Source organism: Pelecanus crispus, chromosome 12 (genome assembly GCF_030463565.1).
Source record: "Pelecanus crispus isolate bPelCri1 chromosome 12, bPelCri1.pri, whole genome shotgun sequence".
Lineage (NCBI taxonomy): Eukaryota > Metazoa > Chordata > Aves > Pelecaniformes > Pelecanidae > Pelecanus > Pelecanus crispus.
This window is the reverse complement of record NC_134654.1, coordinates 7,768,363-7,832,301: the sequence shown is the minus strand read 5'-3', so window position 1 is coordinate 7,832,301 and position 63,939 is coordinate 7,768,363. Positions and strand designations below refer to the sequence as shown.

Sequence of the window (63,939 nt, the reverse complement as noted above, 5' to 3'; positions counted from 1 at the left end):
GATGCAGGTGGAAAAGCAAATGTCAGGGTCCAAGAGAGCTGCAAAAAAAGCAGGCAAGCACACTGAAGGTTTTACAGACTGCCTCTGAGTCCCGCAGCCCTGGGAAGGACCAACATGAAGCTCTTGTTCTTCTGTGCTGGGGAGAAAATGAGCATGGGGTTCCCTGGAGATCTTGCCTCAGCAGATGCTGCCTGCAGTGGCTGGGCTGTGTGGGCAGCATGACAGCCAGGTCCTCTCCTCTGCTGCAGGCTTGTCTGCAACCAGCAGAGCCAGCCCTGTCCTAAGGTGTTGGCTTGGGACCAGCTGGCATGTCCCTGCACAAACCCATGACTCCTGCTTGTGGTTTCATTCCCCCCATAACTCGCTGCCCTCTGCTCCTGGAGCTCTGATCATCCATGGACAGCCCACAGCGGTCTTGGTTCAGAAATAAAAAAAAAGATGTTGCACGCTGCTGTGGTTGTTGAGAGCTGGAATTCAATTAATGGTGACTGCTGTTAACTTAATTAAAATTTTGAGGTTTAGTCCCTGGCAGGACTGGGGTGGGACAGGCTGTTGATGAGCAGGGACATAATTGGATGCTTGATCTGACTTTCTCCCCAGAGTAACACCAGACCTTGTAGGGAGCTGCTGGTATTTTTGGGGCACTGCTGTGCTGCATAAAGAATTGCTGTTAATTGTTGAAGGTTATGATCTGGATCAGCTGGGTGGATGAGTCCTGACACCAGCTGGCCCTGTCTGATGCTCAAGGACCTACTCAGTTGCATGTGGTGAAGTTTAAAATAATCTCTCCTTGCTCTAGTGCTTTCCAGCTGCTCTTGCCTGCCCTGAGCAACCTCCTGGGGGCTCGTGCAGTGCTGGGGAGGAGATGGGAGGCTGGGATGGAGTGTGGCCTCTCCTTTTGATCCCGTATGTCTTAGACACCCTCATCCTCTGCTTAATAAGAAACCTCCTTGGCAGTTGAGCTGAGCTATGGCTTGCACTTCCAAGGCTGCTGATGTAGATTGTGGGGGGTGGGACTCGTCAGGGTGTGCTCATTAAGCTAATAACACAGCAGTACAGCTCCTGGAGCCCTCTAAGGCTGTGCTGGGCAAAGAGGAGTCTGATTTAGCCAGAATTTGGGTGCTAATTTCTCCAGAGTAGACATAACACTGTACAGCCCTGTATTCCTGAGCAAATAGCTGCTGTAGGGAAGGGGCAGCTAAAAGGGGTATGTGAACACATATTTTGGTTTCCCAAGAGGCAGTGCCAGGTCTCAGCACAGATTTTTGTTTTGCACATCTGTCAGAGCTGTGCTTCCTGCGAAACCGAGCTCTCGGTGCTCCCAGGGCTGTGATTTATGGGGCAGGTCCCAGCTCCTCCATCGTAGCCACCGCAGCCCTGTGCATGTGGCTGTGGGAAAGGCTGTGCTCCCAGCAGGTCCTACCCAAGGAGGGGAACGTGCTAAAGCAATGTGAGATGTACCATTAAACAGTTTTCAGTAAAAATAAATGTATTTTAAAGTTGCATATTTATTTGCATTTCTGGGCTTTCCAAGTTTGGGAGGGGAGGTTTGGCCCCAGGGATTGCAGCCTGGCTGGTTGGGATGAGGTGGAGGATGGTTCTCCTGTCTGCTGGAGACCTGTGCTGATGTGGCTGGTCCTTACAAGCAGAAAATTTAGCTTGTTCTGTCTCCTGAAGCTGCGAATAAAGAGCTGGTACACACAAATTTCAACCAAAACTGTGTGCTACTATTTTAACTCTCTGCCTGAGTTTCTGTAGGGGAAACAAAGCTCTTGTGGGGGAGCGTGGAGCAGGAGAAGAGCCAAATAGGAACTTCTTTGGTTATATTTGAATGAAGGGGACTTTCTCGCTGTCTCCTTCCCCTAACTAGCAGGAGGATGAGAAGGGGAACAGCCCACTTGGAACCCTGCATCAGCCTTGGCATGAGACCAGCGCCATGCGCCCAGCATGCACCTTCACTGTGGCCCCAGAAGAAACTCTGCTCTTGCACTTAGTCACTGGGGAACAGTCATGGGATGGTGATTCAATGGGGATGGTGCAGTCAGTCAGGAAGAGACCGGGGAAAGGCGACGTGCGGGCTGTGCTCTTCTAAAGCTACCCACCCCAGGCTTTTGGGCACAGCCATGACCTGGGGGGATTTTCTCTCCTTGGCAATCATCTGATTGCAGCTGTGGGAGTTATATGCCCTCTTGGGAAACAGCTGGGTAAGTCGGGGAGGACGGTGTGATACAGGGTACAGCTGAGTTTCAGGTGGCAGCTCCTCCGCTCCTGGCTTGGCTGCTGAGGTAGGCTGCGTGTGTGCGAGGTGACGGCGGTGTCCTGAATTTCTGGCTGCATTGCTGCGGGGAAGGCGTTGCTGTGGGTGATGGTTATTGCTCGGTGTGGGACAGCAGAAGGGTTCAGGCTATGGGAATCTATTACCCAATCTGGAAAAACTTGACTTCTTACTCAAGCTGATTTGCCCTACATTTGCATTGTAAAATTAGGCTGAAAAGAGTTTCTGACCTAAATATCCTAATTCAGCCTTTCTCCTCCATGCTCAGAAAGGCACTTCCGCAACCCTGTAAGACAGGGCCTGGCTGTGCCAGCGTGCACGGGGATGTCCCCTCTCCCTGCTCCTTCCCATTGCCTAAATCAACTGGAAAACTGCTGGAAAGGCCTGGAGAGGGGTGATAAAACCTGTCCCAGGCCAGACAGGGTACCCCTTGCCCCAAGCAGTGGGGATGCCTTTTGGCACCGAGGGCTCATTTGCCCTTGATATGTATAAAATACATATATAAGTGTGTGTTTGTATGTATTGTGTGCATATGTGTATATATGGGGTACGTATGCAAATGTCTGCGTACATATGGTTGTGTGTATATACCTATATATGGGTGTACCTGTACGTATGCGCATGCTGCCCGTGCACTGCAGCTAAGCCCCCGTGCACACAGCAGAAACTCCTCGAAGCAGACGGGACCCCCTCCAGCCCCCCCCTCCCCGCTGCCCGGGCGGGGTCTCGAACCCGCGTCCCTGGAGCCGCCGCGCCCCGCGGGCGGTGCTGCCCCCTCGGCCTCCTGAGGGCGCCCGAGAAGCCGCCGCGCCGCCAGGGGCGGGCCGCCGGGTGCCGTCTAGCTCGCGGCTCTATGGCCGCCGCTCTGGCCGGCCTCTCTGTGGCTGGCCGCCGCCGCGGTGGGCAGTTGCCATAGTGCCGCCACCGCCGCCGCCGAGCGAAGGGCTCGGGGCTGACCGCAGCCCGGCCCGGCCCGGCCCGGCCGCATCTCCGGGACAGGGCTGCCGAAGGAGGCAGGTGAGGCGGTTGGGGTGCTGCCGGTGTTTGGGGGGGCTGCCAGGGCTTGGGGGGTGGGGCTGCCAGGTTGATGGGGGGGACAGAGTAGGGAGGGTGCGTGGGGTAAGGGCGGGGCGGGTAAATGTAGGGGCCGTGAGGCAGTGGAGCTGCCGCCGAGGGTTATCAAGGGGCTGCGGGGTGGGGGAACGGCTGGGGATGGGGGGTGTTGTCAAGTGTGGGGGGACGTGGGGCAGGAGGGGGCTGCCAGGGCTTGGTGGGGCACGGGGCAGGGAGAGTGGGGCTGCTCGGACCAGGGCTGGCAGGGGGACAGGGAGAGGCTGGAAGGGGGTGCGAGCACCTGGATTTTTGTTTTGGGGTGAAGGGGCTCCCTCACAGCACTTTTGCGGGGTTTCCCGAACAAGGGTGGGCAGAACTCGGGTACAGCCTCTTTTCTCTTGTTCAGAAAGTGGTGTTCAGAAACTCTTTCCTCTTCTGAGTCACGTTCCCAAAGGCGCTCTGAGGTTCAGTAGGTTATTCTGCTCAAAATACTACGAGAACTGAGGAATTCTGGATAAGCGCCAGTCTTCAGTACAGCTCTTTGCTTAAATTGTTGTCTCTTTGCATTTATTGTGTCCAAGATACTAATTTGTTTGGTATGGTGGCAGTGTACCTGGGGTGGGTGATGCTTCCTTGGTGTAAGGACTGAAGTTATTTTCTTAATGAGGAACTCTGCCACGCTTCTGCTCAAAATCGGGGGTGTATGGCAAAGTGAAAGCTGTGAAAGTCCTTCCTTTGCCACAGAAGGCAGTAGGAGTTCAGAAAATAAAAGTACTCAAGTGTTCTTCAGAACAGTTTGTTCCTGTAAACCGGTCAAGGTGTTTCCTGTGGAGAAAGTGTTGACGTATCATCAGATCAGTTTCTTACCAGTATTTCCGCATGTGATTGCAGATTAATAGATGTAAATTCTCTGTAGTGAGAACACGCATGTGGTCCAGGCTGAGCCTTTACAGATCAGGGACTTGGCAAAACAGCTAAGGATGAACGCGCTCAATGTTATGACTGTGTGATAAACAAGCTGTTGCACTTGATTGTTGCACATGTTTTCCTGCAAGGGTGGCCAGGCTTACTTAGATACTGTAGAGGTAAGTATAATATTAAAGCGTAGATAGGAATGTTTCAGTTTTATGCTTCTTTGATTAAGATGTGTTCAGGGTAATGTTTAATTTGCTGAGACATAAAACGGTTTTGTTTATGTGTTTTCTTTGAGCTCACTTCCTCCTCTCTGACACAGAATGTATCTTCCGTGGGTAGCACAGGAGGTCTTGGATGTTGTTTTTGGAGAACAGTTTCATGGCAGTGTAGGAACTTGTGGCGGTTTTCTGTTCTTTCTAACCCGATTATGGGATCAGTAAAGAACTTACTGGATTTACAAAACGCTTTTTTAGTTCTCCATTTCATTAGGATGGTAAATGAAAGGTGCGTTGTTATAAGCTGGCATTTTTTGTGTGTTTACCTTGTAGTGGGTTGTATTTCAAAACTCTGAAGCTCATATTTTAAGATAAATTATCATTAAGGCAGATACATGATTACACGAAGCAAACAAACAAAAAGAGCATTTACCCTTTGTGATCATTCCCACTGTTACCTTGTTTTCCCAGAGCCAAGAAATGGAACACAAAGCTCTCGGCTTCAAATGTTGTTTCTTACAAATTCCAGATCCTTGCATTTACCTACCTCCACGTTTGGTGTTCACAGTGATGGGGAGGGGGATCTTGTATTCATTCTTTGTAAACATAATTGCTTTTGGCAGAACAATTGGATCTGACAAAACAAAACAATTTACTTGGCTATTGTCGTGGTTGCCATTATGGGCAATTCTCTCTGCTTGTGTGAATCCCGGTGCAGTTACCCAGCTGCAGCACTCAGTGGTTTGCATGTCCCCTCGGCTGGTAGCAACTGAACTGTTAATTAAAAGCTGATTGCCTTGACGTTGGTGTTCATGGCTTAATGCTTAATTGCTCAAGTTTTTGCTGAATTAGATTAGTTTTAAAGCCATCATTTAAATATTGTGTTTAATTGTAGGGTAGGAAAAGTAAGCTGACTTTCAGTGAGGCTTAGTCTTTCTCATTGGCAGGTACACGTGACTGGGCTCTTAGGAGTCAACTTAAAATGAGAGCCAAATGCAATGCTCTGCAATGAGACTACAAAGTGATATATAGGAATTATATTTTGGGGTTGGTGGTCGCTAGTTGAGTTTATGACAGAAATCTATCTTCTTTTCTCCAGGCCTGTTTTATCTTTATTGTGGTTGACTTCAGTATGGTTTTGTGTTGGGTTTTTTGGGGGGGTTTGGTTAGTGGGTTTTTTCTTTTTTAAATTCTGTAATTTTCACTTGTTGTTATGCAACTTTGTACCATGGTTGGTTGTTTATACAACTTAGATTGTAAACTCTTCAATCAGGCTCGAGTGTGATTGGAGTTGAAACTCCAGTACTGTATATAGAAGGGTTATTAAAACTTGTGCTTTAGACTTTGAACAAGCGTTTGCATGGTGGAAGGGTGTAAGCAGATTTTCACACAGTCATCTGCTGTGGTGTTCTTACATCTGTGTGCCTGCCTCTGACTCGCCTAGACCTGTGCTGGAGGCAGGCTATGGAGCTAGACAGGCTGTGTGTCTGACCCAGTGCTGCGGCTTTGTGACCTCACATCTAGCCAGGTAAAATGCTGTCCTCGTCTAGTGTGTGTTGGTTTCACTGTGATACATGTAGGAAAAATTGTGTTTAATTAGGTTTAGGCTACCTGCCCATCCCTTATAGGAAGAGTGCATTTTCATACGTACGTGGGATATTTCAGAGCATCTCTTCTCTAAAGCCTTTGACCAGTCCCGAGAGATACAGAGCCTGATCAAAAGATAAGAAATTAGAAAGTACACTGAACCAAGTAAAACACTTTGCTGGCAGAAGGATGATGTGAGATGCATATAAGTGTGTGCACATGTCCCTTTTTTGGACACAACTGCGTGTGAACTGCTGCTGACCAGGGAAAGAAGACCTATTGGTATGTGGTAGTGAAAACCGAGGGAACTCAGTACTTCTCTGTAGTCTTCTCTGACTACAAGCATAGCATGGCTTTAAATTATCTGAATATTGCTAGCAGTCTGGTGTGGGCTAAATGCTTGAGTATTGATTTAACTTCTTGGGGAAGTGTTACGGTCAATGCTGTAAGGTCTGTGCTGCTGCGATGACACTGCTATTTACTTGCCTACGCTTCGTGCTGAAATGTGTTCACATGGTGCAAATGTTTCTCCAGCCCTCCCCTGATCGCCTGCTTCCATTGCAAAACCCCAGTCAGTCTCCTGCTTCCCAAAGTAATTCTAGTCATTAGTCCTGATGGTACCTATCTGTGTCTCCCTGTATCACACTTGCTTTCCTCCACTTCCCAGGTACGGTCATTACAAGAAGCCAGAAGTCAGTTATTTGAACTTGCCCAAACTGGCATTCAGGGAGCACGGAACACTTTGCAGGGATGAATAAGTGTAATCTCTGTTTCACAGGTGGGGAGAATCGCATCACTGCTAAATTGATGTCAGAAACAGAACTCATCTGCATGCCAAGTCTTCTAACCACCTGATGGTATGTTCCTCTGAAGTCGGTTACTCAGTCTTCAAAGAACATTGCAAGGTTGAAAAATTACTTTTTTTTTTTTTTAAAGAAACAGAGTATGACTGTCAGATCAAGAATTCAAATTTTGTATTAGTTTCTCCCTTCTTTCTCAGCTAGTTTCCTCAGAACTGAGAGATGGCTTATTCTAACCTCTGAAAGGCCTTTTTGGCTTTTTAAATTTATGTTCCCATAAGGGACTTTCTTTAGAAAGAATTGTTGCTTTCTGAGACACTGTTTATTCTTCTCAGTGTCTGTAAAATTGACAAATTCTTCACATTAATTGCTCTTGAGGTTTTCACTTTACTCCAAAATATTAATTAGGCTTCCTTCTCTAATGCCCTCTGGCCTCTCTGCCAAATAGTATTGGAATAGGATTTTCCACATTGTATTTCAGTGTAGACTAAAATATTAATTTATCAGCTTTTTTTTTACGCTGCCACCTTTTTATTTATATTCAGAATGTTGTGGGATATGCTTATAAGAATATATTTAAGCAGCATATGCTTTGAATCTTTTAGTTTAGCCTCTAGACTGATGTTAAGTGAGATTTTTAAACAGGCAAATTCAAAATACTTTCTTTTGGGAGTAGCTTGTTGCACAGTAACCTCTACTGCAGAAGGATAGTTCCTTTGGGCATTATATATTCTATATATACACATGGATAATTTCAAATTGCAATGTCACAAGTGGCATCATTAACTCAATGTCACTTACTATGTGCATGAGCTTATGCTGGTTTGGCTTGCTCCCCAAATGAGTCAGAAACCATAATATTGCATCCCTTGGAAGTCCAGACTGAAACTGATGTGACACTGCTTTTTGGTGATGTCAAAATACCTTGCTCAGAAAGCAATGGCATCAGTGAATGACTTCCATGTTTCATTCACCCAACTACTTTGAGTTAGAATCACTCGGATGAATAATTTCTCCAGTGTTGTGTTTGAGGACATACTCTGCCAGGTTGCATCATGCATTGGTAAGTTTTGTTCCATGAACATGTTGATGCTTCTTAGGACTTTGCCTGAGCCATGGTTATTTGGAAACCTGCTGAGCAGTGGCGTTCCCAGGATGGGAGGGTTGGCGAGCAGCAAGTTAATACTCTGCTGTAGTTTGGTGTTACAGTAATGATGGCTGGGCTGGAACTGCAACTGGTACTGCTGCTCTGTTGCAGTGAGGAATCCCTTCTCTGCGGGATTGCCTTTGAATTTGTTGTATGCATATCTTAAAATGGAGGTTTTTTCATCTCGTGGAATAGATTTCTTTATAGATACTTGGATTAGATAATCTGGAGGATAAGCAGGCCCATGGTTTCCTGAACAGGTTTTAAAAATCATAGAGTGCTTTGGGTTGGAAGGGGCCTTTAGAGACCATCTAGCCCAACCCCCCTGCAGTGAGCAGGGACATCTTTAACCGGATCAGGTTGCTCAGAGCCCCATCCAACCTGACCTTGAATGTGTCTAGGGATGGGGCCTCCACCACCTACCTCTCTGGGCAACCTGTTCCAGTGCCTCACCACCCTCACTGTAAGAAAGTCCTTCCTTATATCCAGTCTAATCTACCCTCCTTTAGTTTAAAACCATTACTCTTTGTCATGTCACAACAGGCCTTGCTAAAAAGGTTATCCCCATAAAAATGGCAAATTAATCATTAAAAGAAGGGAAATGTTTCTCAGTAAGTTATTTTGTTAATCTAAACAGAATCCTTGAATGTCTTCCTATATATGGCCTGTATTCTGGGCTAGCAGCAGAGATGCATAAAATGTCAAGCTTGATAGATTGTTGGAGCTGTTTTTTGGTAGTTAAACAATAATGAAACTGTTATATGCTTGCAGGAAAACACTGCTTTCTGTGTGCAGACTTCGTCCTGGAGAAAGTTTCAATTGTTCCAAAGAAGGGTGATTTCTAAAATGCAGCTTCTGTGGCTAGTCGCACAGCTGTCTAAATTACTGGCTGTCTTGAGGCCATTGCACAAGCATTACAAAATAGTTTGGAAACAGTTTATTTTTCAGACTCCAAATAAAGTGTAGGTTTCAAAGTCCCTTTTGACTGTATAATCAAAAAAGTAGAAATTGAAGCTGGTGTTTATATAGAGACTGATTTATGCCTTCGGAGCTCAGAATGCAGGTTTCTTCCAGTCAGAGGCTGATAGTTGCATAATTCATACCTTATGTTTCTCAGATTCAAAGGCTTATCAGTTGTTGCATGTGATCATGTATTTCCTTGTCGGCTTAGTCAAATCTAGTCTGTCGTTGTGCATCGTTTTGTGCAAAGGGCTCTTGGGTAAGAGGAGTAAGATCTCGTCTTGTATGCAGAAGAGAAGTGAGAGGGAGTTGATGCAGGCATTTAATAAAAATAGAGCCCAAAACCTCAGCCTTCTTTTTGACAAACTTGTTACTCTTTCTATTTCTGTTGTTATTTACACTTCTTGCTTCTTGTTACTTGCTTCTCTGGCTTGACGACAGATCACAGACTGATTTTGCAATGGAAATAACTAAATCAAGAATGTCATTCTGAGTGAAGTAAGAAATTCCTGAAAAGAATTTAAATATGTTGTTTAGCTTGCTGCTGGAGCTTCAGAAGTGAATTGCAATGCCTACAAAATGTGCATAAAGAATGCAGTTGGAATTCAAAGCACCAGTAAATGCCTACTTGTATATAGCGAAGTAATGCACTTAAAAACAAAGTACTTGCAGCATTTCTTTTTATCTGCCGATGTCTGCTTCAGAGTTGTCTTAAATCTGCAAATAGCTTTATCTGATACTCATGAGTGGTGCTGATAGCATCTCTGAACTCTTCTGGGCATGAAAACGTATTTAAAGACTTTCAAAGTGTGTATATTTTAGACATAATATATAGTACATTTAATACAGTTTTACCACATTCGTTTGTTCACTTTTTGTGGCGTTGAATGCCATTTGTATCACATTTTCAAACAGTGTGTTCAACTGCATATAATGAAGCCTTTTCATATAACAGAATGTAGGCCAAACCCAAGCCTAATTCATGAAAGCCTTTACTTTGTCTAAGTGAAGTAAGATGATCGTTCTTGGAATGAGTCCTGTCTCTTTGTCAGTGTTTTCCAACTGGTGTTCTGCTCAAAACTTAAGTAACTTGGTAAGATACTGTTATGGAAGCCTAAGCTTGTTTTTTTTTTTACTTCTGGATGTGGCTCTTAGCAATAAAAGCCTTAGCTTGTATTATTCTGCCTGGAATAACAGATGCAAGCTTGACATTGAATCTGTAATACATGGTAGTATTTCCTAAAAATTCCCCTAATAAAAACAAATGTGAAGAAAAGGATATAAACTATTACTGTCTACTGTATACTTGACTGATCAGCTTTAATCCTTGATTATGGAGGAAACAGTCTAAAAATATTTCTTGGACCTTCTGAACTTTTAAATAAAAAGGAATTTTTACAACATCCACAAAAGACTTGGAATCTAAAATCCTAGATGTTTTTCTAAACAGCAATTTGATAGCGTGCTGCCTCCTTCAGAGGTTATTCTTTCTCAAGTACAAAGAATGTCTTTTTTTTTTTTTTTTTTTTGGACAAGGACACGCATGTCAGTGAGACTTTTTTAAGTTAAAATGTCCCATTAAGTAAAAACAAACTTTTTGAGCAATATTTTATTCTGCATGTTACCATAATTTTCACTGTGAACTGGTAAAGAGTTAAACCCCAGCAAAAAAAGACCAACAAACTAACTGGACTTGCATTGTCTTTTGCACTTGTGTGAAATATAAAATTGGCCTCCAAATCATCTTGTCTTGTCGTTTTTGTTTTTTTTTTTAATATTTATGTGTTTTGTTCCAATGTTAAATTGTTAGGATGCTCTGCAAAAGTGCAAGGAGGTTGTTCACTATAAGCATTTCTTCCTGTTACCTGGAAATAAAGCTCCCGAAACCAAAAATGGTTTTGAAAGGAGATATTGCTTTATTCTGCACAGGGTGCAAGGTGGAAGAATTCCATAAATCAAGCACACCAAGTTCGGATTCCATTCCCTTATTTATACATTGAATATACAATTTCCACACCTTTCTAATACATAATCATTAACTTGTCTTTGTGCGCTCATCTTCGTTAGTTAACAGTTTACTCGCATAGTCTTTAAAGCTATAGTGTCTTTTTAATTCACTGCGCTTGTGCAGGAGGGGGGGGGGTACTTGCTTCAGTCCTTAATTGGGTCGGTGGTTGCTATCTCCCCCGCCCAAATTACTTCTTACCCAGTTTCTCCTATTTTGTGCGTGCCCCTTTTGTTCTGCCATCCCCTTATCTTTGATGGTCAGCAACCAGCCGCTTAGCCATCCTCCCTTCCTTCTTACATTTTATCAATGTAGCAAAATATGCATTACTTCACTGCTACTCAAGACTATATTTCATTAGTATAACAAGATCTACTACTTGAAGGCAACATTCCCATAAGTACCTTACTTCTGTGAGCTGTGATAGTTCTCCAAAAGTATTTAACTCCATTATGAATACAGTACTACTTTGAAGAAATGAAATATTAACTTGATTCCATTCCCTGATGAGGTATTACCTGTATTTTACGTATGGAAAACTGAGGCACAGAGAAGTGAAGCAGCCCAGATGCACAGAGTGTCCGTAACAGAGCTAGAAACTGAAACCCAAAATCCTCAGCCCCAAATGTCCCATGTTAATTCACACCATTACTAATCTGAAAGTAATTACCCAGTGGAATTTGTTGAACTTCAGGTCTTTTTTAAAAATAGTAATAAGTGGTATGTGATTTTATGTGTGTTCTCAAAAATGGGGCAGTTTCTGCTGAACTGTTGAACTGAGAAAAGTAGAACTCAAAATGGAAGAAAGTTCATGTTGATGTTAGCAGTTTATTGGTGGAAAAGATTGTGTCGCAGGGAGCTTCTTAGCAGCAGAAGTCACGTCCGCTTGGGCTGAAATGCCAGCTAAGTTATTATTTGTTTGGGATCTGAGAACAGAAGTGAACATGTTTTGAGGTTTTATTTAAAAAGTAAGTGTCCTGTGTTGTTAAAGGGCTGTGTGAAAGTACAAGACAGCTTAGTATCTGTTCCCAACTTCCATGACAGTTGGTATGTTTTTTTTTTTCTTAATGCCCCAAGACCCGGATTTAGTCTAATACGAAAATCTTGTCTGTCATTTTACAAAGCAAACAAACCCAGAATGGAAAAAAGTGCTCCTCCCAGTTACAGAGAAGCAAAATTAAAATATGATGATGCCTGTGTACTGCAAAGATTGAGGAAAAAAGCACTAACAAACCCAAGGCAAATTAGAAAAACAAAATTAAATAGATTTATTCGTTTACAAAACCCAATGATTTCTAGAGCACTGACTCATGATGTCTGAATGCTTGGGCTTGCCAAAAGCCGTGAACTGAAATGTGACCCTAGTCTGCTTGTCAGCTTGGGCCATATATGGGAAATTTCCTCTTCGTGACAAAGGTAGGGAATCCAGAAGATGCAGGTCCTTAAAGGCTGTTTGAAGCTTTCATTGCCTAGTATCCTCTCAGTCTCTGAGTCTCCTAGGGATGTTACCCTTCAACTCAGTAACCAAAAATACAAGACAAGATGGTTGTTGGGTTTGTTGATGTTTCAGTTTGAATAAAGCCCAGATTTCAGTCTGCATTGTTTTGGAGTTACTAGTCTTTAATGTTCTGCAGAGACTGAGGCTGGAAGAAGAGGAGAGGCGTCACAATTGAACAAGGGCAGTGGTAAAGCAGCCAATTTAGAATCTTTCAGCCCTAGAAACAAATGCTGTAGATGGTTGGAAATGGACTCTTTCATATCTGTCCCATGAATGTTACAAGTAGTTCATGCTAGTCCTACTGACAGACACTGGATGGTAAGGCTTGAACTTTCCCTCAGTTTTCAAGCTCTTATCCAGGGCTGCATGTAAGCAGTTCTGAATTTCAAACCCTTCAGTGCTAAATGGAGATTGGCACAAAAATAATAGTTAATATTATGGAAATGCTTTAAGAGTGCAACTTCAAAGTCTCTCTCAAACTTTCACCTGTACTAACTTACTTCAAATGAGGGTGGGGTATTTTTCCTCATCCACAGATGAGGTGTCTAAGCCATAAATAAACTGACTTTTTTATTCCGATATCTCTTGTTGTCTCAGTAACAAAACTAGTATTCAGGTTTGTTGCTTTTCAGTGCTGTCTTCAACATCCTGGACCTTTCCTTAACTGCTGACAAACTTGTATTTCTGCAGTCTGGGAGAACAGAGCTTTCCACACCGTTTCAGATGTGACTTGTGTGCTGGTCCTCGTACATGCCTACTGAAGGAGATGATACATGGTTGCATTTTATTCTATTTCAGCACCTAGTTTGGATTTGAATTGAGATTAATTTGGAATAGGCATAGCTAAGAAATGAGTCTGCAGTGTTTGTACTTGTTATGATGTGCCTCAATTATATACGTTCAGACTTTTTTCAGTCTAGCCAAGTAACAATGATCTTTTTCAGGCTACAGTTAAATAGGTTAGAGGTTGCCTACCAGTCCACACAAATCTCTGTTGCATGCAACTTTAGTGCGCCATCATCAATCTGAATGTGCGCTTTTCCACATGTATGAATTCCATGGGGTTTAGGTGGGGTGGGGAAAGAGTCGGCTTTGTGTGTGAGGAATTTTGAGGCTATCTTTTGATTTCTTGGGGAAAAAAAGAAAAGAAAAAAGATTTAGAAGTTTACTGTTTAAAAAATAAACCCAAAGCTTGGCATGTAAAGTAGTGTATGGGATTTCCAACTGGTGTTACAGTTTATCAGCAAACGCTCTTGATTCTGGGTGTCTGAGAAACAGCAATAGCACGGAGTCTTTAGAGCATTAGTGCCAACTGCAATCCCAATTTCAGACAAGCTTAATGTAATTCTGACTGCTGATACTGTACCATGTCCAACCCAAGCTCAGCTGTTGGATGAATAACTGCAAGACTTAAGACTGTACTTAGAACTGTCTCTATGTTGGGAACAGCTGCTTTGGAGTACTTCATCTGTCTGAATCTTTGTACACCAGGTGGGATAGGCAGTTTCTGTGCACATCGCTGCAATTTGTGGTGAGATACCTTCTCTTTTCTGTGTCCCTACCCTGCCTCTGTAGATTGGGGGTAAGGGTTTTTATAAGCTGGAGGAGCTGTGTCTGGGATAACACCTCTCTTTCTCCTCTGTTTGACTGCCCCCATATGCTTGTGCTTCATTCCAAAGATGAACTGTTGATGAATATGTAATTTGTCCAGTTGGAGAGAAACCTCCTGTCACAATGAAACAAGATGTGCAGCTGTTGTCATAGGCCTCTTGGGCCAAGGATTTCAACGGAAATAGCTTGACCTCTTTTTATCTGAAGTGGGAACTCTCACAATACGATGAAAATACAACTTGACATCCTTTCTGCTCCCCTTTATTCTCCAGCTCCCTGCATTCCCCCTGTTTAGAAAAGTATCATTAAAGCCATCCAACAGTGGTTACCCTCTTCCATGGTGAAAGCTGAGGTGATTCAAAGCTGTTCCCCTGATGTCCCTGGCTAAATTGTGGAATTGCTCCTGCTTGCTTATAATATCTGAATGCTGAAGTCATTTAGTTCATACCAGTCTTTTGCAGCACAGCAGAAACTTAGTTTGAGAAACTTTCTATTCTGGGCAATGTAAAATTTGCAAAGAGAGCAAGGTATTTGTAGCGTTATGAGGAGGAAGATTCACTGAAAAGCTTATGTTGTGCCTTTGGAAACCATTTCTGGCTTTCAGGTGGGCACAGGTCCAGCGAACCTCCCCCAACTATTGCCACGTGGCTGTCACAGAAGAGTGGTCTAGGTGGGTTTTGAGATGAAGCCTGGAGAGTATGGAATGATTACCTCCTTGAATAGAGCTGGTTAAGGAAGCTACACAGTTATTTACATTTTCAGGTTTTTGTTTAGCAATTTATTGCTACATATTGCAATTACAATTTTAGCAGCTAGCCACTGCTTGAAAAAAACAGCTGGCTGAAACTAAATCCAAGGAAGACTTGTGATGATGTGAATTAACAGAGAAAAAAATTCAGAGCACAAGCCAGCATTGACCTTTTTCCCATAATAAAAAGGACTGATTGAAATGGTATGTGATAGTCTAGGATTCCTGAACTGCTCATTGCTGAAGTGTTGACAGAGAGCTTCTACTTTCACTGCCACTTTTGTGTGTGGCACAAAGGATAGAGACACGTGTACACCCACACAGGATGCTAGGAAAGGTGGGAATGGTAACAAAATGGAGTAGTCTGGAATCGTACTTCTGCAAAGTTTTCTTTCTTCTCTGACTTGGTTCAAGCTATATATTACAGCTGACTTAATTGTGTCTTGCTGATGAATACCATACTAGTGTGAAAGAGTGCACCGGATTTTTTAATTGTTTTTCAGCATAGCAGGAGAGTGGAAGGGAGATAGTCTATCTGAGGTCACAGCACGTTACTTGGGAAAAGGTATGGGACTAAGGAATTAAGATAGACTAGGTAAGAGAAATAATTTTCTAAAACTAGTCACATGATTTCATTAATCACTTTGTTTTGTTTTGTGTTAACTTGCTGGAAGAATGTCACTGACTTGCAAAGGAAAAAGGCTGTTGTTGAATTTCCATCTTGGCAGATGTCTAAGGACCTAATTACAATTAATAGCAAGAAGAACTTTCTTTCTAAATATTTTTCAATATATAAAGTGCAATTTTGGGTCAAAATAAACAGTTTACACTGAAATAAGACACACCCCAGGTACTCAGTTCTTTTAAAACAAAACAGGATTTCCAAGCTTCTCTTGTTAAAATTGGGAAAAATCGTTTGGTTTTACTTGTGCTACAGTGGAGAGAGAAAGCGGGCGAGTGTGGAGTTTGCAATTCAGGTGCAAGGCTGGGAGTCAAGTAGAGGGTTTCTGTTTCTGCCTTTGGAATTAGCTTCCCGTGCAATGCTCTATAAATCACACAGCTTTCTAAAACCATTTTCTCAATTTTAAAATGAAAATTGCAGCTCTCCAATTTTGAAGAGGTGCTTGACGCTTAGATCCTTTGTGCTTGTAACAGTATTGGTGGGATTTGCTGATGGGCAAAGGTGCTTTCACTGAAGATCTGTGAATCTTCTAACAAACAGAACATCAGCAAGTGTTGCTGAGAGTAAGCTTGCAAATTACTTGTAACATAGCATGCTGATAAACACTGATAAAGCTGCAAAGTCTTCTTAGAATACCCACTGTATTTTTTTTTCATGTATTTGAGAACTCTTAATTCTTAATTTTCCTCTCTTTTAAGCAAATTTTCTAAGGGCTTACCTTGCAAATGATTTACTCCACTGTAAACCAGGTTGTAGCAGTATAAAAGGATCTTTGTAGGATGACTTCCTCTGTACCATATAACTAGGGAGTTACTGTGATACTTCTCTCAGAATCAGCAATAATTTAAGGCGATAGCATTTCATTGAAGTTGTGCGTGGCTGTCTCTGTGCTGAACTACTGTGGCCCCGTTCCAGCTTTTTCCTGCGCTGCTTTGCACCCTGCCCCAACGGGCTATGCTGTTTACTTTCTGCTCTGTGGTAAATGGATGTCACTTCCTTGATTAAAATGCTGGTGCGCAGCCAAATTCTCTTCCTTTGGGCTTGCGTGCTTGGAGAAGCAGCGCACCTAGTAAGCGCGCATGCTGTTGAATCCGGTTGTGTGCTTCTGGCTGGATGCATTGGGATGTGCTGCATCTCCTGCCTTCTGAGAGGCCTGGCACCCACATGTAGAGGCTTTTGAAGGCATCTCCAAGGTGGAGAAGCACAGATGCAGCTGTGTCATGCTGTATTAAAGAGGGTCTGAAGGTGGATTACTACAAGGCACAAGCAGAACTACCAGCCGTGTACTGTCCACACCCAACAGGGAAGGTCTAGACAGCGTACGGCATGGGGTGCCAGTATCAGCCTGCTCTGTCCTTCGAAAGCAGCCAGTGGGTGTGAGCATGCAGATGCTGTTCAAGTGCAACTGCCAGCCCTGATGTGCCCAACAGCACAGGCGCTCTTGGATGCACGGAAGCCTGACCAAGACACCACAGAAACTAACCTGGACACCCAGTTCTGACTATGCTTGGTGCAGGTTGACCTGAATGCTCTGTCCTCTGCCTTTGTAGCTGGCCAGTTTCTCACCTGAAAAATTTTCGACTGACATCAAAGTTGCTGGTCAGACTGGTGAGCAGTCATGTATTTGTCTTTGTAGAGATTATTGGTATTGCATACTTAGATGATTAGAGATGTGAAATGTCTCCAGACATTTTGAAGGCACAGAACAAAATGGAAAATGTCTCCTCCCTCCATACCAAAATTTCAGTCTCTCTTCCCTCTGAACACTCATGTTTCTAGCTGTGCTGATATTTATTGACATATTTTTGCAAGACATGCATTTTGTCACTTTAGGCACATGTGAACTAGTACCTTTACTCCTAAATATATTTTTTTTTTTCCTACCCCTAGGTAAAAATCTAATGTGTTCAAACCAGTTGTTGTATATAGCGAATTAGATTTATATGCTTTGTGATAGATAGTCAGGGCTGGTTCCCACTCTTCATTTTCTTATGCTTCGTACTGGTTAAGACACCACCTCTGCAAATGTCATGCTCAGACTGGCAACCTGCCTCCTTCCCTTGTGCCTCCTTCGAATGGCTAATTTGCTGACTTTTCCACCTGTCCCAACATGGTTGCTCCCATTTATCATAATTCAGGTCTGTGTGCCTGTGACAGGCTGATAAAAATACTTCATGCACAAATGTCGTTTGAGCAGATTATTCTATAGCTGTACTATCAAGTAAATACTAATTTTTGACCAAGCAAGCTGTGAATTCTGTTTGTAAGTGGTAGGTTATTAGTGAAACTAATTTTAGCAAGTCATTTCTTATCGGTGCTAGTTTACTGAAGGAAAAAAAAAAGTAAATTATAACAATGAGCAACTGTGCAATGCTATTCATGAGGCACCAAGATGGTTAATTCATTAAATACTGAAATAATTGCAAAACAGCATTCATGAAAGTGGGATCTGATGAATTTTGCAGGGGATACAACATGGAATAATAATGCAAAAATAATAATTTAGCAAGACATCAGTATTTTAAAGCCACACTGCCCTGTTCTGGCATCCTGAATAGATTTCCATGATCTTCAAGCTACTAGAAATGGCAGAAACTACTGCTTTTGTGAATAACTTTAATCCCAGTCTTGGTGTGTTGCCTTGAAAGTGGTGTCTTACCAATGAATGTAGTTTTGCTGTTGTGGAGGCCGTTCAATGGGTAACAGGTTGGATATGCGTTGTTGTATAGCATCTACACTTGAAGCACACAGACCTTAACTGGATTCTGCCGTTTGGCAGTTACCTGGTGTTTGGCAAAGCGTGAGGGGAAGGTGGAGAGAGAAGACAGAGAGAGACTGCAGTAATGTCCTGGAAACTGCTGAGAAGACAGTTCAGGATCATAGGGGGGTTCTGCAAGGTAGTAAGCAGGTAGTCAAGGAGGATGGCCTCCAAGGATTGAGATGGAAAGAGGAGCTTGATGGTTCAAGGAGCTAATAGAAAAGCAGCTCATTCTGGTGAACAGAGTCTTCCCCTAAATTAGGAGGTGCGAGGGCAGCTGAAAGAGCTCATGAGCAAACATTATTGTAGGAAAGCATGCCCTAGCAAAGCTGCTATTTGTCTTGCATCTCCCTTTTTGGCACCCTTCTCCATTCGCAGTAGCCTCAAGGGTAATCAGCCCTGGTGTTCCAGTGGTTGAAGGCCTCTCAGGAGGAGGAGGAGTACTTCTTGTTGTGGTGTCGCCTCATGTGGGAGCAAAATCAGCTGCCTGTGGGAGCTCAGTTCCTTTTGATCCCTTAACTCAAATGTCTTGTCTGTGCTACTGCATTCCAGCCCCCAAATTCCTGTGCAGTCACGAAAAGAAGCCAGATGCAGTCATCAAGAGCTTTACTATACAGAGCCAAAAGCTCAATGATTCTGAGACATGTTCCTTTCGCTTGTTCTAGTCCCTTGTTGTTTGCACTCTTAGGAAAATAAAGGGAAATTTTATATTCAAACATAAGCCATGGTTTTCCTATACAGCCAAACCCTACCCTTTGATAGAAATCCACAAAGCATGTGTAATAAATCCTGTATGTAGACAGTGATCTCTGATACTCCATCCAGCAAGGTTATGGCATTAATTTTGCATATATAGTGAGAATCTGAGTTCAAACACTTTTTTTAATGAAGATGGAAAGTATAAAAATCCAGGCTTGCATTATGAATACTATCCTCAACAGTGTATGGGAGGAAAACTTTTGACATCACTGGTATTTCCTCCGGAATTAAATCATGCTTGCAAATTTATACAAAAGTCATGGTGATGTATAAAACATGTTAATGAACAGGTAGTGAAATGAATTTCACTCTTCTGTTTAAAATCAGTGAAGAGAGTCACAGCATTCACAGCTTCATACTGAGGGCGGGTGGGGGGGGGGAAGCAGTCCATCAGAGTGTGGTAGCATGCTAGCACTGCTTTGCCCACAGACCATGCAAGCAACTTCCTGCCTTGTCTGATATTTATTGGATTTCTTCTGGCTTTTCCTTAAAGAAACTCAAGAAAGAAGATAAAACAATCCTCCTTCCCAAAAACAAGCCCGGCGTGATGATTGCCCTGTGGGTGGATGTGTTTGCAGGTCCAGGATAGAGCATTTCATCTTGCATCTCCACCCTTGGTGAAGCTCCTTCTCCCTCTGCTCTTGCAGATGTTCCAAGCACAACATGCAGTTAGGATTTAGGGCAGGTACTTTTTGGCTGCCAGAACTCATCTGCTGAGCGCCTGCCATATAGATTTCAGTTTCCCAAAAGCATGCTCAGCTGCATAGTTAAAACGGTTATTTTCTGTGGCTCCCATGAGCCTCATGTCCAAGAGCAATGAAGACTGCTGCTATCAGTAATGCCTGTAATGTTAGTCATGCCAGTAAGTCAACATCTTTTATTCAAGAAGTTACTTGAGAATTCCTGAAATCTATGGTGACGTTAACTTTGCCAAAGTGACATGTTAATACTAGTCAGGTTACTCTAAGTATTTACCAAGCCCTGGAGCACAATGAAGAAGTAGCTCTTTCTCCTGGTAGATTTTGTGGCTGGGCATTTATTTGTCACTTCAGTGTAATTGGGGAGCTCCTTGCATGCAGAACAGCCGTTCATCTGCAAAGGACTGACGGGCTTTACACAGTGCTCTCTAGTTATGATGCTCGGACTCAGTCGCATCTGTACCAACGACCCATCCATCAAAGCATTGCTTATGGAAATTATCAGTTTCTGTATGGTGCTGACCACATTCCTCTGAATGGGTAACAAAATAAAAAGGGGAATAATTAGGCTGTAGCAAACATTGTGGAGATATCTAGGGAATTGCCATCCTGAAATTTCACTGTGAAATTCTGCTTGCCACTACCAGTCCTCTCCCACTGGCAGTGCTTATTTCCTCAGGTCTAAAACTGATGCTGTACAGAGCAAAGGAAAAAATCCCTCTTGAAGTAGCTGCTGAATCTTACCTGCATTTCTTGTTGTTGTCTTCGTGCAGCTGTAGGCAGATACAGAGATGTTTTAGCATCTTAAGCCTCAGTAATGTCTGCTTGGTCTAACTGCTGCCAGTTAGCAAAGCTTTGCCTAAGTGGTGGCAGCATTTTAAATTCCCATGTAGCATCCACTGCATGTTCCAGGTATCAACAGTGTAACTCTTGCTTTTCAGCCATTCTGGTCCCCTGGGAATTTGGAAATGGTAACAGATATCTACAAAATTAGTTGGGGTAATGTTGACTGAGATGCAGAGCATGAAGGTCACTGTATGGGCAGAGGTGGAAATGTTCGTGAGCTCCTTTTCTTGCACTTGGAGCCATCTAAGCTGCAGCTGGAGCAGGCTGCAGCATCACCCGGGTGCTGTTCCCAACCTGTACGCCGTGTTAAGAGGTGATGGTTGCTGGCTGGCAGGTTTCTCTCGGTGCGCCTGGAGGAGAATCCCACTTTGCGTAAGAGCTGACAGTGGCACAAAGGAAACGTGGGATGCCTGCTCGCAGTGCAAAGTATGTGCTCGGCAGGAACCCACTGGCCTCCCGAAATGCTGATAGTGAAGTGAGAGCTCTCTGTTTGTGTGGCTATCAACCATCAGCACAAAGCGGTTTTCAGTGAAGCATCTTTGTCAATGTAGACAAGCCCTAACTTAAACTTACACCTATATGTAGAGGTCCTTAAATAATTAAAGCCTGACATACACTGGTACAGGCTGTAATAGTGAGCCTGAGTTGTATGAATGGCTGTCATGTTTCCATGTGCTCCTTTCTCTTAAAGATGGGAGATACCTTTGGAAAAATGTTACGGATCAGAGGGCAGTCCTGGTTATTAGTTGTTTGTTAATGGACATTTCCCTTCTATGATTCTGTAGTTGAGCAGGATTAAGGTGGTTCTAAAGCAACATCTGAGCCTTTTGTCAACCTTTTCACTTCCTGGCAATTACACAAAACCACAACTCCAGTTGAATGCTGGGTTCTGTCTTATTTTATCCTGGTTTGTGCAGTCCCTTGTGTTTTTCTTCCCAATGTTTGACATGTTGCAATGTTCCAGAGTGAATTAGTGGGCTGTCTTTTTTTTTTTTTAGGAAAACAAAGTTTTTGGGGCAGGCAGTAGCATTTGCGTACTCTGTTATCGTGGGTGGCCTTCAGTTTGCAGGGGTCCTTGAATCAGGAAGGGAACTTAACTACAGATGTAGTTTTCCACTGCCGTGGAGGTTGTGAATGCTTGTTTGTCTGTGCAGCTTTCATGTTGTTTAGATTTGCAATTCCTAGGAACAAAGTAAACCTCCAAACAACATAGTTTAAAATAGAAATTGAGTATTTCTGCACTAGAAAGGATGTTTTAACTTCTGAGTGGGACTGATGGCTTGAAAATTAATGTGCAGAAAGAAAGAGAGTCATTGTTTCTTTTAGGTATGATACCTAAAGTATGTGTTTTGATTGCAGTGCAGAGCTAATACGAATGGATGATACGTTACTTCTGTTCATGGAACGCTTCTCTCCATGTATTTATTAAGTGATAATTACCCCTGCTTACACAGGATAAGTACTGTGGCATGTGGAACTAATCATTATGCTAAGACACTGCAGTTATGCCATTAATGTTTTCAGGCTTCAGATCCCTGTGTGTCAGTAAGAACTTGCACTGTTTTTCATTGATTCTTGTTTATGCTTATAAATAATAACTGTGTTTAAGCTTATTATCTTCTGACACCAGGTTTTGTACACAGGGATGTAACATGAATCCAAGTTGCTGGTGGCCTAAAGGATCTTGTTGTTTTGCTGTGTGGTGACTGTCCCAAGTGTTTTCTGTGCAGAACACACACGTTCCTCCCAAGGTAGTTTGCTATCTGAAGCGGCTGGGGAAGCACAGCAGCTTGCTTGTTGCGTCCGAGAATAGCTCCAAATGATGTGGGAGGAAGATGGTCAAGACACCTCCAAAATTCTATGTCAGCATTCAGTGAGAGGATTGTAGGGGATGGAGAACATCTTGATGCCACTTTAGTATTGTGATTTTCAGTGTTTGATAGAATCAGCATTTGATGGCTTTGATATCACAAATACCTGCAGTAATAGTCTTGTGCCCTGTGTGTCTCTTGTGCCTTTGGTCACCCCTGTCCTTCCAGCAGCCAGCTGGTGCTCCTTTTTTGCTTTTACTGTTCTGTTATTAGAGAGCTATTTGCCAGTCTAAGTGCAATTTACACTACAGCATTGTGCACATCAGATGCACTAAGAATTGTTTATCTGTCATGAATCTGTAGATTTTCACTTCAACATTGAAATCTGCTGAGCCTGCAGAGTAGAGTTCATTGGTAAGCTCACCATTGTGGATTTTGAAAGGCATGTCCACTGCAGTGACAGCGGTAACTTTGACAAGCCAAATTCAGCTAGATTTTGAAAGGATTAAAGATTCCACTAAAGCTACAGATACTGGAATAGCACCAAACTGCAAAAGCTTCCCAATTCAAGTACATCAACTCAAAAGATTTAACACAGCTTTAAAAAAAAAATTTCAACAGAACAGTATGTTAGTATATTATACGAAATAACCTTTAGGACTCATACCAGCCCCCTTTCCTGGGAATCTGGAGTTTTACAGTGGCAATACTTACTGAGGCAAAAGAAATCAATTGACCGTGTAGCTGAGAGATGTTTTATTTCCAGAAGCTTATAAAATTGAGCAGTCCCACACTATCAGTGATGGACGCGATTTTTAAGACATAAAAGAAACACAGTCCAGGAACTACAGTGTAAATGCAGAAATGCAGAGTAGGCAATTTGTATTCTGTTTACCAGTAAGTGATGACACATGGTGTATGCTCTAGAAACTGAATGCCCAGATGAATTCAGATTTCTTTGTAAACTCCCAAAAGCAAGTTCATAGCAGTGTGCTTCTGGAATACTTATGCATGGGTGGTCTTAGAAGACTACAAAACTGCGTTTTGCACCAGACTGTTAGGATTTTAGGTAAGTGTGTATAAATATATATCATTATTTGGCTTGCCAAAAAAAAAAAACCCACCAAGCTCAGATGCAATTGTTTTCCCAAGTTACTGGAAGCTACTATTTGATTTTTCTTAAGTTACTGGTATTTACTTGCTGTGTGATGATTTAGTCTTGTAATGCTGCAAATTCAGTTGAGAACAGGCATATGTTAAATTAGTGGCTCCACTGTCCTTGTCTTATTTTGTCGTCTTAGATTTGTAGCTGTAAATCTGTAGAGGGATTTAGAATAAAATGGAAGAATAGCCATCTGTGATCTTGCTGCTGATTTTATTTAAATAATGTATGAGACATAATTTGAGCTTCTGTTTGCTTTTCCCAATGCACAAAAAACAAAGTCAGTGTATTATATGGCTTACATGGAATAGAGACAGCCTGTTACAGGAAACTTGATCATAGTGTCTTGTACAGCCAACTGGAAAATAAAATTTATCTTATCTTTCTGTAATCTCTTAATTCTAAGAAATTCCAGTAATAACTATCCTGAACTTTATTTGTCCTTTCTCACCAAAGGCATACCATGCTGGACTGGGTGTGTGCGTTTTGCATGTGTTTGTAAGTTAGAGGAAAGATCAAAACTTACAAATACACTGTCAAAAATTAATTGCTGGTGGGAAATTTAAATATGCATTTTATGCTTTGTTCTCACTTTAGCTGACGGAGTTTCCCATGTCATCTCTAATGTGCGTCTTTTCCACTTTCAGTTACTATGTGGGCAAGCTGTTGTAATTGGTTTTGTGTGGATGGCTCACCCGAAGAGATGCAGCCGCAGCCGCAGCAGGGAGCCAGAGCCCAAGCCTATTCCAACCCCGGGTACAGCTCCTACCCGTCTCCCACGGCTTCTGAACAGAGCTGCAAAGCCTGCGGGGTGCACTTCGACAACTCCTCTAGGAAGGTGAGTCGCAAATGTCTTCTCTGGTGCCGCTGACTCAGGGGAGCGTTCAGTTTGACTGCAATATACCATCTGACTTTCATTTAATTACAAAAAGCCAATTTGAAGAGAAACGGGTGCACGTTAGAGGCCTCTGATTTGAGGACATACCGTATGGAAAAAGACAGCTTGCCTTCGCTTCTGTGTCTTTAGTTATTCTTTCGCAGTTAGCAGATGTAGTTAAAGATGACTGGAAATGTGGTAGTTAACCTTCAGTAGACTTGGCTTTCCCAGGCGCTGAAAGAAGAAAGCCAAGCTGCTTATAATCATTTAAAAGAGCATTAACTTGAACATGAGTTTTTAAATTTGTTATTTACAAACACTAATGTCCTTTAAAAAAAACCCAAAAATTATGGCAAGAAGTTAGTAATCTGTTTGTGCTCTCAGTAAAGGAAGATCCACATATCTCTTTTTCCAAACTATTGTTGCTCAAACTAAAAAGCCGTATAAGTTTATTGAGGGTGTGTGTTGAGTTGCTGAAGCTTGGTGCCAAAAAAGAAAAAGGCCAACTCTACTTTATCTTCTTTGTAAACTTTGTTTGTGAGCATATAGATGCCAATATAATTGTTGCCACAAGATTTTTAATTAGATAGCAAACACTGTCTGGGACGTTATTTGGGCATGGTGGTTCCTATAATGCTGCTTGAAAAATGTTTTAGTGAGGAAAGTTGTTCAGAGTCCAAACTCTGTGGCTTAAGAAGTGTCTTGTATATAGCATGTTACTGAACTTAATTGTGTGAGAACTTAAATTACAGTGAATTTTGGCCACAGCCCTTTTAGATTAGATGGGGAAATTAATAAATTGGTCTCTCTTGCACCTTTTTATTCATGCATGCTGGCACATATCTGAGAAATAGTAAGTCTTGGCAGAGCTGGTGCTTTCTACTCACAGAACAACAGGGATGTTTATGCATTTTTGCACTGATAAGTGTTACTGCTCCAGAAATCACTCCAAATTTAAATTTTGGTAATATGTTTTGAGGATTGGGTATATATGTTAATATATTTTGGGTATGTAAGTATGCTTAGATTTTTTTTCTGACAGTAGGGAGATTCTGGGTCAGGTGGGAATGGTGCAGTCACTGCCCATGACTCTGCATAGCGTTGTCTTTAACATTGTCATCATTAATGTGACGTATCTTTGCAAGCACGTGTGGAAAGAATTATTCTGAATCCAGTGCTTACTCATCTGCATAGCAGCAAATACTGGATGTACACGATTCGGCTCTTGAAATGAAAACAATTCATGCAGTTAAGTATGCATTATACAGTAGCAGTGCTAGAACCATCGTCCCATTTTTCCTGGTATCTTCTAAAACATATGTTCTAATATAAGCTGTCTTTAAAGCAGTCTCTTGTATAAGAGTCATCATTACTGCTCCAGGTATGTGAAAACATACTGACTGATTGGGGCTAGGTAAAGCTCTGGTATGCAAACTGTAGCGGATCTGCTAAAGCAATTTAAGACATTTCTGCCCCCAGCAGACTTCCCTGTTTTTCTGCTGGAGTTGGCTGTCAGTGTAACTGGGGCAGCAGAGTACAATGTGTGCTTGTGTCTCAGCTGCTCCCATTCAGTGCAGAATAGCAGTGAAAATGAGTTTGAGGCTTATGTTCTGTATTGTGAAGGGTGGCTCCTAAACCTTCCTTCTGCCTTCCTTCTGCCACCACAACTACTGCGCAGTAATCTCTGGGACTGGCTGGAGTTAGATGGCTACAGGTGGCAAAGCTTAAACAGCTGCAGGAAGGTCTGCTAGATCATCCATCAGTCCTTGGTATCCAGAAGAGAATTTGAGATAAAGAACTGAGTACATAACTTGTAAACCTTGTTAATTCTTTAATTCTGTTGATATGGATGAAGAAGTGTATGAAATCTTACTTTGCTGTGACCAGAGCACTGAAAACTCTGTGTTTTGTCCTGAGACAGTACCTTTGAACTCTAGTGTCCAGTTAATGTTTATACTGAAATACAATAGATAACAATTAATTCCTCCCACCATAAGGATAGCCTAGATTGCTTTTTAAAAAACCCAACCGACCAAACAGCCCCCCCCCCCCCCCCCCCCCCAAGCAGAATGATGGTATCTTAGGTACTTGATCTTCTATCATAATTGTATTTTAATTTTCATATAACATGGCACCTACAAAAAGGATTAGGGTAGGGGAGTTTTGAATGGAGCACATATTTATAAGATGCTTTTAACTGTTGGAGTGTCTGTAAAGGATGTAAAATTTAATCGTGGTAGCAAAAATATCTGAGTTCTTTTGGTGTTTTTCTTCTCTTAGATGATTTTTTTGATCTTGGTTTTCTGTAGCAAACTGATTCCACAAAATCTTTTAAATTTAAACCAAGCATTCTTCATTTCCCTCTCTGCTGATAGAAAGCTATGGCAGGCATTCTTGGTGGGTATGTCAGATTGTTATTCCTTCCTCCCCCATTTTCTGATTACAGTGCCTTAAATTGGCTGACATTTTCAGGAAGATACTTTTCTTTGCATACTTACAGAAAAAGCTCCTGGCAAGCTAGAGTGTAAGATTAAAAAAAAACCAAAAAACCTGAACAACAGTAGCCGTAGTGAAAGCTTGAATGTTGGCATTTCTTCATTTTATCCTGCATACAGAGAAGAGCCAAGTGTATCAAAGCCCCATCCTGGTATCTCTGGGAGACTGGCTGTTCGAGCAAACAACCAGGAACAGCTTCCATTCTGGACAGGCTTCTGATTTAAAGTATTTCACTTCTGTTTGACCATCCTGTGATTGTGCTGCCAGTTAGTAAGCATCATTCAGAAGTGGTTTGACCTTTTAGTAACAGGATTTAATTTACAACACCATTTGAAACTAATCGTTCTGAAGAGAACAGTGTCTTCAATCGTTGCCCTTTCAGTCAGAGTTCAACAAATATATTGAAGCTGTAAAAGCTGCTTAATGCTGAGATGCGGCAAACAGCTTCTGTGCATGTTTAAATACTTGATGCTCAGATACAGGCTGGGGAATTTTTTTTTTCTGTGAAGATGAATCGTAGTGGTGAACTGATAAGCCAGAGACATGCCTGGTTTTATTTTGACTTCTCAAATGTATCATTTGATAACTAAGGCAGACTCATGTTATTACTGTTAATTGCTTGCAAAAACATGTTGGATAATGCAGCCCTTGTAACTGTGCTTGCTTACGTGATACCTAAACATGTAAGTACTCAAGTAGGGGTTTTCTGGCTGGAAGGTCCTTGGCCATGCAGTGGTTCACTTTGGAGCCAGTTTGGCAGTCCGCAGAGCACGGGGGAGGCTTCGCCCTGCCAGAGTAAAGCAGGGTTGTTTGTTTTTTGTTTTGTTTTTTTTTTTTTTCATCAGTTCTTCTGATTGCTCCCCAGTCAGAGATGGGTGAAAGAGGGATAGTGTTGTCAACAGGGTTATTTTCTGTTACTCTGCCTTTGTGGGGTGTTTGTTCCCCTGTTCTAGACACACGCACAACCAGTAAGTAGTTCCTGTCTCTGCCCTGAAAATTTCCTGAGAAACTGGATTGCTCCTGCAATCGTAGAGCCAAAAAAAGTCAGTTGCCTACTGATGTTTTTTATAATGACCCAAGTTAAAGGAAAACTTCTCAAAATTGGATGGTATGTGGAAATTGCCCTTCCTGTCTTGCTTTGCGGTTGATGAAAGTCACTTTTACTTGGCAGGCTCCCAAACAGCAATTTTGAGATGAGGTTTCAAGTTTGCATGACCGGCAATTCTCTCTCTGCTAGAAATTTTCATGTCTTAAAATGCTTAGGCAGGAAATTGGGATTCTTTCCACTAACTGTCATTGTGAGTCTATTACAGGGTCTAAATGAGGAGCCTGTCAGCTACAATTGTAAGGGGGTGTGTGGGGCAAGGGGGCTGCCAGGCTGTAAAGGGGATCAGAAGGAGCTTATGTAAGCAAGTAGCATATTTACACCTTTTAAAACATGAGAAACATCTGCTTTCTCTGAACTCTGAAGTTAAAAATGTTCTTTAATCACTAGAAACAATTAATGAAATAATTTTTTTGTCCCTGAATTTGTATTTGTTACTTCTCCAAGTCTGCGTGTGTATTTTTCCTTGCGTAGCTCTGAAGGGTCAGGATGTCAGGATTTCATAAAGATGCTTGTCTTCTTTAAGACTGTGAATTCAGCATTTTTAACCAGTTCTTTCTTCCCTCGGGACTTTTAAAAAGGCGCATAACGCGGCTGTTCTGCTGCTATTCCTATTGGAAAAATGTAGAATTTGACTTTCCAAAGTGTTGAACAGTCAAGTTTCTGCAGAAGTCAACATGGACTGTGAGTGCTTGGAACTTCTGAAAATCGAGCCCTGAGTGACGAGACCAGAACAGTATAAAATATAAACATTCAACAACAGAATTTAATCTGTAAAGTTTTTAAAGATCTGGGGCCTAACATTTCCAAAACTTCCAACACTTTCTGTCTAGCACCTAACTGGCACACAGTGTGCATGTTATTTTGAAAATAAGCTGGCTATTTTTGTTGCATAAATAAATGTTGGATTCTTTTATGTCTGTCAGACACTGTAAGCCTTGCTGTTTCCTTTTCCTCTTATGGTGAAAAAAAGATTCATCTAGTGATTGCAGCAAACTGGAGGGGGGGAAAAAAAGTTGGGGAGGGAAGTTGCTCATAGCATGTTTTAAATTTATGAAATAAATGTTTTTAAGTAGTTCCCTCCAATGCTAGAGCTTTCTTAATGCACAGAGCAATATTTCATTGTTTTATAAAGCAATGCACAACTAGCTGTAATTTACTTGAAAGTCTGCTGCCTCATAAGGTATCTCCTGATTTCATCTCTGGTTTAAACTGGATGAACAGGTCCAGAATAAGGTGCAGAAAACTCCTGTCATTTGAGGGAATTATCTAAGAATATAGTGTTTCATTCTGGGTAAATGGAGTGTAAATAGTACTTTTCTAAGAAGTGTAAGGAATCTAATGATCTGCTCATGGGATCAATCCTTTTCCTCACCTAGGAACATGAGTTACATACTTGGCACTTTTTCATAAATTAGAAGGTCTTGATTATGCTTTAACAGAGGGTACTACTTCGGCTTCCAGATGGTCGGGGAGCACTGCCTGCGGTCGTTGTGCACCTCTGTCGCAGGTCATGGTGGATCGGTTTGATTCTGTTCCCTTCTCTTTACCAGCACATCTGCTTGGACTGTAAGAAGAATTTTTGTACGTCCTGCTCAAACCAGCCTGAAGGCGGTCCCCTTCTCTGCCATCTATGCCAGCGTTTCCGAGCCACAGCTTTTCAGCGGGAAGAGTTGATAAAGATGAAGGTGAAAGATCTACGAGACTATTTGGCACTCCGTGAGATTTCCACAGAGTTGTGTCGTGAGAAGGAGGACCTGGTATTTCTGATTCTTGGCCAGCAGCCTGTAATTACCCAGGAAGATCAGATAAGAACAAATCCATTTAATACTAGTGCCTCTGGACAGCAAGACTTTGTGATTCTCCCACCAACCAGCATAGCATCTTCTACCTCACCGGATGCGTCTCCCGTGTCTGCAGATCCCATCTCAAGTTCACTAGCTCAGGAACATCAGCAGGTACAGCCTCTAGCCAGAAGCATCTTTTGAAAACTCATTCATCTCTATTTTTGGATTAACTACTAAGATGTTGCATGAGGTTTTCCAAGTAGATAATGTGCCAAAAACGTTTTATGTTAAAGATGCCCACTTAAAAAGCAAGGAGGGCTTCTGTTTAGAACAGATGACAAAACACTTCAGTTGCATTTTGTACATGCTCTTCCCAGGTTTGTTTTTAATTTTGAAGTGAGGACCTCACACTTTCTTACAGGATAATTAAGGGAAGTGAGATGCGTTATTTTACACTGCCTTGCTGTGTAAAACTGTGACTTGCTGTCACCAACTTTGATGTGCTATTCACTTTCTACACTAGTGGAATTTAATTTGGTGGGCAGTGCTGAATATATTGAACATTCGCTCCGAGAACAACATTGCTATTTTGAGATGTGTTTTCTCTGGTCCACGCTTGCCATTGCCACTAGATAATCCTGTGACTGGTTCCTTTGGTACTTGGTGTCTGCGGTGGTGCACAGATCTATCTTGTGTGTTGATGTTGACAGCTTTCTGGCAATTGTATGTAGGTGTTAGATGAAATGGTTATTATTGTTCTTTAATTCACGTGCAAGACAGCAAGCACAGTTTAAAGGAATTTTGGCACCGAAACTGATGAGAAATGATTGCGAGATGGGTGAGGTTTTTGGTGTCTTCTGCACTCAGATCAATAGAAGACAAAACCTGAGTCTGTTGTTAAGTCTTCAGTTTATGATGAACCCTGCACTTCTGACAAACCTTGTCAGGGGCATTTGAGCTTAATTATTTTTTATTGACTTTGCTTTGTCTTCTGCTATCTGGCATGGGAAGTTTACTCAGTATTTGACAACTGCTCCTAGTCCTATTACAAAGTTAATAGGTGTATTTAGTTCCCTGTGGACCAGAGCTGTGAAAGTCTATGTACCTTCTGCTTCCTCAGCAGATATATCTAGTAGAAAAGAAGAGTTTTGCTGGGAGGACATTTCTTACAAATCATTAAAAGGCCTTCATTCTCTGTTTTTTTGGATATTGCCATTCCAATTTTTAACAGCAAATTCAGTGCTGTTGTCTTCCCTTACTGCCCCATGATACGTTTCAGCTTGTCTCTACTTGCATGACATCCTGCTACAGTTCAGGCTCTTCCATCATTACTGTCGTTATTTTGCTTTGTAAATATTAACAAGTTACCACTTATCTAAGTAGGATGGTAACATTACAGTCTCCTTTGTCAGCAGGGAAACCACAGAGGGGACTGATAGCAGCTGAGGGCAAGTCAGCTAGAATTACACTGCAGTTCCTTTCATTTTATTAAGTGCTCAAAGCAACTGCCCCTTCTCATTCTGCAGCTTTGTTGCTGCTGGTCCATCACTTAGTATCTCCTATTTGTCCAGTCCAGAAGCCACCCGAGGAGATGTTCCTGTGTGGTTACTTTGAAGATGACCTGTAGACTTTGAGCTGTTACAGAGGAGTCTTATACAGACCCTTGCACTGATAGCCGATGTGCCATCAGAGCTGTGATATCACACCATGTCACACTGTAACGCTTCAGGGAAGGATTGCGGGGGGGGGGTGGGGGGGTGGGTGGGGGGGTGTGGGTGTGTGTGGGTGTGTGTGGGTGTGTGTACACGTACACGCACACACATGTATAAATTTGGTCTCCTCCTGATCCAGCCTCACAAGAACATCATGTGAGATCTTACTGTGCAAGTACTCTATCAGGGTTCAAATAAAGCGGGGCTTTAAAAGGTCAGATGCTGCACTTCAGTTTCAAAAAGTTTTGCTTGTTTGTTTGTTTTTGTAAGTGCAGCACAGGAAATACCTTCTGGGAGTGTGCCTTGCTTTTACCTTGTGCTGCAGTTTGTCCTTCCAGTGGGCAGGGTGTGCAGTGACACTGAACTATTGAGCTTATTTCCCTTTGGACACACAGAGATATGCTGTTGGTGAAAGCTTTATTTCCTCTTCTAGGCAAATGGTTATGTGCCTCTAAGCCAAGTCGGTATGACAGGAGTTGAGAATGCAGCAGAAGCACCAACAGAGGAGGAGACACAGGTTTGTGTGTCCTGGAATTAGATGATGAGGAATACCAGGTTTTCTAGGCTGTATTTGACACCACAGAATCATTACTGCAGAGAGATGGGTGGCTAAACAGTAATTCAGACTGACCACTGACACACCCAATCAACCCCTTTCTTTAGCATCATCTTGTCCTCCACATATAGACAGAACTGGTGTCACTTGGACACTAGAATAATATCAATTATTTATTTCCATCCTAGGACTCGCGTTTCTGATAGATGAAGGAATTTACAGAGTAATCAGAGTTATATGTACATCCAAACATGAATTCCTGCTAGTTCACATGTTGAAAGTTGATTTAAATTGTAGTGCTAGATGTTGAGAGCAAGAATCATTCCATCTTTGTTCCCTTTCAGTCTACTGACTCAGAAGATAACCTGGTGCAGGGGAGGAAGGCTTCTCTCTCTGATCTAACAAGCATTGGAGATATCAATGCACTCTCTGTGCGACAGCTGAAGGAAATTCTTGCTCGAAACTTTGTCAACTACAAAGGCTGCTGTGAAAAGTGGGAGCTGCTAGAGAGGGTGACTCGTCTTTATAAAGAGAAAGACCTTCAACATCTAGGTAAGAAACTTAGCAAGCATGCACCTCTTCTCCAGGTTTTCCCTTTCTATGGGCAGTTGCAGAAGGGAATAGAACTTACCTTACATTTCTGTTTCATGCAAGTGAGGAGAATGGAGGGCATGTTCCCGATATGCACGTTAAAGTAGCTAAACTCCATTCACCACTACTTGTACTTGTTTAAGAGGAGAGCATTATGGTAGCTCTGGAGAGTGACTTCGCTGTAGTAGCAACAAATGAGAACTGTGTGCCCTTCATCTCGGGATTCGGTATAGCTGTGGTAGATCACGCTGGTCACTGCATCACCTGCAGAACAGCTGGTGCGTGACTGTAGGCAGATGGCTGTAAGCACTGGGGTGAGCTTGCAAGCGGGAAAATGCCCTGCCCTAGCAGGAAAATGCCACCAAAAAGCAGCCGGGCAATTCAGAGTGAGCGCGTGCTCTGTGACAGTGGCTCCCACTGCTGAACAGTTGTGGTTATCTGTGATTTGACTCTGTCCTCTTGATCACAAGAGCGTTCCTCCTGTGCGCTGCCTGCTCCTGCTGGGCCTGCACAGTTGACTGATGAGGGGATAGAGGTGCATAGAGAATGTATCTGGCTTGACTTTCAGGTGCCAGTTTGTAATGCTAGGTGATTAGTTTAACAAAGACATCTACTTATAAATTATTTACAAGAGAAATGTATTTTAACACTTTGTTTTCATAGAGAGTTTTGTTTTTCAGTGTTGTCCAAAGTAGCGTTGTTTTCTTAAACACATCTCTAAGCTTCATTCTCTATGAAAGATAAAAGATTTAAGACAACCGCTTTGGTTTTATATTCTTCTTTCACTGTATCTTGTGCTTTTGACAGAATTTATCCTTTTCTCTTAATCACTGCATGCATGTGCCAGCTGTGCTCGACAATATTGGTGAGATTGTGTAACACCAAAAAAACTGGCACAAGGGGCTACTGCAAGCATAGTTCTAGGAAGCCAAACACTGTATAAATTCCAAGGCTGTCTTAAAAATTGAGACATGACTTTAGTTGCTTATCTTTGTGAAACTTTAGCTACTGTGCAAGCTCAGTAAAAGAGAAAGCTTCTTGCCAGTTGAACAACCTATCCTGATCAGAGATTCAGCTTGAACCTCTGCGTGGAGGTCAGCAAAAAGCAGTTTTGGTTTGGTAATTTCCCTTCCAAGGCTTTCATCTCCTGCTTAATAATACCACTTGAGTAAATTTTTTTTCCCAGCTTCTCTTACTCTCACCAAGTAACTTTCTCTTCTTATGTTGCAGTTTCTGACACTGATGATCAAACTGGTAAGTGATATTCTTAATCATAGAATCATTTAGGTTGGAAAAGACCCTTAAGATCATCAAGTCCAACCATAAACCTAACACTGCCAAGTCCACCACTAAACCATATCCCTAGCTGCCACATCTACATGTCTTCTAAATACCTCCAGGGATGGGGACTCAACCACTTCCCTGGGCAGCCTGTTCCAGTGCTTGACAACCCTTTCCCTGAAGAAATTTGTCCTAATGTCCAATCTAAACCTCCCCTGGTGCAACTTGAGGCTGTTTCTTCTCGTCCTATCACTTGTTACTTGGGAAAGTAATGTTGCTTCTTTCGCCTCATTGCTAAGAATCTCGGTGATGTTTGCTTTCATCACACAGAAATTACTGTGTAAAAGCTAAAACCTTCTGCTCCTTGCCAGTTGGTGGAGCAGATCTATCCACATCAGTGTAGATGCAAAGGGGAACTTTTTTTTTTCTCCCCAGACCTTCAGTGCGCAAAAGGAAGCCCTTTGATAAAGCCAACTCACAGATTGCACAAAACCAACATACTTTTGTCTCATGCCAACTGTGGTCTCTTGTTTACTCAGGTGGTGCTGGGCTCCCTGGCGTGGAGGACAACCTCTGCAAAATCTGCATGGACGCACCCATTGACTGTGTCCTGCTGGAATGTGGCCACATGGTCACTTGCACCAAGTGTGGGAAGCGGATGAGCGAATGTCCCATATGCAGGCAGTATGTGATAAGGGCTGTCCATGTCTTTAAGTCCTAAGTGTGTGTGAGGAAGACTGGTGATGCCTTAAAGGCTCATAAGCTGTTAGAGAAATGGTCAAAATCGCTACAAATAGTTAGGTCGGAGATTAGCATATGGATCCCACTGGAAGCTGGAAGTGAGGGAAGGATGAAGCCTGGGGAAAACTGCTCTTACTCAAGCCATGCCTGGCTGTGCTCTTCCCTCTATAGTGCTTTACACCACAGTGCCTGGACTCCTTGGAGCTTATTGCCGGCAGCAGACACAGAAACCTTTAACCACCTACATTCTAGAATAACTTGATCCACTAGTGCTGGGGATAGATGGATGCTTGGCTTTCCACCACAAAGATCAGATTCAGAGGCTTCGTGTTTTCCCCTGAATAAGAAACTAAAGTGGACTGGGGTCTCAAAAAGTGACATTTGTTTTGCTGCTTAGGCTATACCCCCAGCAACAACTTTATTTTCAAAGATTAAAATCTTACTGTGCCTGTTAATTTTTTTTTTTTTTTTTAAATTTAATGTTAAATTCTTATGCTTGCAGGACAGGCAGACTGCCTCTGATTTCCATATTCAGAATAAACATAATTCTAGTATAGTGCAATTGTGGAAAAATGTATAATTTTATTTGAAGATGGACTTTGTATTATTGAAAAATGTAAAGGGAGTGAGACTCTGTGAAACACACAGCCTTACCTTGGGGGGTGGTGCTTTTCTGTTTACATGCCAGTGAGAGGGAGGTTTCTTGTTTGACTGTTGTCGATTCCTTTGACTTCACAGGCTTCCTTACAGTATATGCCAGTAATTGTTTTAAAACTGAACTCGCTTCACTTGATTAAGGAGCTACAAATAGAAGACTTGAGTCTTCTAGGAGGTTTAGTGAGGGAAACATACAGCTAAAGAGTAGTAAGGATTCCACTGCTACACAGTCGTGTTTAAGTACAGGTGACTTTATCTCCCTTGAATCAGTAAGATGAGTGATCATCATTGCAGATGTTTCTGTTTACTAACCAGCTTCCCCCCCTTTGCTCCATTTTACAGTCCTGTTACATTCAGACTGCTTATCAAAAGCAATTTATTTTGTACTTTCTGCTTGTGAGAGTGGGTAGGAGGTTCTGTGGTACGATACATGACAATTGCAAGCCCTTACAGCTATCCTCATGAACAGCATGTTCATACGGAAGCCTTGCTAGAGAAAATTGTAACCGGCTTATTTTTCCCCTCAGTGGCCTGCAAGCATTCAGCCCATTTGGCTGGTAACACAGCTGTTTCAGAATCTTGATGCCTTAAGTTTCCAGCCACCATGGGACTGTATACCCATTTCAAGTCATTTGTGAAGTTGAGTCCCCTTCTGCTGCAGGTTTTTCCCTGTCTAGCTTTCCCCTTTGTGATCACTTAGTGTTCAAACTGAATCTCTGCATGGCTGCCAGCAGAGGATCAGCATAAAAACCAAGTGTCTGTTACAGCTTCTGGAGTAGTGGAAGTAGAGTTTCAGAAACGATCACCAAAGCCAACTACTTTTGCAATAAGCGGTAATATGTGTTAACAGCAAATTAAACTTGTGTAATCTTTAACATGAAATATTGCATGAGTAGGAACTCACTTCGCAACTGGCATGGGGGGGGTTGTCTCTACTCTGCAAGTTGGAATCAAAAAAGCCCTTAAGGTGATGAAATCTGTCACTCAGTAGGCAGCAGAACCTCTGCACTGTCAAGGTGGTCTCTGAACTCCACACAAATGCAACAGCTGCTGAGGTTCACTGAACTAAAAATTCTGAGTTTTACCTCTTTCCCTGTTCAGGTTGTTCTCTAATCTTTGGCTTGCAGTTTTCACAGCTTCCAGCATGAGAAGAGTACTGGTACAATTCAATGCATCGTGTTTTTAAAAAAAAAAAAAAAAAAAATTGCAGGTAAGCAGTAATTGTATTTACTCTTCAAGAGGTTCACAGGGACCTCTTTGAGAGGTACAGGAATACACATACAGTGTTCAGCAGCCTCATTTAGTAAATTCACTGTGAAAATTTATGTTGTCGTATTTTTCAATAAACTCAGGGCTGGGGGAATTTAGGAGGAAGAAGATCATTCCCCTGTGGACAGATGTACTTTTACTTGTAGAAGAGGATAGGCTTATTTTCTACAGCAGATAAATCAAGTTGCAGATCAATGCCTGAAATTTTAGGAATGAGAAGATATACCCAGAAGATACGTGCTTTCTGAAGGGAGGAATCTCTTTTGTTTTCTCCCCCCCATGCCTACAGTGTTTCTCTTGCAAAAATGGTTTCTCTGCTATGGATACAACTGACCTGTTTTTAAAAGAAAAGCAAAGTCTGGAAGAAACTGATTAATGATCCAAAGGAATATAATGATCTGAACTAATGAAGTAAATGGAAATATTTATGTGCTTTATGTACGCTGTACATAGTTTAAATATTTTTAAAGTTAATATTCTACTTGAAATGGCATGTTATTCTCTATTAAATCCTCTTGGTACTATGATAGTTAAACTTCCTAGTTTTGGGACAGAAGTTTGGTTTATAATTTTGTAATAAAGTTGAAATGTGATTTAGGTAACCTTGTTTTCTGACTCTGTTGCCAGCAGGCTAAGAGAAAGCAGAGATCCTACAGCTACTTCTGAACTTCAACCAGAAAAGGCCTGGCATACCAGATGCTTAAATATCATTAGAGGGTGGGGTGCAAGTACAGAAGAGGTTGAAGGAAATAAGTTAACTGAAAACACTAACTTTTTAGCAGTACAATCTTAACTTTGTGAAGATTACAAAGGGGAGAGCACATTCCGTATGTACCCGACTAAGGGAACCAGTAAACTGGCCAACTCACTTTTCCTGTCATAATGCACGCATATGGTCTGAGCCTACACCTTCAGGGCTCATGCAGAGTTACTCAGCAAATGCACACTGGCATTTGGAAGATAGTTAAAATGAACCCCTATTTCTAAAACCTATCTTCCTTATTTCATTAGTAGTCAAGTACTTGTAATTGTTTTGAACAGGTCTCTCAACTATCCTAAAAGATCCAGGTGGTAGAGTTCCTTTCTCAGCTTTTTCTTGTTGAAACATGAATAGCAGCACACACAAGCAACATATTCTAGAAAACAACCACTCCAACAGGATGCTTGGATAATGCTCAGCAGTTGCTGTAATGGAAGCTTGTTTGGTGTCCTAGTTTTATTATGAAACCTACAGCAGAGGTGTAAACTGCTATTGGATACAGACCTGTGCTGAATGTTAGAAGACAGGAAAGAAAAATCAAACCAGGAGGATGTGTGTCCTTCATGTAAATTGTAGCCATGCAGCAAAATTATCCTGGCAATATAGCCAGTCGTTTCATGTATTTGGCAGTCTGTTTGCCTGTACAGGCAGAGAATAACCTTTGGAAAATGAGTCCTGACAGCAAAGGAGAAACTGCTTCAGTTTATTTCTTTATCTATAAAAATACCCAAACTTTAAAAACCCAAGGAGACCCAGCACCTAGATGAGTGCATTGCTCTACATTATGGGCAGAAAAATGGATTCAGCAGTGACGCTTCTTCAGCGAGTTGTTTTAATTAATTCCATATGTTTGCTATAGCTCTTGATAACTACCTCAGATTGATGGACTTGGGCATTTTATTTCTATCCATGTCTCCACAGAGAACTCTCACCATTTCTTCCACCTACTTAGTTCTCAGCTGTTCCCTTCAGGGAATTCTTGTGTCAAGACTGGTCAGCGGCCCCACACTGCTAGCATGGGGCTACCAGTCTCCGTTTCCGGATGCATTCCCAGATCCATTTGGGAGACACACGCTTAGCACCAGGATTCTCATCAACGTCCCCTATAACATGCGTTGCCGAGGCTGTGTCAAACTCTGGGACAAGATCCCCATCATACGCTATAAAGTACCGGCGGATTTTGTCAAAGTCCTTCACAGAGGGCGATAGGTACAGCTTCACGCCAGTGAATATGTCCAGCAGCGTCTGCATATTGTGAAAGAGGATGAGAAGCACAGGTTGGTAAAAACATTTAGGTTGGTCTGGAAATTACACTAAATTCTGTGAGGCATGAACGAGTCTATTCACAGTTCCCGAGGTTGTCATTCTAATCCCATGCCTAATAACCATAAATTGCTCTTTGGACTGCCATTAAATCATACACGAGAGCAACACCCATACAGTTCCTCTGAAAGCCAGATGTTACAGCTGAACAGTGCTTCCCTAGCTAAGGGGAATTATTACCCCATTATTCCCCTTAGTGATGATGCTGATGTGGTCCAGTAAACATGATCTTAATGTCTTTGTCTTCGCAAGCTGATGCTTCTTAGTTAAAGTAGAACATAACCGTGCTGGGAGGGGACTTGCTGTTTACATCGGAAGAGCTACTCCAGGCTTCTCAGGAAATTACAGCTCAGCGATTCTTAATCCACTCCTGCAATTTGCTGCACAATGGGCTGGAAAGGACAGTTCTCCCCTTTTACAGCTCCCAGCTCTTCCATATGCAGCAGTCAGGAAGAGTAGCTGCTCAGCCATCACACCATTTCGTGGAGCAGGAGGTGGTGGGTGAACAGAGTATTGGCCTTTAGCGTGACAGACCTAGTTAGGTCAGCTTTGCAGGCAGGGAAGAAGAGCTGCAGCCATCCGCTGCCTTTGCTGCTATTTCTGCCTTTACATTTCATTTTAATTTAGGGTGCTGCTACAGGAAGATTTTAAAGACTTTTCCAGATGGAAAGCAAAAGTGAACAGACAATTGAAATGGCCTCTGCTTCCCCCCACCCCAAAGTGGTTGCTGTCCAGCTGTCCGTACCTTTTTTCCATTGTCATCCATCTCAGATGCTTTTCGCTTCTCCCCTCGTTTCTCCTCTGATTTTTGAGGGGATCCAATGACTGCTTTGCTTTCTAAAAACAAAAACTTGTCTCATTTGCGCACTCTGTCCAGACACTGCTTGTGTATTAAAGTCAGTGAAGAGAGTAAAAGGTAACAGGCTTTTCCCCCCTTTCTGGAAAACCCATCAATTAGAAATGTAACTAGTACGACACATTTTTCTACTGCAAATGCCGTGGGCGGTCTTCCTGCCCTCATCTCCAGGATGCTGCTGTTCAGCTTCCCTCCTTGCTGTCACCACACTGCCTTTTTGAGACTGCTCAGAAATTTGCTTCAAGTTATTCCCCAGTGAAAAAGCGCTGGTGAAGCAAACTCATTTCACAGCTTTGCAATTTACTACCTGGAAATGCCCTCCATCCAGGTGCCCTATTATATGCATGAATTTCATCCAAATAAAATTAAATACTGGTTCATGGCCAAAAATGTCTAACCAAAGGGCATGTGATGTGCAGGAAGAGGAGCAGCAGGTTTGCCCTTCAGACCAGTCTTATACAGTCTGCTAAGGACATCTATCTAATAAGATTAAAAGAGACTGCAGTCCCAGAGAAATCTCTCCAAAGTAGTTTTGGTACTAACTATAACTGAGACTCTGCTAGATTCAAGATATCTGTTCTAGGCAGCATATAATCTCAGAGATTGTCTCTTTTATTGTCTAAATGAGTTGCCTAAGCACCAACCTGAACAACGTCATCAGTGCTGTTTCCACCTTGTCTCAATCCCAGCACACCTCAAGAGCTGTGGCTGCTCAATGCATGCTGTGAACCACACAGGCCAAATCAAGGTGCTAAAGAGCTTTGCCCATTAACCCTGACATGGACACGAAAGCTGCCATGGGGTCTTCAAGCATCTGATGGACGGCAAAGATCCAGAGCCGGCCTGGCCCAAAGGCAGAGAACACACCCTGAGGCTGCTCGCCCTGGAAAGCACCATCTTACCTTCTGGCTTCTGGGCTTTTGCAGGTGACTTGCTTGGGGGAGTTTTCATAGTGCTGTGTGGTGTGGAAGACCTGGAGTTTCCCTCATTCTCTCCACTGCTGCCAGCCGTGGACTCATCTTCCTCCCCAGCAACAACACTGAAATCAGCCTTCTCTTTGGAGAGCTGGTACAGCTCCTGTCCCGCCAGAAACAAAGCACTGCCTTTAGCCACAGTGAAACCTCCGATACTAGAGTATCATGTAATGCATGTGCTCCTCTTGTTTCTCCCCCCCCCCCCCCCCCCCCCCCCAAGTGTTTGCTCATGTTTTTTCTTCCTGCACCTCTTTGTAGCCATTTTTCTGTCAACTTTGTTCAGGGTCTCTGCATTCCGCCCAGCTGCTTGACATGAAGGGAAGCCATGCTGGGAGGCACCAAAAGCCATATATATATTCACACAATCTGCTACAGAGCAAAACAGACTAATGCTTCAGAGCCTGGCTCCCTAGCCTGAAAGATGAGCAACGCCCATTGCTCACTCGGGGAATAGTCAGTCTGAAGAGGGTATTTCACCTTCCTCTCCCCTACCTGCATAGGGAGCCAGAAAGACTGGCAGCAGGTGGGCTGAATCACTCCTGGCTTCGATGGCATAACAAGCACTTGCATCTGCTGCCAGTATCCCTGTAGGCAGTGTGAAGACAGCCCAAACACAAGAACTAGACTGAGAACAGAGCTCATCAACAGCTGACTGACTGCTGGGGATGGCAGGAAGCCAACTGGTTTCTATTGGTAAAGGAGGTGTAGAAGCTGTGTGGGGTGGGTGCAGCCCCAGGGCTCCTGGCAGACTGCCATCTGCCCCCTGGAATTGGGCCAGGCTACCCCCAGTCATTTCCCAGATGCCTTCCCCAATCTCAGCAATTAAGGGGAGACAGAATGACCATAAACACTTCAGAGAATAAAGGTCACCTCTTTCAGGAAGGAAATTCCTCACCATGAAGGCTGTTACAAGAGCTGATACAACTAGCTGCCAGCACAGACTTTCCTGAAAGTGCACAACACAACAGCTCAAGAGACTCGAGATGGCCCCATGAAAGAGTAAGATTCATAGAATCACAGAATCACAGAATGCTTTGGGTTGGAAGGGACCTTTAGAGACCATCTAGCCCAACCCCCCGCAGTGAGCAGGGACAGCTTTAACCAGATCAGGTTGCTCACAGCCCCATCCAACCTGACCCTGAATGTGTCTAGGGATGGGGCCTCCACTGCCTCTCTGGGCAACCTGTTCCAGTGCTTTACCACCCTCATTGTAAAAAATTTCTTTCTTATGTCTAGTCTAAATCTATTCTTCTTTAGTTTAAATCCGTTATTCCTTGTCTTGTCACAACAGGCCTTATTAAAAAGATTCTCCCCATCTTTCCTGTAGGCCCCCTTTAAGTACTGGAAGGTTGCAATAAGGTCTCCTCGCAGCCTTCTCTTCTCCAGGCTGAACAACCCCAACTCTCTCAGCCTGTCCTCATAGGAGAGGTGTTCCAGCCCTCGGATCATTTTGGTGGCCCTCTTCTGGACCCACTCCAGCCGGTCCATGTCCTTCTTGTGCTGAGGGCCCCAGAGCTGGACGCAGTACTCCAGATGAGGTCTTACCAGAGCAGAGTAGAGGGGCAGAATCCCCTCCCTCGACCTGCTGGCCACGCTTCTGTTGATGCAGCCCAGGATACGGTTGGCTTTCTGGGCTGCAAGCGCACACTGCCGGCTCATGTCCAGCTTTTCATCCAGTACCCCCAAGTCCTTCTCCGCAGGGCTGCTCTCAATCCCTTCATCCCCCAACCTGTACTGATACCGGGGGTTGCCCCGTCCCAGGTGCAGGACCTTGCACTTGGCCTTGTTGAACCTCATGAGGTTCACGCAGGCCCACCTCTCCAGCTTGTCCAGGTCCCTCTGGACGACATCTCGTCCTCCTGGTGTGTCAATGGCACCACTCAGCTTGGTGTCATCTGCAAACTTGCTGAGGGTGCACTCAATCCCACCATCTAAGTCACTGATGAAGATGTTAAATAGCACCAGTCCCAGTACAGACCCCTGAGGGACCCCACTTGTCACCGGTCTCCATGTGGACATGGAGCCATTGACCACGACCCTCTGGCTGCAACCATCCAGCCAATTCCTTATCCATCGAACAGTCCACCCATCAAACCCGTACCTCTCCAATTTAGAGAGAAGGATGTTGTGGGGGACTGTGCCGAACACTTTACAGAAATCCAAGTAGATGACATCCATTGCTTTTCCCTTGCCCACTGATGCAGTTACTCCTTCATAGAAAGCCACGAGGTTGGTCAGGCAGGACTTGCCCTTGGTGAATCCATGCTGGCTGTCTTGAATCACCTCCCTGTCCTCCATGTGCTTGAGCATATCTTCTAGGAGGATCTGTTCCATGATCTTCCCAGGCACAGAGGTGAGGCTGACAGGTCAATAGTTCCCAGGGTCCTCCTTTCTTCCCTTATTAAAAATGGGCACAACATTCCCCTTTTTCCAGTCACCAGGGACTTCACCTGACTGCCATGACTTTTCAAATATCATGGGGAGTGGCTTGGCAACTACATCAGCCAATTCCCTCAGGACTCTGGGATGCATCTCATCAGGTCCCATAGACTTGTGTACATTGAGGTTCTTCAGGTGGTCTCGAACCTGATCTTCCCTTACAGTGGGAGGGGCTTTACTCCCCTGGTCCCCATCTTTTGGTCCATCGATTCGGGAGGGGTGAGGAGAGAGGTTGCCAGTGAAGACCGAGGCAAAGAAGTTGTTGAGTACCTCAGCCTTCTCCTCGTCCGTTGATACAAGTTCGCCTTTCTTGTTCATCAAGGGGGGTACGCTTTCTTTAACCTTCCTTTTCTGGTTGATATACCTGTAGAAGCCCTTGTTATTCTTTACGTCCCTTGCCAAATTCAGCTCCATCCTCGCCTTGGCCTTCCTGACCTCTTCCCTACACAACCGGGCCGTTTCCCTGTATTCCCCCCAGGACACCTGTCCCTGCTTCCACTGCCTGTGCAGTTCCCTCTTACTCTTTAGTTTGACCAGCAGGTCTTGACTCAGCCATGCTGGTCTCTTCCCTTCCTTGCCTGATTTTTTACACTTGAGGACTGATAGCTCTTGTGCTCTATGGAAGGTGTCCTTAAAGATCTGCCAACTCTGTAAGGACATTCACATCAAAATAATCCAGCAAGCAGCCTGAGCCTCAAATAAATGAAAAAATGTAACATGCCATCGTAGATACCAGTCAGCATCTATCTTCACTACATACCCTGCTACCCAAATTTGTCTTTTTAAATATAGACTGTTGTCAGAACTTGTTCTCGAACATGCTGCAGACATACTGTGTTAACTCACCTTAAGCTGCTGGAGGTTGGTGGCTGTCTTCCAGTCTTTGTCATCTCGAATGCGGGTGCAGCGAGGGAAGCGAATGGAGATCCCATCTGCAGTGTGGGCTTCAGCTTTAGAGAATTCAGCCCCTGTGATCTCCCACACTGGGGCTTTCTAAACACAGTATTGAGGAAGTCACATCTCATGAACTAACTCTAACGTGTCCGTGTTCCTCTACCTCTACAACAATCCCCCTCCCTGCCTCAGCACACAGAGTACCTTCTCGGTCACCTTAATTAGAAAAACTTTTTTCAGTGAGTCAGAGATCCTCAACTAATACATAACGCCAATTTCTAAATAGCACCTTTTCTATCAGACATACATGGCACAAAGTGTACTAATAAATTTCATAAAACAAGAGCAACTTTTAGGTTACAACTGTGCTTCAACCATTTAAGTAAGATTTTTCATGCCTCAAATTTAAAGTAAGGTCACTTCTGGAAGGAGTTAATGCACAAGAGTATTTCCCAGAAGTGCTGCAGGTCTGATTTCTTCATGAAGCTCTTAGCCTCAAATGCACCTACAAGATTCAGATATAAAAACTTGCGCTTAATTTCCTGTTCCAGGTCTGAAGGCTAATCTTGTAACAGAGACAATTTGTAACTTAAATGAAATATAGTAGATTGACAGCACTTACCTTTGGATCTGGGACAATGAAGTCTGGGTAGTAGATTTTGTTAATTTTTAGCCACCTTGGAATTTTACTAGGATCCTATTAAAAGCACAAAACCAAAATGATAGCACTTATGATCATATATGAACCTATTTCTACAAAACAAGTTGCTGAAAGATAACCTAGAAGTAGATTAGCATGTAAGTATTACATTGTCTTTGTATGGATGAAACTTGCTTTAGCCTGCAGCGCAAGGTGCACTGATCTGCAGCAGTTTTTCTTATCTAGAGATTCACAAAAATTATCTGTAACACAGCTCTCAATTACTGTCATTCTATATGTAAAACAGTAATGTTGTTGCTCCAATTGTGATTCACATTAAACCACACGTTTTTTAAGATTCTATAACCTTGATGCAAATGGCCTTCAGGATATCAAGTGAATATTAAAATTCAGCTGTTTATATGTCAAGTCTTGAAATAAGATTCCTCACCTAAATAAGTCACTCGCAACAAGTCTTAACTCCAACATGTCAGGTTATCTAGCCACAAGACAATAGTCTGACTCGAGCATTTCTCACCTGCAGCCCCATCTAGTGACTATCTTCACCAATCGCAATATACCCCAAAAATGGTATTGCTGGGCTCTTCCCAATAAAACTTTGTCTTAGCAGGAAACAGATGGTGCCTGGCTTCCTACTCAGTGTCTGAGTACAAATCTCAGGCAGCAACTCATCTCGGGAGCTGGCCGCACCTACATCTCATTTGTATCAGAGCAGTTTATCTGCTTTAACTTTGGAGAGCAGAATGGAGCCCCTATAATCCAGGAGTAAGCAGTTAATGACCTGCTATGCCACATGGACACTCACACAAGTCTATGGGGCCAGATAGGATCCACCCGAGAGTACTGAGGGAGCTGGCGGAAGATCTCACCAAGCCACTTTCCATCATCTATCAGCAGTCCTGGTTAACAGGGGAGGTCCCACATGACTGGAGGCTTGCCAGCGTGACACCTATCTACAAGAAGGGCCAGAAGGAGGATCCGGGGAACTACAGGCCTGTCAGCCTGATCTCGGTGCCGGGGAAGATTATGGAGCGGTTCATCTTGAGTGTGCTCAACAGGCATGTGCAGGTCAACCAGGGGATCAGGCCCAGCCAGCATGGGTTCATGAAAGTCAGGTCCTGCTTGACCAACCTGATCTCCTTCTATGACCTGGTGACCCACCTAGTGGATGAGGGAAAGGCTGTGGATATCATCTATCCGGACTTTAGTAGAGCCTTTGACACAGTTTCCCACAGCATTCTCCTAAGGAAGCTGGCAGCTCATGGCTGCGGCAGGTGTACTCTTTGCTGGGTAAAAGACTGGTTGGGTGGCCGAGCCCAGAGAGTTGTGGTGAACGGAGTTAAGTCCAGTTGGCGGCCGGTCACGAGCTGCGTTCCCCAGGGCTCTGTTTTGGGGCCACTCTTGTTTAAGATCTTTATCAACGATCTGACTGAGGGGATTGAGTGTGCCCTCAGTAAGTTTGCAGATGACACCAAACTGGGTGGGAGCGTCGATCTGCTCGAGGGTGGGATGGCCCTGCACAGGGACCTGGACAGGCTGGACCCATGGGCCGAGGCCAACTGCTTGAGGTTTAACAAGGCCAAGTGCCGGGTCCTGCACTTGGCTCACAATAACCCCATGCAACGCTACGGCCTTGGGCAAGAGTGGCTGGAAAGCTGCCTGGCCAAAAAGGACCTGGGGGTGTTGGTTGACAGCCGGCTGAACATGAGCCAGCAGTGTGCCCAGGTGGCCAAGAAGGCCAACAGCATCCTGGCTTGGATCAGGAATAGCGTGGCCAGCAGGAGCAGGGAGGTGATTGTGCCCCTGTACTCGGCACTGGTGAGGCCGCGCCTGGAATACTGTGTCCAGGTTTGGGCCTCTCAATACAAGAAAGACACTGAGGTGCTGGAGCACCTTGTGTCCAGACAAGGGCAACAAAGCTGGTGAAGGGTCTGGAGCACAGGCCTTGTGAGGAGTGGCTGAGGGAACTGGGGTTGTTTAGCCTGGAGAAGAGGAGGCTGAGGGGGAGACCTTATCACTCTCTACAACTACCTGACAGGAGGTTGTAGCGAGGTGGGTGTTGGGTCTCTTCTCCCAAGTAGTTAGCAACAGGACGAGAGGAAATGGGCCTCAAGTTGCATCAGGGGAGGTTTAGATGGGATATTAGGAGAAACTTCTTTACGGAAAGAGTGGTCAAGCATTGGAACAGGCTGCCCAGAGAGGTGGTGGAGTCACCATCCCTGGAAGTGCTCAAAAAACGGGTAGATGTGGCACTTTGGGACATGGTTTAGTGGGCATGGTGGTGTTGGGCTGATGATTGGACTGATGATCTTAGAGGTCCTTTCCAACCTTAATGATTCTATTCTAGTTTTACTTTCATTAAAAAATAATCCAGCCACCAAGCCAGGAAACATGAAAGTATTATTCTACCCTTAACTGGTGTAGTGGTGGACTTGGTAATGTTAGGTTAATGGTTGGACTTGATGATCTTAAAGGGCTTTTCCAACCCAAACGATTCTATGATTCTAACTCTAACTGAGCCTCTATTAATTCCCAGCACAGCACTTCAATTCTGCATTTAGGCAGCACCTCAACTGTAGCTCAGCAGGAAGAAGGCTTCTACCAAGCCCTTTGCTGAGCATTCCTTTGATCGCCTCCATGCCAGAACCCCCCTCACCTTGCTGATCTTCACCATATCCAGCTCTGTTTGCAGGCGCGCCAAGGTGGCATCATCATGGCCACCGGAACACTTGGTCACAGTGCACCACTTCTCGCTCTTGGGATCATAGCAGCCCATGAGGAAGATGGACATCATCCCACCTGCAGGAGGGGAGAGCAGGGTGGTTCACATCATCTACAGGACAAGCCACAGCTTTTCAAAAAGCTAAGTAATGAACCAAAACCCTTTTCCATCTTCAGGAGTCAAAGGGCCTTGGGCTTGTGATGGCTTCAGAGCATCAGCTCCCATGTACAAAGCTAAATAGAGAGCCTCTACACTGCACAAGAGCCCAGCCCAAGACCTAAGGCTTTGCTCTGCCAACTAACCCACAGTAAACTCATAGCCTGGCATGTGATGGGCTGCAGCAGTCACTGGCTGCTACAGCCAGTCTCATTCTGGTAGGAAACTAAATACTACAGGAGGCCTGGAACAGGAAAAAACTTGAGAGTTTTCTGAACTGACAGATCTCTGACTTAAGCCAACTCCAGACACTTACCTTTACTGCCTTGTCCATAGAAAGCTCCCAGCACCACCAGGTCTGCTGTGTCAGCCATTGCACCCTCATTTAGGTAGTCCTTTTTCACTTTCAGCCAGTGTCGTTTTCCTGGTTCATAACTACCCTGTGCAAAACAAGGCAAGAACCCCAGTCAGAAAGATCATCTGGTAGACAGCTGTATCCTCAAATACCCCTTTCTTTTATCCAGCTTCACGGTACAAGAGCACAGCGGTGCTCGGATATATACGGAGCAACTGGGACTGGATGTCAGCGTCAACAAGAACCTAGAGATGTTTCAGGGATGCTCAGCCTTGTGTCCTTCATCCACAGACCTCTGTCTGTTGTTATTCCCCAATTCCCAGCATACACCAGTGAAAAGTAAATGTGAACGTGCCTTTATGTTTTTCAACACCAGTCCTTCCAGTCCCTCACGGATGACTCGGGTGATCATATCTGCCAGATCTGAAGCTTTCTGAAAAGGAAAGGAATTGTGGTTAGCTCAAGACTGTCAAAGGGCTGTGGTCTTCAGGCTTTCTATTTGGAGCAGTGGTGCACTAAAACCAAAGTAACCGCAGGGAGATGAACGGGTAATTTCATAAAATAGTTTCCCAAGGAGAGTCCCATACATGTTCTCTTTGCTGCACATCCAGTGACTAAGCTGGGAATATGTCCCAAGAAGAGAAGGGTTCCTTAGTTAAAAAATACTCCTCGGAGATGAGGTAGCCACGCTGATTGTGTCCTGAGTATATCCCATACATACAGGATCACATTTTCCTTAGTCAGCCGTGCCTGCTTACTTCTCTATCCAACTGCCTTAAGACCTATGCTCTTTTCTTCTTCCCAAAATGCTTTCTCTGCCCCAAATGTCCCAGCATTCTCCACCAAACCCGAGGTGCTACAGAAATCAGTAGCAGTGGGGAAAAATAACAGGACATAGGGCTTGTGCATAACAATCAAAGGAAAAACTGAGCATGCTGCTGTCCAAATGCAGTTTTTAGCACTCGGGATGTATCTGGGCTGCGCAGCACTTGAAGTTGCCAGTTCGGGAACTGGAAGCAGTCTAGCTCCCTTCAGTCATACTTCAGCCTTCTCTGCACAGCTCAGCATTGCACAGTACAGACTAAGTTACAACAGGCTTTAGCTCCTCCTAACAATGTCAATGTTACAATGGCTACAAAATCATTAAGCCAAAAAAACCCCAGAGATGTGCAACTTAAGACTACACTGAAGTGGTTGTAGCTGAGACAAGATGGAAGCACAGGCACGGCCCTCTTGCACAACGCTAGCTCAAGAAGTCTTGCACACAGACCAGAAGTAGAACCATTTTGACAGGCAGGGAATTGCTGGATTTACAGCCTTAATCATAAAAAAGGATGTGTGGTAAAGGAGCAATGAAGTGTCCAGAGCACAACCTGTGAGATCATCACACATGCTATTTCAACATTGAACTCACTGTGACATGCTTCATCTCCGAGAAGAGGATCCGGTTGGGGATTTCAACCATGTTATCGTGGAGAAACTTACGACGTTCACACAAAGGCCTAAACCAGGGTATGGATAATTAAGGACAAGCAAGCAATTTCAACACAAAGTACCAGTCATATGAACTTAGAGAAAATGTATTTAAAAAATTAAATGATTCATCCTACAGAGTTCCAGAGAGGACAATCAATTCTTATTTCCTCCAGGAAGTTATAAACCAGAAGTTTTGTGTTACAAGTGCATTTAGTTTCAGAGGACGTAAGATGAGCTGGGTACTGAACCACACTTGAGTTCAACTGAAATGCAGTTAATCCTGGTATTTTGGAACTGCAGAGCAAGATGGAGCTCCTTAGGACAGCAAGGATCCTCCCATGATGTCTTGATTTTACAGGGGTAAATGGCCAGTCTTAACAGCCAATGTGAACTGCTCCCTCTGCAGTGGCAGTGTATTCCAGAAAGTTCATACTGGAAAACCTGTCAGGCTACTCTGACACTGTGCCAGATACCTACCTGTCCATCAGGCTGATGTCATTGAAATAGATGCAGTCAAACACAAACAAGCAAACATTGGCATCTTGGAAAGCAGCTTTCTAAAACACAAATAAAATCAATTAAAAGAAAACTGCTGTCATAGCAAGCAGCAACATGTAGCTTCAGAAAAATAACAGAAACAAAGGGATGTATTTTTATCTCTGTAATCTTTTAGTTATAATAAGCTTAGGCCTCTTCTAAAAGACAGAAGTATTCCGAGAATTAAGGTTTAGACTGAATGTGTCAAAGCACAAACGAAGAAAACAAAACATGCTAATTTCCTGGTGGCAGGGAAATAATGCCACAAATATTAACGACTGTGGGCAATGTAACATCCGTCACTACTGCTGCAACAAAAAAACAATAAGCATTCCAGAGACTTCAGATTAATGGCTACTTTAAGTTAAAGCACTTACAATTTAATTTTCATTTTACTGGCCTCTTCCTCACCACCATTTTGACATAAGCAGTACATAATTTTCATATGGACTAGATACTCTGCATCATTCTGGTCTTTCAGTCTGCCATTCACTGCTACAAGCAATGATAAGCAAAGACAGAATTGCAAGATTTTCCAAGAGTTTTTTAATATTTATGAGCTGAAGTTTTCTTACTGTCCTACCAGTCATCAGCTTATTATAAAATCTATTGTATTAGAGCAGTACCTTTTCATTAATATCAGCCTTCTGAGGGATCTTATTTTTTCCCCAAATGCTCTAGTAAGCACCACATCTCCTAAGTTATCCTGTGGTAATGGATCACATGCTAGTGCATTTAAGTCAGCATAATAACAGACTCCAACCACAACAAAGGATTTTTTTTTTTTTTTTCACCTTGTGCACACCAAGAGTCCCAAAAGGAAGTGGCTTGCCAGTTTTGTTATCAATCAGAAGAACTTCTGAATCCAGGATCATACTCTGCCCACCAGGGAAAGCCTGGGGGATGAAGTCCTTAAAATGGGCTACCTTGGGGAAAAAAAGAAAAGAAAAATATATGTCTACTGGCTGAAGAGAGGAACTCACTCCAATGCAGATGTTTTCTCCAGAAGCATGTCTGAGGCACGTGTAGGCATATCTGCACTAGCTTTATTTTCTACTGTGGTATAGACAGCACAGTCTACAAACAGAAAAATGAGCCTTGTACAAATAGAAAAATGAGCCTTGGACAAATAGAAAAATGAGCCTTGGACAAATATAACCAAGTCACCCAACTGGCATCAAGCCTCCTCAAATGCAGTGTGTAAAGAGGACTCTAAGGCAGATAGGTTAACTGTAGTTTCAAGCTCCTAATGTCCACCGGAACGAATTGATTACAATTCTATGAAGTGTTGCTTTTCCAGATTCCGATTATCTACATAAATCAGACAATAAAGTCAACAGAAGGTATCCTCCCTGCCTATAGAAACTGTTGTGAAATTCAGTCGTGTTTATAGAGGAGGAAGGCAAACACTGGCACAGCAGAATTGACAGTTTATAGGTACTTACTTTGTGAGGGAGGACAGGTTTGAGGCTTCTGCTGAAGTAGCTGAAATGATCTCCATTTTTATGGACCTGCACCCGCTCGCCATCATATTTGATTTCTGCATACATGCCATTTGGGCACTTCTTCATGGCATATTCAATTGACTTGCAGGCTTCAGCCTTAGAAAGGTGGAGAGAGAAGTTCCAAACAAACTCAGCTGATGTATTTCAAAAAAAGCTATTCTTACCTAATTTCATGAATGGACTACCAATTCCTTTGTAGATATTTCTGCCCAGGGTCTCTAATATGCAGTCCAAATTTACTTTTTCTTAATTAGTCATTTACTTAGAATCATCTGCATATGCCCAGATAATTATAGCTTGTCAGTGTTTATCTCCTCCAAATACTTAAAGGTGTATGTACTGTGCCTTTTGTAGGAGTGCGCTTAACCCAGAAGTAAATATTTAACTCTGATTTGTTCAAACAAAAAAACAAACTTATTTGAATCTCTAATCCAATGAAAAGCTTACGCTATTTCCAGACAAAGGATCAATTTCTGGAATGACAGCAAACAAACAAACAAAAAAGAAAGTCACTTCTGGACAAAAAGCAAGTTAAGATTTTAGCTTCTGCAGTGTTACTGAAGCTGAGTACATTGAATACTGTCTTCTTGGTAGAACCCACTTTATAAAATGGCATTAAACAAAAATCAGCACGGCATACTCTATTAGCTCATACTACATGCAGTCACTGATCCGTCTACTGATTCTTAAAGGGGAGGGTCTCTGACAGTACATATGAGTCCATCTCTTGCTCGGCTGAAGGTTACCATTGCAGGGGAGCCAACATTACCAGCATGGGCTGAACCGGGGTCATCAGAGAGGCCTGCACACTGAGGGTTCGCTTCAGACCTGGCATCTTCTCAGCCTCCTGCTGGTTCTTCAGGACTCGCTCTACCACATCCTGGAGGTTGCGTGATGCTTTGAACGCCTCATAAGCATTGGGATCCAAAGCATCCAACCTTTAATAAATTGAGGAGAGAGGGAAACATGGATCAACCTCAGGTCTGCTGCTCCTGGCTCACGAGGCTAATGCCTACTTCTGGTTTTATCTCACAATGAAAAGTAAGACTTACACGTGCTTTGCTCCAGCGTTCATTTTCAAGTCATGCTTAATTAGCCTGATGATGCATTTCAGGTCGTTCCCTGTACATCTGAAGTGCGAGAGAAGATTCAGATATGGTAGACATTTAACTGAACTACATTCCAACTGAAAAAAAGAAACTGATCGAGGCTTCTGTAAAAAAAGGTCCTCCCCCGCTTCTGTAGGGTTTAAACTCGAATGAGAATGTTACTAGTGACATCACAGAGGCACAAGAGAATATCCAAAAGGCTTTTTAGCATCTTTGTTTGAATGCCAATATTAATTCTGCCTCTGTTGACATACGCTCCAAAATTCACTTAATATGTCAAGAGTAAATGATAATAACATCCTCAGCCTTAGATCAACCCAAACTGACCCAGACCAAGAATCTTCAACATTTCTAAACAGCTTGAAGGCTTTTCCCAACACAACTAGGAATGAACAACTAAATACCATCAAGGTGGTTCTGCAAGCCACTTGTTTAGTACTGATTGAACAGTGTCTTGACAGGCAAGGATGAAATTCTCTGGCATGAACAGGAGCCACACATGTTCTCCATTGCTGGTCAGCAGTCAAGGTGTCTTAATCAAACCCCTAATAGTGGCTTACGGATGTTAAGTTAGCCTCTGTGGCTTATGATTAGTGTTTCACCTGTGCCAGCCTGTGATATGTAGATAACCACTCCTAGTTCTAGGGCAAACCTTCAGAGGCCGATTACTTTCCTTACCTGCGAGTGATATGTTGCAGCACACTTTGCTGGTCATCCTCCTTAGTAAGTTTTGATAGCTGGATTAGGAATTCATCTACCTCTTGGATGGTCAGGAAACTTTTGGCTGCTGGAGGACAAGACTTGCTCTGTTCAAAGAAGAGACGTATGGTCTCGGAAACATCTCCCTGTCTCCAAAAACAAAATAGGGGTATGGATCAGAGCTGTGGCTAGAAAATGGGCAAGATGCCACTGGAGATTCAATGTGGTTCCAAAAAGGAGGGAACAAAAATGATGCTGGGATTGCATGAAGAAATTGGAACCAAACGTTGGAAAAAGCTGCCATGACACAGAATAAATATTTTCAGCTGTTTCATTTGCAAAAAAAGGTAAGACTACTAGTATCATCTCATTGCTCTATTTTTCACTGCTGTGGCATCACAGACCCTTTAGCTCCTCAGGATGAATCCACTTGTAAATCCAAGGATGTCAAACAGTCTAGTGATGTCACTAGAAGGCAGTATGTACCAAGGCAATAAACAGAGGTGAAAGAATTAGCTTCATTATCTAATTAACCCATTTTCTCCATCTTGCACTGAATCAGAATGACACGTAGTCAATCATCAACTCCTATGCACAGAAATTAGATGCACATATGTGAGCACTTGCAATTTGTATGAGTGTAGTTTAATTGTATGAACCAACTTAAGCCCACAGTAACAGACCCGTTAACTGAATCACAGTTTTTGATATGCGATGTTACAAAAAAGGAATATAAATCAGCTACATAGGAATACACTAGAAAAAGCAGTTTAGACAAAGGTGATGCAGCCCAACTTGCCTGGATATTTTAGTCTTGCTTTCTAAAGTTTTGCAGATGAGTTCAAATGCTTTCAAATAGGATTTAAAAAAAAAAAAAAAAAAAAAAAAGAATTTCCATACCAAGGGACCGAACAAATTAAGAGAACTGCTGTCTGTACTCACCTGTTCCAGGTCCCGGATCATTTCTTCTTGGCTGCAGTTAAAAATCCTACTAAATAGCTTTACAATCTGCTTATCATTCAAGTTGTAAACAATTTTAATGACGCCTGGTAACAGCAGCTTAATGGTCAGGTATACGTCACCATGAAAACCATCTGGAAAAAAACGCACAGACCATTAGAAGCTGTCACAATTTATTTTCACATACAGGCTCTGGTTGTTTGTGCTCATTAGCATGATCCTGGGAAAAAAAATCCCGCAGATGGGGCTTCCTCTTTCCACCATGCTGTTCTGCTTCACATGGAACAAGATTTTTCAGGGGAAACATCCACAATTGCCCTCCAAATCTGATCACACCACTAAGTTTGGCGGCACCTACAAACATTCCCCACCATCCTAGCCTAAGACATTCTTATCTGAATTTGTTATTTAGATAAACAGTTCGCTTTGCAAACATTATCTCCATAGTTCAGAAATCATCACAGCACAGAGCTTAGGCTACACAGCAATCAGATTTTATTTCACCCTTGCTTTAGAAATAACACTTTGAAGTTGATTTTGAGAGGACTTTCACATGCTGAGAACGCCAAACAGGAATCATACCTCCTCCAGATCCCTTCTTCAGAAAATCCTGGATGATCTGTGTTTTCACGTTATAGCTAGGCTTTTCAGCAACCATGGCACAGAGCTTCCTGAACTCTCGCAGCAAGCAGTCTTTGTGCTTCGGATCACATTTTTTTGCAGATAGGCTAGACTTGTGGGAAGAGTTTGCAGAGACTTCTTCTGAATTCTTTGGCTTGGCTGCATCAAAGACATAAGAAGTTGCTTTTTTAACAAGTACAATATGGTGCAAACTTTCAACTTGAGGCCACCTCTGCTTGGCAAGCTGAAAAGAACAATCCCAGTATGCTGGGGAAGCTTCAGAACTGAAAAATTATGTGCGCTACACCAAAACTTGTGACTTTAAATTTTAATTACCCTTAAAAACCCCAAACTATTTTTCCGTTAGTTTTGCTCTTCACAGTATACCAGAATTTTCTGGACCTTAATTCTGCCACGCAAATATGGTTAAACCTTGGTGAAAAGGAGTTTCTGCTGGCAGATGCTTCTGTTTTATTTCTGCTCTCATAATACCAATACCCCTACTCATCTCTTTGTCTGTGTATGTGGCAACATGTGCTCTGGGTGGTTGAGAGCTACACGTCTGTGTCAGGTCAGTCCGTGCTCACACACTGACTGTCCTGCTGGCAGCTGCTTCTCAGGACAAGCTGCTGAGGAATAACCATTCTCCCTTCCATGAACACTGCAACTGGGAATCCCTCACAACCAATTTTTTACAGATTTTGAGCTCCACATGGAATATTGTCACTCTACACCTTCACAGCGTGACTGGAATTGGCCAATGGACTAAGGCAGTAGTGGAGTCAGCCTGACAACGTGGGTTACTGCATAAACCTTGTTTCTTTGGGAATACTACAAACTCAAACATCAGTTCTTTCAAAATTGACAGCCTAAGAAAGCACTAACAATTTTTGGCAAGCCAGATTTTAAAAAAAGTAATTAAAACTAAACCATCTTCTGAAGATAAAAAACTACTGATCTGAGCCAAGTGAAAACACCTCTGATGCTGATATTAGGAGAGAGGAATTTCCCAGAATCAGTTTAAGTCCTACCTGTGAAGCCAGAGAACTTCTTCGGTGATGGACTGATGAGAGCCAATGGATCTTTTGTGGTTATTTGTCCTGTGGCAGTGAGCTTAGCTTGGACTATCACTTTTTTCTTCGGTGTACCTGCAGCCTTGGAATTAGCTTCTGTAAAAAAGCAAGGTTCAAACCAGCAGTTAGAAATAATCTCATACACCACTCAACATATTACGTAGGATATACTGCAACAAACAAGTCTTACAAGAACTGGGTATAGAGGAGAAAAAAACATGAAGGAATATTTTTCAGATAGCAAAAGTTAAAAGATTACATAATTTACTAAAGATCATGAAAAAAAGCTGAAAATGGAAAATAAGTGACGCTTCCTCCTGGGATTTATCTGCACATGAATTAAATCACCTAGCCCTTCTCCACAGTCAGTTGTGACAAATGAATTAAGAAGTGCCACTGTAGAATCAACTACTTCTTCCCTCTCCTATAGGGCTGAAACACAGATTTGAGCAGCGCTACCCACTTTGTCACCAGGTTGTACTAATACCTCAGTGAGAATTTTGTCATAAAGGCACAGCTCTGTGGCAGTCAGTGGCATACCCTGAAAATGACTAAAGCAGAAAAGCAACCCAGGTGCTGCCTTGCGTCTCACCCGAGATGTGCTTGTTGATTAATTCCTTCTCCCCATCTTGTAGCTCTTCCCACCCTTCCAAGTCTGTGATGTCTTCGATTTTCTTGGTGGTGGCCCGGGCCTTGTCTAGCTTCTCAAACATGCACTTCACATGGTACCACTCCTTCATGTCCCCGCCAGACTCCGTGAAGGGATTGGGAACAATCTTTCCAATGCGCACCATTCCTTTCACGATCTTCTCCTTGCACTTCTTGCAGCCTGCCGTGCCACGCTTGGCATAGTCTACGCAGTACCTCTGTTCTGCCATGTCCTCTGCAGCTGTGCAGGCTTGGCGAAGCCAGGTGTGCAAAAGCAGGGAGAAACGGAAAGCCCCAGCACCACCACACCGGTTTCCGCCTGCGGACCGGAGAGATACACTCCTTAACAGCAGCTGGTACCAGCAATTGGGGCTGGCCCCGGGGAGGCCCACACAGCAAAGGTACGGTCTTGGCAAGGAAACCTGAGTATGGAGGGAGAAAAGTCCTGTGCCCCTGCCAAGTGCCCGGGCAGCCTGTGATAGTGTCCTGCTGCCTGTGGGCATCCAGCCTGCTCCGGTGCGCGCTGCAAAGCGAGAGAGGAGACGCTGAGCCACCCCCGGCCGCCTGTGGGCCCTGCGCCTTGTGCCCGGTGTGGGCCGTGGGGCCTCTCAGAGCCCTCAGTCCCAGGCCTGCCCCACAGCTGCCTCCCCATCTGGGGCCCGCTCCCGCAGCCCCCAACGGCCTCCATCACCCCCTGAGCCTGCCCCGCAGGCCCCGATCCTCCGCAGGCCCCGATCCCCCGCAGGCCCGTCCCACAGCCCCCTCCTCACCCTCAGGCCCCAGCCCCTTCTCCCCTCACACGCGAGCCCCGCCCCCGCCCCGGCCGCTTTCCCACCCTGCCCGCCCCGCCCCAACCGCAGCCGCCACAGGCCCCAGGCCCCCGCCCTGCCCATCGCCGACCGCCGCAGCGAGGGGCTCACCGAGATCCTCACGGCGCCGCCATCCCGCCCTCCCCGCCGGCCGGCGGAGCCGATGCCCCCCAGCCCTCGCTTTAGGCCGGCGCGGCCGCCGCCGCTGCGCCTTTAAACGCGGCCCGCGGGCTCCCGCAGAGCGCGCGCCGCGCCGCGCCGCGCCGGGCCCCGCCTCTTCCGCCCGAAAGTGGCGCCCCCGCTCCTGCGCGTGCGTCAAGCGCCGTTGCAGGAGGCTGGCCCCGCCCGCGCGGCGCTGGCCACGCCCCTTGCCCCGTCCCGCCCCGCGCAGGCGCCGGGGCGCCTTCTCGCGCCTCCTCCCGCCTCCTCCCGCCTCGGGCGGGCCTGGGGCGGTGTGGCGGCTCGCGCCTCGCCTCCAAAATCGGCCTCGAGAGCGCTGCCTCACGGTGGGGCGGGTCTGAGGGAACGCCCCCCCCCGCCTTCACCACGTCGGCCCTCCAGGAGTGCCGCGCCGTGTTGGTGCGGGTTCGAGGCGCTGTTGTATCCCCTGGCCTTCAGAATCGGCTCTCTGGGCGCTACGCAGCGTTCGCGCAGGTCTGAGCGACCGCCCTATCCCCAGCCTCGGGGAGCTGGCCCTTCAGGAGCACTGTGCCATGTTTGTGCAGCTTTGAGGTGCTGCCACGTCACCTGGCCTTCAAAATGGGCCCTCCGAGAGTGCTGCGCTATACTTGCGCAGGCCTGAAGCGCTGCTCCTGAAATTGCCCTACCAAGTGTGTTTTTGTGGGCCTGAGGTGCTGCCTTACGCTTGACCTCCCGACATAGGCCCTTCAAGAGTGCTCTGCTGTGTTTGTGCAGGCCCTGAGGTGCTGCTGTATCACCCCAGCCCCCTGAAAACAGCCCTTCATTCCAGTACAGGTGGGCATGTGCCTGTCTCTGTTCCTCTGATGGAAGTGCTGTTGCACTGTGCCAGGAGGCTGCTGAGGAAGCTGGAGAGGATGCCATACACACCACCACCAGGATTCCTGCCTTCATCCCAGAAAAGGATGCTGTGTAGGTTGTCAGCTGGGCTGTCTCTGACCTGCTTTGCTATACCTCAGAGGCAGAGTATGAGGCATAAGGTACAGAATTTGCTTCACCATACACATGACTTGTCTTTTTGCTGGCCTCCAGCTAGTTGCAAGGTGAGCTACAAGCAGTCTTCCTCTTTTTCTCAGCACACCAAACTCCAGCTAGACAAACCACACTAGTTGGAGCTGTGGATGAGCATAACAACTATGTCTGGTCACAAAACTGGGATGAAGTCCATGAGATAAGCATTTCTGATCAATAGGATCTGGCTATAAAGTAGTCAGTCTGCATTACTTTGCAATACTTTTACATTGCGGTACTTTGCTCCTGGACAATGCGTTGAATCCGTGACCTCAGAATAGAAACCTGTCTCTCATGGCCCAGAAGTGGTGGAAACCCCAAAACAAAAAAAAAGAAGCAAGCTCCCTCGACCAAATCCAACTAGGGCTTTGAGTCACAGCAGAGGGATTGCAGAAGGATTCAGCGACTTCACAAAGGACTTCTCGACTGCTACTGACTTTACATGGAAGACATTCAGACCAGCACTATGCTCCAGTTTTAAAACAATGAACCAAAAGGGTGTATGCATTCAGCTCCAAGACCATGCATTTGACAGGCTCGGATTAAAAGTATGAATGTGAGTTTAATGTGGTTAAATTTTTAATCATTCAAATTGCTTTGAAAAAGATGTATCATTGAGAAATTACTTACAGAACCATCAGTGACTGATGCAACAGTTGCACTTCGTCTTACAGGGGAGGAAAACGATAAAACCCAGGAAAAGACGTAGTGGGTACACTGTTCAGAGACAGCTTGCGGGAAGCAGAGCACAGTGCAGTGTTCACAGTGTCCCCTTTGGTGAGATCTCTTATTCATTGTGTGTTTGAGCCTGGTAAAAGTGATGGAAAGATAGACTCAAGGGCTGACACTCACTGCAGTGTGCCGTTATTGGATTTAAATAAGGCAGCTGAGCAACTCTCAGCTGTAGGATTAGGATTTGCTTCCCTAACTTCTGCTGTCTAGAAGTCAGCAACATGATCTAAACTAGGCTGTGTCTGTAATCAGTAAAGGAACCTGCAGAGGGCATTTCAGAGGCTTGAGTTAGGGTGAGATGAATTGCCTTCTGGCTCTTTTCAGTCTGGAGGGTGTTTAGATGGCAGCATGGACAGGTAAGTGAAGTAGGAGGGCTCCCCTCCGGAGAGCCGTGCTGAGACTGGAGATTGATGACCTGACCCGTGATGAAATGCAGTATGCACAGGCAGGTGGCAGAATGCTGCCGGGAGAAAATGTGAGTTTTGGATTAATTTCTTCAGTGAGACACAGACACAACTGATGTTTGGTTGCTTTTGAAAGGCGTGGGAATAACAGCAGCAAAGCTGGGGCACTCTTAATTCCAGCTCTTTCTCTTGAGCAATGTAGCTGAAGACTCTTCAGCCTAGAGCATTAATTTTGCTGTTCTTCCACTGTGGCCCCAAGAGAATGGGTGGAAAGTTGAAGCTATGCATCTTCTGAGCTTTTTGTGGCTAACGGGTCTGAGATGACATTAGGAAGCGATAGGAAAGTTTCAACTGGCATGGGACTGAAGGCTCCTGATTTTGGCCACTGCTCTTAAGTTTTCCACATAAGCACTTTCCTCCCCTGAGTTGCAATGTGCATCTACTGTTCTTATTCTGAGTGGGAAAGTATGTTTGCAAGGGGAGGAATTAAAATTACTTCGGGTTTTACAGTCTTATTTGAATAAACTCCTCCAACTCCCACTTTGGCCAAGTTGTACCTTAAAACAGCTGTGACTAGAGCAATATATCCAGTCAGCATCTTTCCACGAAACTACAGGACACTGAGTACACAGAAAGCTGAGAGAAAACTAGGAGACAAATCACTGCTGTTTCTCAAAGGATCAGCGAGGAATCACTGCTGGTGTCTCTCTTGGTAGCTAATACTGGAATTGCTGAGATGAGCCTCTTAACATAATGCTCTCTCTGCGTACAAGTCATCAATGACAGACTAGTAGAGAGGCCCCTCGGAAAGTAGAACTCTGTTTTAAGTAGTTCATTCCATTAACACAGGGAAGATAATGCCCCAAAAGCCAGATTTAAAGGTTTAAATGTGTCCTTGCTTAAGCAAAGTGGCCATCAGGAGTCCTGTCGGGAGTTAAAATATCCATGAAAGTGAAATAATGGTCTCAGGTTTTGTTTGTGGTTTCTTTCTCAGTGTTAAGAAGCAAAAAACAATTTTAGTTTCATCTTAAACTAGTGTTGAAAACAGTTCATAAAAAAAGGTTCGCCTTGTCCAGATCTTCTGGGGATACCTTAAATTGATGTGGTTTTGAACTGAAATTAAAGTTTCGATGCAAGACTTTTTTCAGAGTTAATTCCAATGAATCCAATCTTCTTGGTATTGAGAAAATGTCCAGAATATCACTAAAATCAAATAAAGGGAGGGAGATGTTTAGAATTTTAATAACTGCAATGAACAAATGTATCTACCTCTCTGGCTGCTAAAGAAGATACTGAATCTGGACATGTGGTTTATTAAAATACAAGAGATAAGAGAAATGGAGATTATAGAAAACAGACATATATACATGAAATACATTTAAAAAAAAAAGGGAAGTGATGTCAGTTAAATAACAGATCAAGAAGCCATGTAAGGGAGTTATAAAGCTCGATATTACTCACTTATTTGCATATATATTTGTTGGTAAGACTTACTTTGTTGGGGCTTTGAAAGGAAAAGCTACTAGAGGCTTAGTGGTGAAATCAAACATAGCGTGGTAGATGGCAGTTCAGTCTGAAAGGATTCGCCGTGCTTTTGGTTTGGGAAGTGGCTTAAAAGGCTTTCTGGCTTCTAAGGATGTGAGAATTTGAAGCTGGATATAACAGGAGTGAAATCTCTTACAAGTCTCTTTCTGGCCCTCACTTTGGTGGGGAAAGGGGAGAGTATAATCTATTGTCAGTTTGCAAATGAGTTTGCTTTTCTTCAGTTCCCGTTTTCTTCTTACGGACAGGAAGGGTGTTTCCTGGGACTGTTAAGTGGGACTAAATATGATCTAAAGTGTAATGCTAAAAATCTGGATCTCAAAAGAATAGCTGTTCCCTTCTGTAGGACGTGTTATCAGGTGTACGGAATGGTAGTTCACCTTTCCTTTCCCTCCGTGTTAGCGCTCTCCAGGGCAGTGCTTGTGTTTCAGTGCATGTGACACATGCAGCCATGTAGCTCCTTTGCATCGCTGTTCCCATCGCAGTGACATGCCTGCCTAGGGCGGTGACAAAAAGATGACAATGAATGTGGTATTATCTTGAAATTGGTATATACAGCCCTCTGTGGAGGAGACAGTTTTGGAATGTGAACTTTGTCCTTTAATCCAAACACAGCAAAAGTCTGTCTCTCCCCTCCCTCTGACTACATCTCAGCTGACTTTTTGAGGGAAAATCCTGACATTTTGTACATGGACATTATGAATATCTGAGTACAAGGAAACAAATGTGAAATTTGTCATTTCTAGTGCGGGTTGCTCAAAGAGTCATTTAACAGTCACAGAGATTTCCAAAAGCGTTTAGGAGATGCTCATGCCCACTTGCTGTTAATACTAATGAGAAGTGAGTGTCCAAATCACTTGGACGGGTTTTGGAAAGTCTCAGCTAGATTCATGTCTTCCTGGAGGAAATTACATTTGACAGGAGGCTTCTGATGCAGAGAGAATAAGGGCATTGGAGGCCACTATTCGAATTCATTGTATTTCGGTTCAGAAATTTGCCAAATGTGCAATATATACAGATGCTGGTATCTACACCTCTATCCTGCTGTCAGCTAATATAATATCCTTTATTTTTCTGCTTACTGCATATGCTCTGAAATTAGATAGACGTATTTGCAAGGTGAATGACAAGTGTAATTGGCTATAAATGCTCCATTTAGAAAGATTGCAAACTATGTTTAAGTTACACCCAAGTGCACCTGTACTTGAGATGCAAAGTCATTCAGCTCCCACAGCACCTTCATTATAACCATACTTCATCCTCCCACACAAATAGATTCTGAGGAAAATAATTTCTCCCCAAATGTACATCTGCTGCACATTATACCAGCATCATTACACATGCAAGTATAGTGAACACAAATCTCATACTATATGTTGGTGCTGATTGAAAGATGACACCTACTTTTGGAAAACAAAGAAAGCTAAAATAAAAGCTTGACAATTTTTTGTTTGTTGCAAAGCATTTCCCAAATTCATTTGTCATTTCTGCATGCTTGGACAAGATTTTTTCAAAATTTTAATTGTAAATTTTAGCTTTGAATCCTTGAGAATGAGATTGAAACCACGACTGAAATTTTTTTTAATTGACCTTTTTAGGTAATCACTGTTGCTAAAACCTAGAGATCATTTTGATACCATTCTTTGAGACATCTACATTTCAGAAAACCCCAAATATTTTCAAGAAAGGCTATAAAAATTTAAACGTTTTTGTCTTTTTTCTTTTGGAACGTCTTTAAGGCTTGTGATAAAAAGGCTATTTTTGAATGCAAACAGCTTTTTATTGAAACACTTCTGACTAGTTCTCCTGCAAAGTAACACTTGTGACCAGAAAGAAAATGGTGCAATTTAATCGGTGCCTACCTTTCATTGTCCCCATCAGATCTGCGGTTGGTTGTGTTAAAAGCACACTGTGCAAAGCACTGCTTATTATCTTAACAGCCCGGAATCTTGCAGGTTTCAAATTCCCAATTTCTCTTCTCTGTTTCTTCATTATACTAAGTGGTAGTTGTGTACCAATACAGAACAGACAGGGCCGAGGCAGTTTTAAGTTCTTTTTGTGTCTCAGGTAATCGGTGTTCTCTGCTTTAATACAAAGTAGTCCCAAGGCTGCTGCGCACTTTGCTATGTTCTTTCAAGCCACATCTGTCAAATTTGTAGTCGACAGCTGGTCTGTACGGGTGTCATACATTCAAAGCAGACAGTTAAATGAAAGAAACTCCTAAACAAATTCAATATAGATTGTGCCCTGCTGCCTGCCATGTGGGACTGAGGTACGCCTGATTGCAGATCTAATCTCACTTGGATACCTGAGTAGCAATACTGAGAGTCGCTCCATTTTGTCCTGCCTGAGGAGGCTGTGGGATATCTTTAGCTATATGAAGTATTAGCACTCTTTAGGCTTTCCACAGCCAAGACCATGTTTCAGAAGGCAGATGAAAATGGAGAGCAGTGCTCTTGGCCTCTGCTGTTCAGCAAGTGTAGGAGTTGTTATCTCTGGGCTTTAACAGAGCCTCAGGATGCCACCTGCTAAGGAGACACAGACAAACCTCTGCTTGGAGGGAAATTCTGCTGTTTAATGTTACAGGGAACTTTCTTACTGTAGTGCTAAACTACGTTATTTCTCTTTGAATCTCTCCCAAAGTAATATGCAGCGTTACACATTGCTGTGCTAAGGGCTGTATGTGTAATTAGTGACTTGTATGACTCCCAAAAGCTGCAGTCTAAACCTTAATCCAACCTTCATGTTGATCACCGTGCCACATCTCTTGAAAGCATTTTATGATCAAGGGACTGCAATTCTTAGAGCCATTTCCACATTGGAGCTGACTTTTATTAGGGAGACAGGATGTTATAAAAAAATATTAAACTCAT

The 63,939-nt window shown here is 43.6% G+C and overlaps 3 protein-coding genes across 8 annotated transcripts in view; 2 read left to right on the top strand and 1 right to left on the bottom strand.

Annotated features, from left to right (window-relative positions):
• Positions 1-48, top strand: part of RAD51D (RAD51 paralog D) — a 7,321-nt gene extending 7,273 nt beyond the window's left edge. The window contains exon 10 of the mRNA XM_075720060.1: positions 1-48. This exon is cut by the window's left edge and continues 82 nt beyond it. Coding sequence (XP_075576175.1) covers positions 1-2 — 2 coding nt within the window. The 3' untranslated portion in view covers positions 3-48.
• A 4,355-nt stretch (positions 49-4,403) lies between these two features.
• On the top strand, positions 4,404-37,095 carry RFFL (ring finger and FYVE like domain containing E3 ubiquitin protein ligase). Of its 3 annotated transcripts, none has more exons than XM_075720009.1 (7): positions 4,404-4,413; positions 24,178-24,368; positions 29,562-29,966; positions 31,941-32,024; positions 32,408-32,615; positions 33,885-33,908; positions 34,475-37,095. In XM_075720009.1, exons 2-7 carry the CDS (start codon positions 24,183-24,185, stop codon positions 34,654-34,656), a joined length of 1,089 nt encoding a protein of 362 aa, XP_075576124.1. In that variant the 5' UTR covers positions 4,404-4,413; positions 24,178-24,182; the 3' UTR covers positions 34,657-37,095. The 3 variants fall into 3 exon arrangements, with proteins under 3 accessions (XP_075576124.1, XP_009481909.1, XP_075576125.1); XM_009483634.2 differs by lacking the exon at positions 4,404-4,413 and adding an exon at positions 6,832-6,902; XM_075720010.1 differs by lacking the exons at positions 4,404-4,413; positions 31,941-32,024 and adding an exon at positions 6,832-6,902.
• Positions 37,096-37,840: 745 nt separating this feature from the next.
• Positions 37,841-56,873, bottom strand: LIG3 (DNA ligase 3). 4 transcript variants are annotated; one of them, XM_075719534.1, is made up of 20 exons: positions 56,315-56,873; positions 55,681-55,818; positions 54,611-54,808; positions 54,011-54,162; positions 53,048-53,214; positions 52,313-52,390; positions 52,030-52,198; positions 51,201-51,356; positions 50,550-50,681; positions 49,696-49,775; positions 49,157-49,244; positions 48,098-48,175; positions 47,704-47,827; positions 47,166-47,308; positions 44,471-44,545; positions 43,801-43,947; positions 40,444-40,618; positions 39,431-39,522; positions 38,985-38,987; positions 37,841-38,607 (listed from the first exon to the last, which is right to left on the bottom strand). In XM_075719534.1, exons 1-20 carry the CDS (start codon positions 56,871-56,873, stop codon positions 38,374-38,376), a joined length of 2,988 nt encoding a protein of 995 aa, XP_075575649.1. In that variant the 3' UTR covers positions 37,841-38,373. The 4 variants fall into 4 exon arrangements, with proteins under 4 accessions (XP_075575649.1, XP_075575646.1, XP_075575647.1 ...); XM_075719531.1 differs by lacking the exon at positions 38,985-38,987 and having other exon boundaries at positions 37,841-38,663; positions 39,358-39,522; XM_075719532.1 differs by lacking the exon at positions 38,985-38,987.
• Between the last annotated feature and the right edge of the window lie 7,066 nt (positions 56,874-63,939).

Excerpts from the sequence above, each read along its gene's own strand:
- RFFL (XM_075720009.1), top strand. The coding sequence starts at position 24,183 with ATGTGGGCAAGCTGTTGTAATTGGTTTTGTGTGGATGGCTCACCCGAA. Across the intron at positions 29,967-31,940 it reads TAGCTCAGGAACATCAGCAG|GCAAATGGTTATGTGCCTCT; the intron begins GTACAGCCTCTA and ends TTCCTCTTCTAG. Across the intron at positions 33,909-34,474 it reads TGACACTGATGATCAAACTG|GTGGTGCTGGGCTCCCTGGC; the intron begins GTAAGTGATATT and ends TTGTTTACTCAG.
- LIG3 (XM_075719531.1), bottom strand. The coding sequence starts at position 56,873 with ATGCCCACAGGCAGCAGGACACTATCACAGGCTGCCCGGGCACTTGGC. Across the intron at positions 47,828-48,097 it reads TGGTGTTGAAAAACATAAAG|GGTAGTTATGAACCAGGAAA; the intron begins GCACGTTCACAT and ends TGTTTTGCACAG. Across the intron at positions 47,309-47,703 it reads CTATGGACAAGGCAGTAAAG|GTGGGATGATGTCCATCTTC; the intron begins GTAAGTGTCTGG and ends CCCCTCCTGCAG.